The 72,089-nt window shown below is 44.6% G+C and overlaps 1 long non-coding RNA gene across 1 annotated transcript; it reads left to right on the forward strand.

Moving 5' to 3' along the window:
* The first annotated feature begins 13,779 nt into the window (after positions 1-13,779).
* On the forward strand, positions 13,780-25,452 carry LOC128097627 (uncharacterized). The gene is made up of 2 exons (XR_008213919.1): positions 13,780-20,209; positions 20,388-25,452. It is a non-coding gene; the product is annotated as an uncharacterized LOC128097627 (long non-coding RNA).
* Positions 25,453-72,089: the final 46,637 nt, after the last annotated feature.

Here is a 72,089-nt window from a genome sequence, read left to right on the forward strand (position 1 = left end):
AGTGCAGACGTGGGCGTATTCATGGCCTAGCCCTGCCCACACAAACAAAACAAAGAAAGCCCAGCTTTCTACTGTCTACCGCCCTCCCTCCTCGCCTCCCGGAGGCCCTGTTGGTCGAGTCCCCAGGCCTAGCTCTCTCCGCAGCCCCTTACCTCACCCTTCCCCTGTCTGCCCTCCCTCTCACCGCTGGTTTCTTCCTGCAACAGAAATCCAGGAAGCCGCCCCCGACTCCAGCCCACCCCATGTTTCCTCTACCCACATTTTCTCTGGGGCCCTGAGTCACACACAGTTTGGCGTCATCAGAGTTCTTTCTCCGCCTCACGAGGAATCCCACTCCCCCATTTCTCCCATTCATTTCTGAAACTAGAGCTTGCCAAAGAGGTTGCTTAGGTTTGAGTCTGATAACTTTCATCAATAATTTTTTTAAGGCATATTTAAAACAAACGACCGAAGAACAAACGTGAGGCTGTTGGCTTTACAGGCACACTCATACATGCACACAAAGACCTTTCACACTCCTCCGAGGGACAGCCTTCAGCAGACATCTGCAGGATGAGTTTTTTTTTTTTTTAACTTTAATCTCACAATTCATTGTGTCTGTGGTGATGGTTACGCCGCTAAAAGGGTGTAACAGCAGCCAACTTGGCACACAAATTTAAATGTGAACCGAGGGGTTTGTGCATCTTATGATGACTGGTTTTGACTTATTGCCAAAACTCAAAAGCAAAAACAAACAAACAAACGAAAAACCCCAAGAGGTAGGTTAGCGAGGGTCGGGGGAGGAGAGTTGCAGTTGCTAAACAGGGTGGAGGCTCTTTTAATCCCGACAGCACGGATGCTAGCAGGGGTCACCGCACATCTGCTCCAGCAAAGACAAAGGGCAAGGTGGGGCGGCGGGGCCGGCGCGGGGCTCCTGCAGGGAGTCGGGCCGGGCCAACGGGGCCGCAGCCCCGCCGCAGCGTTTAACCTTGACTTCTGCCTCTTGGCTTCTGGCACCGGAGCAAAGCCGGGCCAGATGGGCGTCCTGAGTGTGACGCCCCCTCCCCCCCCGCCCCGCGCACTCTCTCTCTCTCCCTCTCTCGCACAGATGTCGCCCGCTGCCCCTGGCGTCCCCGCCACGCCGCCCAGGAAGGCGGCCATGGCTGAGCAGCCTTCACCCTCCCTGCCCGCCCGCCCTGGGCGCCCTCGCGTCCTCCACTCGGCCTGGCCCCGCTGGGACCTGAGCGCCCAGGCCAGCTCCGGGTGTCCCCGCGGGAGTCCCCGGGAACAAAGGCGAGCCTGTGCTCGGCCGGCTGGGGGGCGTCGTCTCTGCAGCTGGTGCGTCCCTCGGGGTTGAGCGCTGCGCTGTCCCCGCGGCCCCAGGCCGGGCTGCCCCGCGGGGCGCCAGGGAAAGGCTGGAGAAGGGGGGCCTCTGAGGCTCCAGGACAACAGTGTGGCCCGCGCCCGGCACGTCCATGGAGACAAACCAAGCAGTGACAGGCCGGAGGCGGCTCCAGGGATCCATAATTTATGATGTCGTTCTACCAACAGGGGTTGGGATTTCACAAGCTTTGTCTGTTTCCTTCCCATTTGTTGCTCTGTGTGTCCTTTTAGAGAAGACTCTTTCCCCCTCCCAGACAGAGCAGTTACTATATTGAATTAATGTGATAAGAAGAAAGTGGGATTGTCATGGAGAAAGGGATGGGTGAATGGGTGGGGTGAGGGGACACAGGTAAGGGGGCAGGTGGCTTAGTCCATGGTATAGTGGACTAATTTTCCCTAGACTATTCAGAACAAAACCAACCCCCAAACATTCTTTAGACCCTTCCCACCACTACTGCCAGTCATCTTTATTTTCCTTTTTCATAAACAAGGCATTTGGCCATTAGTATCTTTTTTTCTTTAGCAGACCTGAAGCAAACAACATCACCACTCCTCAACAAGCAAACAAAAACGCAAATTTAGGTGGCAGGAAGGGAGGAGGTCAACGGTCTCTTAGACTGTTCTCTGTCCCTCCCTTGGAAGACCCTCTTTGCTGTTGTGTGGCTGGCCTTGGATGCTTCTAATTTAGAATACTTCAGTGACCCTTGGGCAAAGGTCCTGAAAATCTCTTAAATTGCTTTGGTGACTGGGAATGCTTTATGGATTTTACCAAGTTTTGTTGCAATAATGGGTTGTATGTGCAGCAAAGGGTCCTAAAGTGGACTTCTCTTTCTTATTACCTTTCCTCTATTTTTCCGTTTGAAAAACACATTCTGAGCAGGGAGTGGTGGCACACGCCTTTAATCCCAGCACTCAGGAGGCAGAGACAGGTGGATCTCTGTGAGTTCAAGGCCAGCCTGGTCTACAGAGTAAGTTCCAGGACAGCCAGAGCTACACAGAGAAACCCTGTCTCAAAAAAAACCAAAACCAAACCAACCAAAGGAACAAACAGAAAACCGTGGTCTGAACTTGTTCTTTTCTTGTTGGATCCAGAGTTGCAAAATGGAACCAGCTGGTACTTGCTGTGGTTGCTGTGCTGCAGAAGCCAGGAAGGATGTAGATACCAAGAGATTTGAAAGGGCAGACTCCATCTTGCTGCAGACAGACTGAGGCCCTCCACTGGTAAAGAAGTGTCAGGCCTGGGAAGACCTGCCTGCTCGGCAACCCGCAACTCCTACAGATGGCTGGGCCATTTTGTGGTTTACAAGTGACCAAGTCCGGCTGAAGCCACAGATTCTGGTTACGGACAACTGCGCTCAGTCACACAGTGACCCAGTGGTGACACACCCTTCCCCTTTCTTTTCTGTAGCGCAAGTTCTTTTAAAAGAACATTATTCGACATCTTGCCAGCTTGATTTTAGAAACTGCCCATGTATACAAGGAAAACAAAATTGCAGGAGGCAGGGGAATGAAGTCTGCCTTAGATTCTACTGCAGCACCGGGAGCTGCTTTGCTGAAAGGGAACATATCTGAGTGTGGGAAGTAGATTTCTCTGACTGATGAGGAGAGAAGCTTTCCAAGTTCAAGGATAGCTCTTTTTGAAGGGATCCTGAAAGAGAATCTGTGAGGGAAAGAATAGAGTCCCTGGTTGCTTTGACTTGGCCATTTGTAAAATGAAAGTGGGGGTGGGGGGGGAGGAAGGGGAAGAAGAACCCTCAGTACGGAGGTTGATGTGGCTTTTTTTAACTTCTTTAAAAAGCACTTCTTTTACCACAGGGGTACAGGAACTTGTAAATAAGAACTGCCTGCGATAGTAAACAAATCAGTCTGAGCTCTTTTATCTGAAAAAGTTCTCTCTCTCTCTCTCTCTCTCTCTCTCTCTCTCTCTCTCATGCAAAACAACCCCCCACCCCATTCTTCAAGGCTTCTTTGCTGGTGTTTGTCCAGGAACAAACAGCCTTCTATATAAATGGTCTCCAAAAGTTCATGAACAAAAAAAGTATCCACTGTCTGAGTACCCACAAAACGACCTCTGCTGCATAGCAGAGCTTTTCTGTCCTGAATTTGTGATCTGCTATCAGAGTCCTTTAATTTCTCTGAACAGAGGGCTCTTTGGGAGAAGAAAGGGTGGGGGTGGGGAAGCCGCATTGGAACCATCGTTTTTTTTTTTCCCTCTTCCTTTGCTGTGTTCTTCTAGTCAGCAAGGAGTGTGGGCCTCGCTCTGATCTGCCCCAGCGTCTCGCTGAGGTGGGAGCCTTGAAGGGTTAAGGGAGGCCACCACCAGCTTCCCTGCTGAGTGGGACAGCTAGACAGGCCCCACCTCAGAGCTGTTCACAGAAAAGAGACACCCCACTCCTGACACCCTTTATCTCCTTTGGAGATTTTCCTTTTACTGTGTGTTTAAAATGCTTTTCAGTGATGACTGTCTTTTTAAAGCCATAGGTTTCCTTTAACCACTGGGAATCACTTTCAATGCTCCAAATGCACGACCTGGTGAAAGGAAAGGCAGCCATGGGGTGGGGGTGCACGAGACACAGACACTTTGACTACTGTTCGAGAGCTGGGAAAAATCATTATTTGTGATGAAATTTTAACAGCCAATTAAGAGCATGTTAAATATTTGGCCACTTGTTTGCGGGTCGAAACTTCAATGTCATTGAATTCAATTTAACACCCTTTGAGCAGTCTCATCAACAGCCATGTGCTTTCTCTGGTACCTGGATTAGGGGAGGGACTAAGATACGCCTAGCCGTGCTCTCCTGGCAACATATTCCAGTTAAGCAGAGCTAAGAAAGAACTTTTAAATTTAACTTTTTTGGTAGTGGAGATCCAATTGAGGGCATTATCCTAATATAAACCAAGTGTTCTACCATTGAGCTAAACTCTCAGCTCAAGATACCCTTGTTAGTTTCCATCCCGGCAGCAGCCTGCCTCTGCTGCCAAAGCAGCTAAATTACATCCTCACCTACGGCCAGGTGCCTTTCCGTCCTCAGCTATGCGACCCTTAAAAGTGCCCGCCAGGCATAGCTCGCTCTCTTGCCTCCCTTCTTCCTCTTGTCTCTTCCCTGTCTGTCTGTCTGTCTGCCTCTCATGTCCCCACTCCGACAGGGCCTTTCACTCTCCTCTCGCCCCTTTCCCCAGTAAACTTCTCACCCTAACCCTGTGTCCTGTGGCATGTTTGCTGAGTGGCTTGCCTTGGCGGGGCCCAGCAAGAGGTACCCACTTTGCCTGTTTTTTCTTTATCATTATAACCCGATTTACAGCAACTTTGAGATAAAGATAAGTTTCACAGATAAAACTCCATGTTGAGGGGCCGATGTTTGAGCTGAGACTGAAAAACAGAAAAAATAAAGGTGTTGTGTGTGAGAGAGAGAGAGATGGTCCAAGTAGAGAGTCGGGGCAGACTTGAGCTGCAGAGGAAGGAGGAAGGCCTGGGCTGCAGGATTGAGGAGAAGCAATAGAAGATGGTGCTCGTCTTTCTCTAGTTCTGTCTTGCTGCAGCCGTCATCTGGACACCTTCAGGGCCTCCGCCATTACTGTGCCTGCTGCAGCCCATGCCCATCCCGGCCCTCTCCATCTGAAGCCAGCAGAACCATGAAGGCCCCTAACAGAGGGGCTTTCATTGTGCCTTAAACCCATACTCACTGAAAGCAGGACATTTGGTAGAGCCAAAAACAGTTCCAGTTTAAGAGGGGAGACACAGACACTCATGTCTTATGGAGCTAGGGATGGTGGGAAGAGCTGTGAGTGACTGAGTTGTGAGGTGAGCCATCCCTATCACCTGTCTCATTGCTAGTTACTATTAAGAGAAGGCTGTGCCCGTCAGCAGTATTCCTTCAGTCCAGGACTATGTCCTGCCCTTCTCTGGTTCATTCTACTCTTCCTGTACCACAGGACTAGACATTGCCTTCTACTCCCAAGTCTGTTCCATCTATCCTCCAGGGAGCCTGGGCCACCTTGCTGTCATCATCCCCGGTCTTCTCATCTGTCCTGGCATCCAGCTGATATATGTGGTTATGTCCCACAAAACACCGAGTCACCCAAGTTCCTGAGGGAAACTTAACTCTCTTCTTTCATTCCCAATGCTTCTCGTTCTAAACTTGGGTTCTTCATGGACAGAGATGCTCTTGTCTTTAGTTAGAGTATGGGTGAGAGAAAGAAATTAAAGAATTGTTAGCTGGAATAGTGGAGAGAAAAGGAGGCAGGGCTGTGTTCTTGACTCTTTTTTATGGGGTGTAGCAGACATACCCTGCCGTTGACCTTAGGAAAGTACCCGAGTGGTGACCCTGCATTGACTGGGCTGCCCACATCCTATCCATTTCAGGGCCTCTGGCTCCTTGCTGAGTAGTAGGCATTTCCTTCCCAGGGCCCTCAGAAGTTGGTTATGAGCTGTCTCCATTGTAGCACTTGCAGATCTTACTGACTGTTGAAAAGCACCCACAAGGCTGGCAAGGTGGCTCAGCTGGTATGGGCACTTGCTGCCAATCTGACAACCTCATTCTGTATTTGTAAGGAATGTAAGCTGTAATGAACATGTTAGAAGAGGTGGTTCATTGCAATGTCTATAGTCCAAAGGACAAAGCTATGATACACTGATTTATCCATTCCTTCGGAGCTTTTTAAGCAGGCAATATACTTCAGCATTGAGGTGTCACCGAGCAATGTACTGCCCGCCAGCAGTTTGTCCCCAAGAAAGAGAGATGGTGAATGTAATTAAGTAATTATAGTGAAGGTCTGCAGGTGGCCTGTGTGCTCATCTACAGGTTACAGGAATGTATATTAGGGCTACTTAAGCTTTGTGGAGGACAGAAGCTAAGCTGTGACATGGAGAAAGAGGAAGAGTTCATGAGGAAGAGAGGGTACCGGGCACACAGAAGTCCTTTGGGCATAGAAGCATGACATTTTTGAGGAACTGAAAGAGGTCCAGCTTCAGCAGCTTGTAGGCAGGATGCTGAGGATTAGAGAGGTTACACTGAGCAGGGCCCTGTAAGCCATGTATGCGAGTTTTGATTTTACCGTAAAAGGCAAAGGAAAGCTACTGTAGGGTTTTAAATGTACGTGTGCGTGTGCGTGTGCGTGTGCGTGTGCGTGTGTGTGTGTGTGTGTGTGTGTGTGTACCAACAAGACTAGTGTTAGGGTCCTTCTGGTTGTTAGAGAAAACGAGACAAGGACAAAGGGGCCAGTGAGAGGTACTATGAGCTAGATGGAAGGCTATGAAGCCTAGACTAGAACAGAGCAGGAAGGAGGTGAACGGGTGGGTGGATTGGGATGATATTTGAGAGGGCTCGTGATGGTTGAATAAGAAAGCAATGAAGTAAAACCGTCAGGGCTAGTTCTAGGTGTCTGGCTTTAAGCAGTTGGAGGGACTATGGCATTCAACGAGGCTGGAAACAAGGGGGCAGGGAGCATGCAAGGGGAGGGGAGCTTTGCTTTTCTGCATGTTGAGATTGACGTTCCTGAGGGGACAGCCAGGTGGGAATAAGTTGGGGAGCACTGGTCATCAATGGCAAAGCCACGAAGAGACCTGAGAAGATGCTTCTCTTACACTATGTTTATTTATGCTGGAGTCTCAGATCTTTGGTTGTAAGGAAAGAAATGTACTCAAGCTAGCTCGGTTAAAATAAGGTATGGCTCTGGCACAGCAGACTTCAAAGAGCATTGCTCATGGGGAAGCCCTGAGCAGGGGACAAGCTCTTTGGAACTTTGTAGAGCGAGTGAAGCGGACACTCCCAAATTCTTGAGAAGATACTGCCAGTGAGGCACCAGCAGCATGGTGGCTCTGAGGGCTGTGTGTGTGTGTGTGTGTGTGTGTGTGTGTGTGTGTGTGTGTGTGTGTGTGTGTGTGATTCCGAATAAGGGGTGTGATTTAGCCGCTTTTAATGCACAGAACTTTCTGTGTGAATGTACAGAATGTTGATGTTTGCTTAGTTATGTAACATGCTAAATTATCAGTTCGACGGCTGCTACGTCTTTCATGAAGCAGGAAGAGAGCCCAAGTGAGAATACCTGCACCATCAATAACTTCTTGGGTGTGTTACCTATATTGTTCCTTTGAGCTTCAACTTCTAGGCTGTAAAGTCAGTGTTGCTATCTCACTTGTTGGAGAGAAAGAGATGAATGAGATGCCACCACGGCAGGTAGAGGGGAACAGGTAGAGGGTGCTTCTTTTTTCCAGTTACTCCTCCTTCCTGTCTGTTCAGGTCACTGCATACCAGCATTCAGGACACACTTGTTAAGTCACTGTTTGGGGTAGTGAGTCCAGGGCTGGAACACACACAAGTGTTTATGGACTGAATTTATCCTTTATTGCATTAAGAAGTAACCATTCCACCTGGTAACAGTTTGGGGCAGAGTTGAGGAAAAGTCATTGAGGCCAGCTGTGGGGGTGCACGCCTCTAATCCTAGCACCCAGAGGGCAGATGCAGGTGGATCTCTGTAAGTTCAGCCACAGCTACACAGTGAGACCCTGTGGAGAGAATTCCCACCGAGCTACACCTGGCTTGGCTCGGAGTGTTAGCACCCAGCTTTCATCTGCGTCTTGTGATTGCTGCCTCCTGTCTCTGTACCTTCTGTTTGAAGTCTCTTCTGAGAGTTTTCTTGGGGATTGAAGCCTTTGCAAATTTAGTTTAGGAACAACTCAGAATGCTGTGGTATTCTTTACTGAGATTTTACATTTGGCATTGTCCCTCTGGAGGGCTTAGAGAAGAAGCTTTGGTTACAATTGACTTGCTAAAGGTGTGAATTGTATAACAATAAAAGAGCCCTTTGCTAAGCTAGAGAGGAGAGTCCATAGAGACCAATTCCCCCCTGCAGCTGGGAAAGGCTAAAGAGTCATCCTTGAGGTGCCTCTGTCTCTTGATTCCAGGACCATGTGAACCTACATCCACACCCAATATACAACAAGACCCTGTCTCAACAAATAAATAAATAAACTGGGCATGGTGGCACATGCCTTTCATCCCAGCACTCAGGAGGCAGAAGCAGGCAGATCTCTGTGAGTTCGAGGCCAGCCTGGTGTACAGAGTGAGTTCCAGGACAGCTAGGGCTGTTACACAGAGAAATCCTATCTCAAAAAACAAACCTCAAAATAATAAATAAATAAATAATAAAGCAAAAGTCATCAAGCCATGATCCTGCTATCTATAAAGACACATAAAAATTATTTATTTAACTTTTTCCTAGACTTTTTTATTTTAACACTAGTAGGGTAATTAACATATAATAAAAAATGAATGAAAGCTATATACTTTAAAAATAACTTCTGATTTTCTCTGGGCAGTGGTGGCACAAGCCTTTAATCCCAGCACTTGGGAAGCAGAGGCAGGCAGATCTTTGTGAGTTCAGGTCCAGCCTGGTCTACAGAGCGAGTTCCAGGACAGGCTCCAAAGGTACACAGAGAAACCCTGCCTCAAAATACCAAAAAAAAAAAATATTTTCATAGTCTAGAATAATGATTGACACCATACTCTAATTTCTTCCTTTGGGTCTTGAATATCTTTTGTGACAGAATAGTAATCATTCAGTGAGAACCCTATCTACCAAATCAAAATGTGTTCTAGTGTTGCAGAATATGATTTTAAGGTGTGTTAACTTTTGTTTATATTGCATTTGTTTTTTTTTTTTTTTTTTTTTGTTTTGTTTTTTCGAGACAGGGTTTCTCTGTGTAGCTTTGCGCATTTGTTTAACTCTGTAAAGCTGTGTTACTTTGCCTGTCTAGAACACCTGATGGTCTAATAAAGCGCTGAGCGGCCAATAGCAAGGCAGGAGAAAGGATAGGCAGGGCTGGCACGAATAGAGAATATACAGAAGGAGAAATCCTGGGGGAAAAAAGAAGCAGCCAGAGAAGGAGGAGGATTTCAGGGGCCAGCCACCCAGCTACACAGCAAGCCTCATGTAAGAGTAAGATTCACAGAAGTAAGAGGATGGGAAAAGGCCAGAGGCATAAGGATGATAGGATAATTTAAGATAAGAATAGTTGGCTAGAAACAAGCCAAGCTAATGCAGGGCATTTATAAGTAAGAATAAGACTCTGGTGATTTATTTGGGAGCTGGGTGGTGGGCCCCCCAAAAGACAAAAGAGCAAAACAACAACATTTCAAGTAAGAGTTGGAACATTTTGACATATTAGACTTAATGCAGGGCCAACAAAAGCAAGCCTTAGGCTTTATTCTAATAAAAGATCATTATCCGTATGAAGTGCCGTAGCCACAGATTTTACCCAGGTCTTGGTTTCCACTTTGCAAGTGAGTGTCTGGGATTCCAAGGAACAGTGACCCTAGAGAATTTGCTCTATGCAAATCCCTGGCTGCTATTAGGCAGATAACTCAGCTTCTTCATCTTTGAGTGAACTTGAAGCGGTGAGGCAGTGAGGGAGCTGAATTGGACAATTAGAAGATGTTGTGATTCAGTAAGTATTCCGTTCCATTCCAGGATGAATGTTCTAGACAGAGCTAGAACAAAACTAGTCCAGAGTTTGCTCCTTTCAAAGGACACTGTACATAAAAAATGTCTCTGGCTTCATATGAACGATCACTCAGCTCTGGGCAGTAAGGCAGCTAGAGGATCCCTTCAGCAGGGACCTCATTCTTTAACAACAGGTCCCTCAGCTGGTCGGAGCTACTCATCCTGAGAGATGTGAGTGGCAGCTACTGATGACTGTGTCTTGACATAACTGAACCCCAGAGAACGTATGAGGAAGAGCTTGAGAGAGAGGTAGGAGCAGTTTGAAAATACATTTACTGTCTAGTCTGTTCACGCTGCTATGGCAAAATGCCAATGTCTGGGGGACTTATCAACAACAGACTGATTTTTCTCTCAGTTCTGGAGGCAGCTTTGGTGTCAATCATGGAGACTTCTAGCATCATCATTGTGTGGTAGAAAGGTTGAGTGATTTTTTTATAGGCTTCTTTACACTGATTTAAATCCCATTCAGAAATGCTCTGACCTCAAGACACCATCGCCTCCCAAAGGCCCCACCTGCTAATATCATCACTTTGGGGGTACACATTTTACATATGGATTAGGGGTCTGCATAATATTCTGCCCTAGCCATTTACCTTGGATTGTTTTAGATTATTAACAAAACTTTTTAAAACCAATTAAATAAAAATGCATCACAATACTGGGGGAATTTCTGCAGCATTATCAAGTCTTTGTGAGCAGGTGTTTGTACAAAGCCTCACCAGTGCAAGACGGACCACTCACTGCTTTCTGTACACTGCCACGCTTTCTTTTGGGTGGCACATATGTGTCCAATACACCCTGTAACTGTGGAGGAAAGTTGAAAACTATCGTTTGCAGGTCTCTTTGAAGGTCTTCTGTTAAACGGTGGGTGTTCGTGTCATTCAGGTATTACTCTTTGCCCTGGTGTTTCAGTGCTAAGTCCGGGACCGAGGCTCATCTCTGTGGCAGCTGTTTGTCAGTATTTACTTATCCAGCGAGCTAGTTCAGTGGCACACTAAAGGAAAACAAGTAGTAGCGTCCAAGCTCCTCTGTTCCCCATTCCTCCTACATCTTCTCTTCTGGTTTGGAGACCACACATGTCTGAGGTCCAGAAGTGCTGTTTGATACGGTTCTGGCTTGTTACCACATGGGTGACATCGAATGCCCTTATTGATTTACGCCTGATTGGTCTAACCTGGATCAGGATCAGCCTGATAAATGGTACATCTTATGGTCAGAAATATGAGATGTGTTTCGACAAGTCACTCTTAGCCATCAGCTCTCTAAGGAAAGACAAAGGTGGCTTTCTCTTGCTTTTTCCTTTCTTTTCCTTCCCAATGCTCCTCCTTTTCTCCCTTGGCTATTTACTTGAAATATCCCCCCACCCCAACAATATCACTGAAATCCCAAATCCTTCCTTTGGGCCTCTGAATCCGAGGCCAGTTGAGTCACTGTCTGCAGACTGAGTGAAGGATGTTGGAAGGAAGTACCATTACATGGGTTAAGGGGAGGGTCAGAGACCTGAAGTGGGTAGCTGGATTATAGGACTCCTGTGTTGAGAATCTCCTTTTAAACTATCCGAAGGGACAGTGTTCAGTACTGCAAGCTTGGAGTTAGGACAAAGGAATATAATTCTAGGTTTTACTTGCCTTTTTATTTTATTTTATTTTATTTTTTTAGTGAAATTCAAGCTTCCCCAGAATTCCCACCTGAAGTCCTCTCCTTGTTTCCATGTCAGCTCCTTGCTTGCTACATTTGCTCCCCAGCCTGCTCGCCTTCCTCCCCCAACAGCTGGACACATCACCATCCCATTTTTCTATTGGTTGTGACTGAAGTAGCTTGGGGTCAATTATTTCCCCAGCAATTGACAAAGAATCTTGATGAAGAGGAAAGTGACATTGTCCCTTACACAGCATTGCTACCCCCCCTCCTCGATCCTCCTCCCTCTCTTTTGGCAAGGAGCCCAGCAGGGTAGTGGCCACTCGGTCTGTGGAAGTGAGTGGATAACATATGGGAAGTGCAGAAAAGATTTTTATTCACGGCGAAAGAGCAGAAGAGTCAGAGGCAGCCGGTCCGCAGAGAGACTGCATGCAGGCGACACAGGCCTGATATTTTGTCTTTGCCTAGATTCAACAAAGAGTGTAAATAGAGTTTGGTTTTGTAGCTCTCCCTCACTCCTATACTTCGTTGAAGGTTCGAATCCTTTGCAGTCGCAAAGGGATCATGGGTTCAGTAAGCTTCGTGAAAATATGACCCGGGACGCTCCAGAACCTTTCCCCTCCCCCAGCTTCTGCATTCAAAGGCCAGAATTCAAAGCCCTCTCCCTGGTGCATGCGCCTTAAGCCTGTTGGTGGCTTTTGTTATTTTGACTGGGCCACTAGGTAAGCCAAGCGAGCTTACTGGTTGAGTAGACATTTGGGGCGACTGGTACTTGGGAAAAGACAAATGATTGATGGTTGTTAGGTGCCGCGGTCCTAGCGCTTCCAAGAGAGAATTTTGCATTGCTGCTTCCTAGGAGAGGTAAAAAGCTCTTTTTGTCTCCCAACCCCCATGGCTAGAGGGTGTCCCAAGTATCACCGGCAGAAGGGACGTCTGCGGGGAGAGTGGGTCGGATGCAGCAAGACTCATTCACGCGTGACCTCCATGCACCCGCCACGCGGAGGACAGCCACTCGTGCCCAAGGTCTAGTCTCGATCAGGCTCAGCTGCACATTCGAGCTTTGGGTGCGTGGGGTAAACAGCACTCGGACCGTAGTGGAGGCAGAGCAAACCGAAGGGAGGCCATTTCTTCTTTAGCGTTGGAAAGCTGCCCTGCTTCCTGGGTACACAAGGACTGGGAAGCCTTGGAGAACACCCCTGGCGGTGGCTGGACTCCATGCCTTACTATGTTAACTCTTTGGGGCAGGTGCTTGTTCTCTGGTGCACCCCCATCCCCACCCCCATCCCAGTTGCCGAGAGACTGGGATACAGGTGCCTATGAGTCGTCTCTGGGGAAGGGGTCCCCCATAGGACCGCTTTGAGATGCTGCCAGTTAAGGAGCGTCCTGCTGCACAAAGGCCACGCTTAATGGATTCTTTCAGATAAAAAGAGCCCTGCTACCTTTCTTTCCTATAATGGCCCCTGAGGCTAATGTCTTACAGAGGAAACAGAAGGATTGTTTTACAGCACACAAGTGGGGCAGGCATGCAGGAGATTGGGACACAGAGCACTGGATACTGGGAGAGGTGGCCTCAGCTTCTTAACCCTTCCCCTCCTGCAGCCCCCAGGTCTCCTTCAGTCTTTTACTTTGCACCTACCACCGGGAATGCGCACGAGTCGGTCCTGCCTGGAGGGGACCGTGCCCCTGGGGCTCGCCTGCCTCTTTCTTTTCACTGTTTTCTTGCAGAAACGGAAAAGGGAAAGATCACGGGGCCCACAATTGCTTTTGCTACAATTTTGGAAGGCAATCGGAGTAAAGCGGAACATTTCCCTCAGGCCCAGAGTGACCATGCAGAGCTACCTGGATTCTTGGACGGTGGAGACACAGGGTCCCAAGCAGCGTGCACTGCGAGCACCTAACAGAGTTGCAGAGAAGTCTGTCAGTCTTGCTCTAAGGGCCCAGGCAGCATCGAGTTGCAGCCTGCATTGCACCTGGGAAGCTGCTCCAAGGTCACCAGGTGTAGGCAGCCTTCAGGTGTGAGATGTGTCTGCGTCCGGGTGTGAGCGGAAGATTACATTTGCAAACTCCCATGGGGGGTGGGGGGCAGAGAGAGAGTGAGAGACAGAGACACACTCGGGGGTGGGGGGACGGACCCGGGGAGACACACACACACACACACACACACACACACAGTGAGTGTCATGGCTTCTTCTGCCTCCTGCTTTTTGTTCTGGCTCCAGATTATAAAAATAGTTAAATAGCAGTTGGAGACAAACGATGTAAGAAAAAAAAAAAAAACCCTTAACAACAAAAATGCCCACAGGGATGGTTTTAAAACCCTTTATTATGGAAATCCACTGCTTACACAAAAAGGGAGAGAATGATATTTATTCAGTGGGTCTTCAATTTGAGGGTGTATCGGAGTAGCTGAGCAGAAGCCTCTGGAGGGCTTGTTAAAACACTGATTGCTGGGCCCTACCCCCAGAGGTTATTTTATTTGGGAGACCTGGGTTTGGCCCCAGCTTGAGACTTTGCAACTTGTTAGAATTCCCAGGTGCTGCTGCTGGCTGCAGAGATCCTTATGTAACTCTCTCCTGGTTTCAGCGAGTGTAACACGGTCTCCATTGTAGGGCCTCTGTCCCCTCCCCCAACTTGCTTGGCTTGGTAGAGAGTTTTGAAGCAAATCTCAGTCATTCTGTCATTTTGCCCAGGTGAGTGGTTTTTAATTCAGTGGTTAAATAGAGAGGACTATGAACTATGGGAAATAGTAGAAAAGCCTTTCATAAGCTCCAGAAGTCCCACTGCCCTTTTGGTCATTTCACTGGGGAGAGGAGTCTAGCACTTCTCTATTAAAAGCCAAGCCTCTCACTCAGTCTAAGAGTGCTTGCCTAGCATGTGTGAGTTCCTGGGTTCCAGCCCCAGAGTCTAAATAAATAAATATGGCAACGCCTTCTTGTTGGTGCCATGGGCCGCAGTTCTCAGCTCACATCCTCCTCCTCGGTGTGTACTATGGCTTTGCGGTCCCTTAAAATGTTTTTCTAAAAGATACCTCAAAGGTTGGGATTTTGAGCTACTTTTTGTTTTGTTTTATTTATTTATTTTTTTTCAAGACAGGGTTTCTCTGTGTGTTGTAGCTGGAGTTTTCCTGCCTGGCCCACAGTCAGGGCAAATCTCTCACCCGCCAGTCCCAAGCCGCTCAAACCCGATCAAGTAAACACAGAGACTTATATTGGTTACAAACTGTATGGCCGTGGCAGGCTTCTTGCTAACTGTTCTTACAGCTTAAATTAATCCATTTCTATTAATCTATACCTTGCCACGTGGCTTGTGGCTTACCGGTACTTTACATCTTCCTTGTCCTGATGGCGGCTGGCAGTGTCTCCCTCACCCAGCCTCTTGTTCTCTCAATTCTCCTCTCTTAGTCCCGCCTATACTTCCTGCCTAGCCACTGCCAATCAGTGATTTATTCATTGACCAATCAGCAACACATTTGACATATAGACCATCCCACATCACTTCCCCTTTTCTTTTCTTAAAAAGGAAGGTTTTAACCTTTACATATCTCCAAAGTCAGCTTGGTATATTTGGGAATTTGGGCGTAGCTTCTCTTACTACTTCCTGCTGGAGGGGGGCGCTGTATCTTCTGGGGAAACAAAGAAAATTTTAGGATCATGGAGTAGTCCGTGAGGCTGTATCATCTGAGTCAGTTGTCTTGAAACGGTTCTGGATGTTGGATCATCTGGGCCATGGTGTCATCGGAGACCTTTCAGGGGGTCTTGGCTGGTCAAACCTGATGTATCTTACTCTGGAACAAATCCATAGCCTCTGGCTTTCTGTGGAAACAAAAGAGACTCTTTTCCAAAGCAACATATCCTTACATCCAAATTTTGAAGTCAAAGTATCTTTAAAATATACGTACTGGTTTAACTCAGCTTCCTTTACAATCAAACATCTCTCTGTAGTTAAGAATCCCAAAGACAACACAATCCAGACTCTCTGTGTAATAGTCATCTCTATGTGGCTTATTTTTTATATTAATTTGACTGTCTCTTTAAAGACTTTATTTTTTAAAACCATGTATTTGTTTCTATACTGTATATATCACCTTTTTTTGTCTCTTTCAAGCCTACGTATATTTTACACACATTTTAAACTATTACATCTGAATCTGTCTTATTGTAAACCTGTTGCTTTAAATTGCAGCCTTCTAAGCCTGAAACGGCACTGTGGCTGCTGGCTCCGCCCACTTTAGCTTCCCAACATGGCGGTTACCGCCAGCTCTGGGAACCATCAAGTCTCAGAAATAGTGGGTCTACGCTTTTATCAAAGCAGTGTGTAGCCCAGAAACCTCTTTTTTTGTTTTGTACTAACAAAGGCTAAATCCACAATGTAGCTTAATGTGCCACTTGCAGAGGCCTCATTCCCGCCATATGGCGGCAGGTCGAGCGCGCACGCCAGCAACCCGCCAGTAGCTCAAACCGGCAGCTGCCGCTCATTTGAGAGAGACCATTAGGAAGCTGTTTTTAGCTCCATTTTAGAATCTTTTTTTTTAGGTTTTAGGTGGAAACTCTTGCCACCACGTTGGACGCCATTTGTAGCTGGAGTTTTCCTGCCTGGCCCACAGTCAGGGCAAATCTCTCACCCGCCAGTCCCAAGCCGCTCAAACCCGATCAAGTAAACACAGAGACTTATATTGGTTACAAACTGTATGGCCGTGGCAGGCTTCTTGCTAACTGTTCTTACAGCTTAAATTAATCCATTTCTATTAATCTATACCTTGCCACGTGGCTTGTGGCTTACCGGTACTTTACATCTTCCTTGTCCTGATGGCGGCTGGCAGTGTCTCCCTCACCCAGCCTCTTGTTCTCTCAATTCTCCTCTCTTAGTCCCGCCTATACTTCCTGCCTAGCCACTGCCAATCAGTGATTTATTCATTGACCAATCAGCAACACATTTGACATATAGACCATCCCACATCAGTGTGTAGCTCTGGCTGTCCTGAAACTTGCTCTGTAGACCAAGCTGGCCTTGAACTCACAGAGATCCGCCTGCCTCGGCCTCTGCTGAGATTAAAGGTGTGTGCCACCACTGCCCTGCAATTTCGAGCTATGCTCAAACTCTTCCTAAGGCTGCTAGGCCCAGATTCTGAGAGAGCACTTCTGGACTACTTCTCTGTCATTTTTAAAATTCATTACCATTGGAAAAGGGATTTCAGCTACAGCTTCTGGGCACGGCCATCACTGAAGCCCAGAGTAGCCTTGTACCCTGAGTAGGTCCTGGCACGGTCTGACTGTGTGTTTCTTTTGCTCCTTAAAGCCACTGAGTAACACCTTACATTCCTCTTGTTTTGTCTTCCAATGTGGAGCCTCGACTCAAGCTCTTTGGCTTTCCACTGGGTCACTCCCAAAAAGATTTCTTGTCCTCCCCTCCCTGACTGAGTTAGGATTCCTTGTCCCTCACCAGGACCTTATCATCTCTGTCCCCACCACCCCCAAGCTTACTCTCAGGCAAGCCTCAGCCAACTCCCAGGAGGTTAGGAGTTTACTGTTTTATATGACGGTGGTCCTCTCTCCTGTCCTGATTCTCCAGGAAGCCATACAAATTTTCCCTTTCTCCATCTGCTGCTAAAGAAAGCTCAGGGGACAGCGTTCACTCCTGTGCCCCAGAGCTTTGTTCTTATTTTCATATGGCCTCATGTTTGTGTGTTTTTCTTTCTGTAGCAGCCTGGAATCAGCTGTCGCTTTCTGTTTCCTCCTGGGTCCTTCTACTTGCCTTTGCTTTTCTAGCCCTTTTCAAAGACGATGCAGACAGCATGTGTTTGTCCCCTTTGGGTCCTCAGGCACCTAATTTTGTTTGGTGGCCTGTCTGTGATGCCGGCTGATGGAGCAGTTTTCCACGGCTGTCGCAGGGCCTGCAGACCTCGTGGTGCTGGGTTCAAGTCTGCCTTGTCTATTCCACTGACCTGTGTGAACCTCTGCTGTGTGCTGGGCGTTGTGTGAAGGCTTGTGACACTGAGCAGCAGATCATGGATGTTCCTGCCCTCGACTGGCCTCCAGGTAGCCCATCCATGCCTATGGATTTAGCCACTAATGGATCAAAATATGTGGGAAAAATTGTATCTGTATTAACATACACAGACCTCATTACTATTCTCTATCTGCTATAACTAATTTGTCCAGCATTTACATTCTATTAGGTATTATGGCTAATTTAGATGAGTTAAAGCAGGTCTTCTGAAACTTGCTTCCACCCAGGACCTCTTTTGTCCAATAAATTTTTATATGGCCCAAGTATAGAGGTATATAAAACAGACATAGAAAGCAAACCTTTTCCCGATAGTTTATGTGAAACCAGTCTTTGGTATGCACGGAACTTTACCAGTTGTTTAAAGTGGAAGCAGGTTTACACACTGATGAAATGAGGGACTAGTTAGCTTCACATGCAGAATGGGATTTCAGCTTAGTATTTCAGACTGCAGGATTTTGAGCACCCTCAGTATTCTTCAAAGTTGATTGATACTTGGATTTTACAGTCATAAATAAAAATACTGTTTTATATAAATACACTATACAAAAATGACAAATATATTTAGTGCTATTTCAGAAATTATTGGAAAATATGTTCTAATCCTAAGCCAAAGTTCATTGAGCTCTTTTTCATGAAATTCAAATTAGCAATTCAAAACAGCAATTTTTTGTTGTTGTTGTTTTGAGACAGAATGTGTTATATAGTTCTGGCTGTCCTGGAACTTGCTGTGTAGACCAGGTTAGCCTTGAACTCACAGAGATCCACCTGCCTCTGAGAGTGCTGAGACTAAGTAAAGGTGTGCACATCATGTCCAGCTGTCCAAAACAGCATATTTAAAAATATAAATTATAGCCGGGTACTGGTGGCGCATACCTTTAATCCCAGCACTCGGAGGCAGAGGCAGGCGGATCTCTGAATTTGAGGCCAGTCTGATCTACCAAGTGAGTTCCAGGACAGCCAAGGCTACGCAGAGAAACTCCGTCTTGAAAAAACAAAACATATATAAATTATAATATAAAATACAAATTCTTATATTTAAGTAGAAGAATATTTAAAAATATTCTAAGGCAACACACACCGAAGGTATATTAATTTGATATTTACTTACTGAGGAATGGTAGTAGGAAAATATTCAAAGACTTTTTTGTAATTAAATAATCGTTTCTATAATGGCAGAAAATTTTTTATGTACATTAAAAACACCGCACAAGGTCTGCCAGTCCGTGTATGCTTTTGGTGTTCACGGCATGGGCATGTGCTGTCCATGTGTTGTAGTGTGTGCTCAGAGCCAAGGCTGGGGTGAAGACGCAGCATCAGTGATCACTGTCAGAAATGCCTCAGGTTCTTTGCTTGTCTGATTCTGAATTGATTTTTATTATTGTGTGCTCAGAAATTTTTTACTTTTGCCAAAGTTTCCACAACTCCACATTCAGTTTTTGTGTCTATCTAAAGGGACACTACCCTCAGTTCAAAAAGCTGATGCTGGAAGCATAGGGGAATGTGTAACATGCAGATTATGTGCAATTCTGCATTCTACACAACGGACTTGGGCATCGCCAGATTCTGATGTCCTCAGGTGGTCCCGAGGATTCTGATGGATGACAGTGTCATCATGAAGATTATAGATTCTGGTCTGAAAGACAGATAATAAGGGAAGGAAGCAAAATAACGCAGTGGAGAGTGTAAAGTGCCCAGTGAAAATCAAAATGGAGCGGTTGATTAGTCATGGAAGGCTCCTGACCTAGAGGCGTTAAACAGATGAAGGTCTGGAAGGCAAGAAGGGCATCTTTGGGTGGAGGCAATGCTTTACACAGTTGATACAACCAGGCGGGAGATTTCATGGAGAGCTGTACACAGGGACGGTTGCTTGTCTTCTAAAATAGCAGTTGTGAACATCTCTGACTTAGTGTGACATCCGAATGTCTCCAGTGGCCTTGGTGTCTGGTTTTCTAGTTACACACTTCCTTTACTCAGCCCTAGTCTGGGGGTGAGGCCAGAGGGAGGCTTGGCTTGTTCCTCTCTGGATGAAGCACCATGGGCAGGGCTAGGTCGTCCTTTATGTGTTCTAGGTTCTTGTGGCCTCAATGACAAGCATAAGAAGTGCTGATTCTGAGGTTGATCTGTTAATGAAAGGCAGTGACATTGGGCATGACAGTCCCCAGGACGAAGGGGGCACACTGAGGCAAGAGCCGAAACTGGTTGTAACCACAGCAGAAAGTGTTGATGTTCATTAAAGTCGCTGTCCCAATAGCAGGTGTGTGAGCCACCACGCTGCTGAGTAGGTCAGGATCCCCGTGCTCAACATGGAGTTGGTGCTATTGAGCCTGCCCCGGTCTTACTGATCATTGGTACTTCCCAACCCTCCAGGTCTTCCCTAGGCACTGGGCTGTAGTTGGCAGAGACTCCTTCATCCAGTCTTGTCTAGCAGTGACCGTGTTTCTTGAGTTTCTACTTTCTTCTGAGTGCTTTGGAGAATAAGGAAAAGGTGGATTTTTTTTTTTTACTGTTTCATCTCTTGTGACCCTTTCCCCTAAAGTCCAGTCGCTTAACTCTGTTCTCTCTGTTGTCATTTAAGGCTATGCTGACATATTAGAGGCTCTGCACACCTGCCACTCTTCCCGAGGGCTGACAGAGGAAGCTGTTGTTCTAAATCCAAAAGCAAACAGTAGCGCCACCAGGCAGCTGGCCTCCCATAGCACAGGTGAGCACAGGAACAGTGGCGTGCTTGTCGTGGAAAGGGGCCATTAGAGGTCTGAGTCCCAGGGCCGGCTTCCTCTTACAGCGTGCCTGGATCAGCTGTGGTGAGGAGGGGAGGAAGGGTGTTTCTTGACTCCGCTTTGGAAGAGTGGAAAGACTGTCGTCTAGCCTTGTCTTTTCAGGAAGATCTCCAGAGGCAGGGAGAGGGGGAGGCAGCTACTCCACTTACCACATGTCCCCAGCTCACTTTCACAGCATCTTAAATGACTGGCTGGCCGGAAGGGAGAAGCTGCTGAAGGAGAGGATGTGGTTACTCTTCAAGACTCTAGTTCTACTACGAGACTTTTTAAAAGATGGTTGCAAAACACATTCACATTATAATTTGATAGATTTATGCCCATTAAAACACAGTGTTCATGAATGGATAGTGTGTGTGTGTGTGTTTCTCGGTATTACTAGGTGCAAAGGGTGGGGTTACACTACACTTACATAGTCAGTGGTTGTTTAATGGGATCAGTATGGTTTACCAAGACAACTACCGTATCACCCTGTATTGGTGTTCTAGGGCTGCCATACAATGTGCCATAGACACATTGAAATTTATTTTCATATAGTTCTGAAGGCTGAAAGTCCAAGGTCACAGGGTCCTTGGCTTGCAGACAGCTGTCTTGTGTCTTTCCATGGTTTTCCTTCTGTGTCTGTCCCATGCTCCTTTTATAAGCTTGCCAGTGATAATGGATTATGGCCCACCAAAATGACTCTATTGATATCACCTGTTTTAAAGGCCCCCCTCTCCAAATATGTCCTCATTTTGAGTTAAGTAGGGGTAGGGCTTCATATAAAGGGGTGAGTAGCAGCACAGATTAGCTCTTTACAGTTGTTAAGCCATCACCACAGAGAGCAGACCTTGGGAGTTTAAAAAGTATAAGGTTTAACCTTGAAAAACAAAAAATTAATGTACGTTTTCCTGAAAAGAAACAGATAAAACACTTCAGTACAGTGTGTGTGTGTGTCACAGTCTTGCTATGCAGCCCACGCTGGCCTCAAACTTACCATGTAGCACAGGCTGACTTCATACTCATATAGCCCAGGCTAGCCTCCCACTTGAGATCCTCTCACATTAACAATCCAGTGTTGGGACAGCAGGTGTGCCACTGTGCCGGACCATTTTATTACTTTTCAGAATTAGTTACACGCTTCCTTATTCTTCAAGATTAAGAATATCCAAATATAAAAGTAAAGTATGTTTCACTGGTGGAGATAAGGCCACTGAAGCTGTGTCTAGGCATGGAGGGTGCTGCTTACTGGTGGGACAATTTCCTGATGTAAAAGGACTCTGGACTGGGAGGGAGGGGTGAAGTATTTCTACTTCATGGATTTATTGTTGCATGTTCCATCACCCTTATCATTAAAAATTACAGGCACAGATGTTCCCTTAGTATAGACTCGTGACAGTCCCTGCACATTAGACTAAGAAGCCTAGATTCAGGGCAGGGCACAGAGTGAGCTGCCAAAGCCGAGGCCTGCCCAGCCTTCATACTGGGCAGGTGAAAGCCCCTGGGGTTGGGCGTTGGCCTGGTTCCTGGATTTATACAGGCTGTGGAAACAGACTGGAGTTATTAAATGACAATACATGGCCTCTGATCCTGAGTTGGGACTTTTCTGCTTTTCTCAGAGAATACTTGATTTTGTTTGTTTTTCTGATCAATCTTGAAACCAGTGCAGACTCCTCCGCAGCTTCCACCGGCTTCCTTCTCAGCTCCACCCACAACACCCACACAAACAAGAGCTGAGAAGGCAAGGGTATTCTTGGGTCTAGCTAACTTACTTTATCCCCTTCTCCTAGAAAACACTCTGAAGGGCCCATTAGAATGCTGCTGCTTTCAACAAGAGGTGTGGCTGGGCTGGCTTTTTCTGGCTCCCCACTGGAGTACCTTCATCCAGCTGCTCCGGAAAGCACCCAACAGGGCCCTCCTGGGAAGCACTGCCCAGTGTCAGGAACAGGCCGCCTACATGCATGTGCAGCATACACCACTCTGAATTCCGACTCTGATGTGAATAGACATTGTAAGTTACACCAATGTCACCAAAGGCCAACTAGTGACTTCATTAGTCAACTGTTTCCTTATTGCAATTAAAATGAGGATGCCCAGATGTTTACTTAGAGTTGAGGAAGGATGCAGTATTGTTTGATACGTGAGAGAGTTACTGTATGTGTGTGTTAAAGTAATTCCCCAGAGTTCTGAGATAGGTGGTGTATTTCTCAATGACACAAGATCCGACTTGCCATCTGCTCTGAGATCTCCTGGGTCTCTGGCCAGGATTGTCTAGCAGAACTCGTGTCTTCTGCTTTCTCATCTCATCCCATTTCCCAGCACACAAAACTCTCTGCTGTTGCCCATCTTTGCTTCTTCAAAGCACACTCATGGGACATGATTTCTCTTCTAGCTTAGCAAAGGTCCAGAACATTTTCCTTTTCTCCATTCGGAGTAGCACCATTAGTCTCAATTCCTTCCTTTGGTGATTTTTTTCTTTCTGGTTTTTGGTTTTTCAATACAGGGTTTCTCTGTGTAGTCCTGGTTGTCCTGAACTTCCTTTGAAGACCAGACTGGCTTCGAACTAACAGAGATCCACTTGCCTATGCCTCCCGAGTGCTGGGATTAAAGGCGTTTGCCACTACCGCCTGGCCCTTTGGTGATTTTTATAAATTGTGCTAAAATACACACAACATGAAAGTTTATCATTTTCACCATTGTTAAGTGAACAGTTCAGTGACACTAAGTACATTTACAGTGTGACACAACCATCACCCCCATCCATTCAAAAACTTTCTCATCATCTCAAATACAAAGTCTGTACACATTAAGCATGAACTGTCTACTCTTTGTCCCAGTTCCTAAATGGCTCCATTCTACTTTGTGAACTAGCCTAGTCTGGGTGCCTTATCCAAATGAAAACGTACATATTTGTGCTTCTGTGACTGGTTTATTTCATTTAGAAAAAGGTCTTCAAGGCTTTCCTGTTGTACAACAATCATTTTGTACACCATTCAGATATGTTGCTCTCATTGGTTTAATAAAGAGCTAAATGTCCAATAGCTAGGCAGGAAGAGGTTAGATGGGACTTGTGGACAGGGAGAGAGCTGGGATGAAGAAGGGCAGAATTGCTGAGAGACACAAAGAGAAGCAAAATAAACATGGCTGTGCTGAGTAAAGGTAGAACATCGATAAGAAATAAGGGTTAATTTAAGTTTTAAGAACTACTTAAGAACAAGCCTAAGCTATCGGCTTGAGCTTTCATAATGAATAAGAAGTCTCTGTGTGGTTATTTGGGAGCTGGCTGGTTGGACAGAACTGGCTGGAGGGACAGAAAAATCTACCTACACTTACCCATGATGTATAATGTTTGAAAATTTCATTCCCTATAAAGGAATCACATCCAGTGTATATGCTATATTTTGCTTTTCTATTCATCTATTGATGGATTTTCTTTTGTTTCCATCTGTCAGATGTTGGGTAAAATGCTAAGAAAATCACTTTGTAAGGTTCTCTTTGAATCCCTTCATTTTGTTAGTTTTGAGTATATTCTTAGTAGTGGGAATGCTGGATCATGTATCATTCTATGCTTCATATCTGAGTTTTTTCCCAAATCAAACCATTTTTGAACACCTCCTCACAGGTCAGTATCACCAAGAGTGGAGTCATCATATACTTCTTGGTTAAAGTAGGACCACTCCACTAAAGGGAGAGAGCACCAAAAGTCTTGTGGCACCATCTCCTTCCTTGATGAACAAGCTAGCTTGGAAAGGGTTGAGAGATACCTGGTGCCAGACAGGAAGGACTGAATTCCAGTCCCAAAATTTATCACATTTGCCCTCTTGAATGACTAACTAAACATTCTAAGTGTGGTGGCTTGAATAGGAATGGCCCCCATAGACTCATGTGTTTGAATGCTTGGCCCATAGGGAGTGGCACTAGTAGGTGTGGCCTTGTTGGAGGAAGTGTGTCACTGTGGGACAGGGTTTGAGATCTCATATGCTCAAGCTATGCTCAGTGTGGTACACAGTCTCCTTCTGCTGCCTGTGGATCAGGATGTAGAACTCTCAGCTCCTTCTCCAGCACCATGTCTGCCTGCATGCTGCCATGCTTCCTGCCTCAGTAATAATGGACTAAACCTCTGAAACTGTAAGCCAGCCCCAATGAAAGGTTTTCCTTTCTAAGAGTTGTGTTCATGGTGTCTCTTCACAGCAATAAAAACCCTAACTAAGACACTAAGCAATAATTTCTAATGAGGAAAGTGTTTATTTTCCTCATTAGATAAACAAAATGTGCTATGTACACACAATGTGACTTAGTGTCCTTTTTTAAAAAACACAATTCTTTATTGATTTTTTGGGAATTTCACATTATGCACCCCAATCCTGCTCACCTTCTAGTCCCTCCATTTCTACCCTTCACCCCTGCAGCATGCCCCCAAAGAACCTCCCCAAAATGAATTAAAAACAAAACAAACAAACAAACATAAAATCACCTCATTCCTCCATCTTTCCAACAGTTCTTCATTCATCTTAGTGGCATTGGGAGCTGCAGTGTGTCACAAAATATATATTTTTGTCCTATCAGCCCCATCTGCAAATGCTTATTGCAATGAGCCATTGGTCTGATTCAAGGCCTCTGGCACATCATCATCACAGGACCCTCTGTTGTAGAATTTTATTTTAAGGTGTGTTACTTTTGTTTATGTTGCATTCGTTTAGCTCTGTAAAGCTGTGTTACTGTGCCTGTCTAAAACACCTGATGGTCTAATAAAGAGCTGAATGGCCAATGGCAAGGCCAGAGAAAGGACAGGGAGGGCTGGCAGGCAGAGAGTATATGTAGAAGGAGAAAACTGAGGATCTAGGAGCCAGAGAAGAAGGAATACTCCAGGGGCAGCTTCCCAGCTACACAGCAAGCCACAGAGTAAAAGTAAGATTTATAGAAGTAAGAGAAGAGGAAAAGCCCAAAGTCAAAAGGTAGACAGGATAAGTTAAGGAAAGTTGGCAAGAAACTAAGCCAAGCTAAGGCTGAGTATTCATAAGTAATAGTAAGCCTCCATGTGTGATTTATTTGGGAGCTGGGTGGTGGGCCCCCTCAAAAGAGAAAAAAACCCCAACAACATTTTGGCATTCCAACACGGGCCATATTTCCATAGGACCTGAGAAAGCTTTAAAAGTAAAAAGAAAAGAAAAAGATATGGCTCCTTTAAGAGGTGTTGCTGTTCAGCCAGCAGGGCAGCTGCTAAATAAAAACCACAAGCTAAGTAAAAACTGCCTGTGGCAGCACAGGTCCTGGCTTCCACAGCTAGGAAGGTTGAATGCAGTTTTCAGTCAGGAACCTCTGGTGGGCTTTAACCTTGGCTTTCCCAACCCAAGGAGCAGGCGGAGCCAGCTGAGAGCCACACGTGGAGAGTCCAGGTGTAGGTTAGCAGTTTAAAAGTTTGCTCGTGCTGTCAAAAAAGACTAGAGATACACAGTAAAAGAGATCCAGACAGAAAAACCTCTAAACAGGTTACAGTGTGCTTAACAATGTGCGTAGGCTTAAGAAAAGGAAAAAGGTATAGTCATATGGGAAAAAAGAGAATAGTTTATAAGATAAAGTCTTTAAAGAGAGAGTAAAAGAAAAAAGCCACCTAATATGGGAAATACATAAGTAGTCTGGATCCTGTATGTATTGTGTTAATTTTGAATTTTTTGGTTGTGGAAAAGCAAAAGACAGCTGCAAAGAGACCTGGAATTGAAAGAGGGACTGTTGAAATAAATCAGCCTATATATTTGAGGAAAGCCTTAACTTTTAAAAAGTAAAAAAAAAATGTATTTGTCAAATGGAAATCAAAAATGCTTTGGAGTTTTGTTCCCACAGGAGACTAGAGGCTGTGGATTCCTTCAGGGTTAATATGGATCAGGTTTGATCAGGTGAGACCTCCTGAAACTTGACAGGTGGTATCTATCAATGAAGGTTACTGCTGGTCTTCCCAGGACTTGGTCATTATCTCAAAACTTTTTCTCTCTGGGATCATAAAGATACTTCATCCACAGAGAGCAGGAAGCAGTATGAAGAAAACTATGCCTACATTTCCAAGAGTTAGGGGGTATGAGTGATTTTTGTTTATTTGGTGGGTTATGGATATTTGTTATTTAGGGGAATATAGAATATTGATATAAATTTAAAGTTATTTTGTTACATTTTATATATGTTCCTTCTCTTATTTAGAGGATTTTTGTATATTGATAAAAATGTAAGGTTATTTTTGTTACAACATATTATATGTATGTTTCTATTTTTGTTTGAGGTATTGTGCCTATGCAGTTCATTTAGAGATGTAGGGTTAAGTTCTAGTTTTTGGAAGCTATTATTATAAACTATGTAGGACAATAAAGAAACAGAGGTCAGTAGTTAGTCATTTATACCAATCAAATTTGTAGATATGTTAGGTGTGTTTTCTAGGTTAAATTGATATATATTTTAGATAGATGATCTTCAAATATTTCAAAGATCTATACAATATGGCATTTAAAATATTTTGTTAACTTGAGGTTATTCATGACAATGAGACACATCTGCTCCTGGCAGTACCTATTTACTTCAGATATGGTAGGCATTGAAGAAACTCCTTATGGAGCTTGCTTTTACTGTTGCAAGGTTGGCCACTGGGCAAAGAAACTTCTTGTCTTTGACTGCTGACAATGTGCTGTGCAGACTGGACATGCAGGACACATAGGAAAAACACTGTTGAACTTTGCCGAAACAAGTCATGACAGTCCTTTAAAATTCCTGCTTCACAGAAGAGTCTGCCAAATATTCTGCAGGACACACAGGAAAATGATTGACAAACTTTGCCAAAACAAAGCAGGACAGTTCAAAATTCCTGCTTCCTAGTAAAGTCCACCAGATACTCTAGACCTGTAGGCTGAAGATGGATGCCCTAATGTTGTAGAGGATCTTTGGGTGACTGTCCAGGCAAGCAAATGTCTCTATTGTTAGATAATATGACATCCTTCTGGGTCTTTGATGGAGTTGGAGACTAGATAGTTGTATTATAGTTGCAGTTGTTCTTAGTTACAATAGATAGTAAATTAGGTATAAAACTTTGGATTCACTAAGATACAATAGATAATACACTATTTTCTTTGAATATGCTAGCTACAAATGGATTGAATATTGTAAATTAATTCTTAGTTGATAACTGTTTTGTTGTATGTAGTTTTACTATGCTAAAGTAAAAACCTTTATTTTTATTTAGGCAAAAGGGGAAATGTAGAATATTATTTTAAGGTGTGTTACTTTTGTTTATGTTGCATTTGTTTAACTCTGTGAAGCTGTGTTACTGTGCCTGTCTAAAACACCTGATGGTCTAATAAAGAACTGAATGGCCAATGGCAAGGCCAGAGAAAGGACAGGCAGGGCTGGCAGGCAGAGAGTATATGTAGAAGGAGAAAACTGAGGATCTAGGAGCCAGAGAAGAAGGAACACTCCAGGGGCCAGCCTCCCAGCTACATAGCAAGCCATGGAATACAAGTAAGATTTACTGCTAGAGTCTGCAAGAAAATGAAATAGAGATTCAGCTGTATATGATAAAGCTATACCTCGAAGGATCAAGGAACCCTTCTGGAGGAGAAGTCAAATATCAAGGAATATTTGATGTTATTCAGCTTTTAATATATCAGCTGTTTCCTGCTATCAATTTTTTGTGTGCTCATACTCCTACACCGTAATGGCAAACAATATAAGCTCCTCAGACCTACTACTGATCTGAACTAGGTAACACCCCTACAGAGACAAAGCCTGTCTCCTAGGCCTAGGAGATGCATAGCTTTGTTTCTTGTGCAAATGAAGTTCAGACCCTCCTTCCTCTAACAGGCCAAATGGCATTCCAGAGCAATTGACTCAGAGCAAAAGGGATTTTGTATACCATGTGAAGGAGGATTGAGGCAGAATTCCTAGCTTGGGTGAGAGTTAGGTGGCCGGAGAAGAAAGAATAAGGCAGTGTTTCCGTAGATGGTAGGGACTGGGTGAAGTGAGGACAGCAGGAAAGGAAGGAATGAGTATGGATGGAGGAACTGAGGATGAAGATGAGATCCATAGAAGAAAAGCTTAGTTAGGGCTATGAGAGGACAGGAAGAGAAGGGGCAGAGAGAAGCTGAATGTGAGAACAGAACTGAAGCTGTGTAGAGAGAGAACTCAGGAAGAGAAGGGACAGAGAGGAGCTAAATACAAGAATAGAACTGAAGCAGTGTAGACAGAATTTTGTCTTAGAGAAATAAAGTGAATGGATGAAAGAACATGGTGTACATAGATTCTTTTCCCTCAGATTACTCCACACCGGCCATAGTGTTTTCCCCACGACTCTGGAAGAAATCTTCTCAGGGCAAGCCCCTGGGAAAATTTCAATATCTGGTACCTTTGAACACAGCACTCATAGGACCAGGGGAAGAAGATATCCAGGTATACCCTAGGAGAAAGGTGTCACTTGGTGGAGGCTGTCCAGAGAAGAGGTAAGCCTCCCTGAAGAGTTGTAAAGGTGACCCCTGAAGGTTTCAGTTACAGAACAGACCTCATCAAAGGCTGCTGCAGACCCAGGGATCCTCATACCTTGTGAATGGTGAAGTAAGAGACTGGAGAAAGCCCAGAGGCAAAAGATATATGGGATAATTCAAGTTAAGGAAAGATGGCAAGAAACAAGCCGTGCTAAGGCCGGGCATTTATAATTAAGTATAAGCCTCTGTGTGTGATTTATCTGGGAGCTGGGGGGCAGGTCCCCCAAAGAGCACAAGAGTAAAAAACAACAACAGCCCTCATAGAAACTCCTCTTGGATATCCTGCTGTTGTCCTGAGTCATGGAGATCCTACACTTATTGTTCCACAGGACTGGCCAGCAGATATAGATGGGGTAGATGTTAGGTGGGCCAACCCAAGACCCAGGATATGGGTGTGGGTAGTAACTGAGCTGGTCAGTTCAGGCCACTGGTACTGACCCCCTCAGGTGAGGGGCAGAGCCAACTCTTCTAGACCCATGCCACTGGGGCCAGGTCTCCCATATCTGTGGTGATGGATAGGGCCATCTCTCCCAAGTCCTGCCTAGCTACTGGCCAATCAGCATTTTATTTATCAATCAATCAGAGCAACACATTCACAGCACACAGAAAGACATCCACAGTACTGGCTCAGCGTGTCCCTTGGATTTCAACATGTATGGTTCCTATGACCCCATGTGGTAACACAGGCCATGGACATCATCAGAGACCCCCACTACAGCAGGAACATAGACCCAGACATGGCCCTTGGCAGCAGCTTGGGCTGGACATCACCATTACCTTGGTGGCAGCACAAGTCACAAAAATCAGTATGGCCTCGGCAGCAGCAAGGCCCTCAGACACTGTGGTAGTTTGAAAGAAAATGGCCCCCAAAGGGAGTGGCACTATTAGGAAGTGTGACCTTGTTGGAGGAAGTGTGCCACTGTGAGGGTGGGCTTTGAGGTCTCTTTTGCTTAAGTTTCCCTCAGTGTGACAGTCAACTTCCTGTTGCCTGCAAGACTCTCAGCTCCAGCACCATGTCTGCCTGCATGCTGCCATCCTCCCTGCCATGATGATAATGGACTGAACATTTGAAACTATAAGCAAGCCACCTCAATTGAATGTTTTACTTTCTAAGAGTTGCTGTGGTCATGATGTCTCTTCACAGCAATAAAAACCCTCCCTAAGACAGACACCAACATGGTCTTAGGTGGCTGTCCAGACCCCTGGCATCTGCACAGCCCTTAGTAGCAACAGGAGCCACGGACATTAACCCAGACCCTGGCTGCGGTAGGGCCACAGACCCAGACATGGCCCTATGCTGCAGCCTGGACTGGTATGATGACTTAGTTTCTAATGACAAAAATATTTACTTTCTTTAGCTATAGAGACAATGAAATAAGACAATGTTGTAAAATGCTTGTCACAATTCCTGTTATGGGTGAATTTTCAGTCAGCAGAAGCTGCTGCTGTTATTATTTCCATATTTATAGATGAAGGGGCCCAGACTCCTGGAAGGTAACAGTTTTTTGGCTGCTTTATAGCATTCATTCAATTGGCTTTGAAATGTCTCTGTATATGGTTGTCTTTCTATTTCTACAGTTTTTTTGTAGAGCTCAAGCTGTGATCCTCTAGTGTATCACAACTTCTCTTTTTCTTCATCTCTCCTATTCTGCTTTCTGTGGATATAACTAATACAGACAGTAATTTACAAAGAATAGAATTTGATTGAGTTTATGATTCTAGAGGCTGGGCGTGTAGGAGTATGACTGGATCCAGGTGAGGAATTTTTGCTATATCATAGCATGACGGAGAACATTGAATGGCCTAACAGAATATACTAAAGACATCTTACATCTTGCTTATTTTAACCAAGTGATTCCCATAATAATCATTAATCCATTTTTTTTCATGAAAGTTCTCACCTCTTAACACTGCTGTAAGTGGGCACCATGTTTTCAACAAATGAGTTTTTTTCTTATGCTTCCTAATCAGAACAGCACTCTTTTTTTTTTTTTTTTTTTTTGGTTTTTCGAGACAGGGTTTCTCTGTGTAGCTTTGCGCCTTTCCTGGAACTCGCTTTGGAGACCAGGCTGGCCTCGAACTCACAGAGATCCGCCTGGCTCTGCCTCCCGAGTGCTGGGATTAAAGGCGTGAGCCACCACCACCCGGCTTCAGAACAACACTCTTTATGAATGTAGTTTGCTGATAATTCTTTGATGCACTATAATCTTTTAGTAGTAGCATGACTTGGCACCATCCTAATCTGTTACTTACTAACCATGTGGCCATCAGCAAGTCATCACATCGGGTCACACCTTGGGTTCTGCCATAGGAGGTATCATATCAGATGCATAAGGTTGTGGTCAAAGCTATGGAAAACATGTAAGTAAGTACTTATGCCAGAGTTCTCAGTGAAGGACAATTTCAGCAGTCATCAACACAAATGACACTGACCATAAAATGGGCCAATAGGAATAGCACACAAAGCCAAGGGACCATGGTCTCTAAATTCATCCCTATTTCTTAGATCTTATATGCAAGGAAAATGCAAGTCTTTGAACTAATGAATTAGGGTCACTCCCTTTTGGTGCATGCCTAAGAAAATGGTCATGATGGAAGAAGAGAAGCCTGGAATCTGCCTCACCTCTTTGAAAGGAACAAAGGATCTGGAGCTACTCTGTTCTGCCTGTGACAGAATGGGGCCTCAACTATGATGGCTCACTTACTAGTCAGGTCCAAAGAGTCCCAGGAGACAATTTATTTGGAAATGCAAACTCAGCCCTGGCACATGAAACAGAAGTTGAGCTGCTTTAGAGAGAATAAACCCCTCTCCCCCTTCTCGTCTTTTGAAAAGGAAGCAGCCTCCTTAACTCATGTGATTGGAGCTAGTGGTACTGGGGAGCGACACAGTTGTCTTCCCAGGTAAACCAGCTACCCATATCCTTGTCCAGGGTTTCTTACACAATTGATCCATTTGAAGGTGCCAGCTCCAGGCAAGTGACTCACTTCTGAGCCTCTAATGTAACTACTTGTTGTAGCTAAAGTTTTCCTGCCTGGCCCACAGTCAGGGCAAATCTCTCTCACCCGCCGGTCCCACAGCCGCTCAGACCCAACCAAGTAAACACAGAGACTTATATTGGTTACAAACTGTATGGCCGTGGCAGGCTTCTTGCTAATTGTTCTTATATCTTAAATTAATCCATTTCTATAAATCTATACCTTGCCACATGGCTCGTGGCTTACCGGCATCTTCACATGCTGTTTGTCATCATGGCGGCTGGCAGTGTCTCTCTGACTCAGCCTTCCACTTCCCAGCTTTATTCTCCTCTTTGTCCCACCTATACTTCCTGCCTGGCCACTGGCCAATCAGTGTTTTATTTATTGACCAATCAGCAACACATTTGCCATACAGAACATCCCACAGCACTTCTCCTTTTTTTTTTTTTCCCAAAAAGGAAGGTTTTAACCTTAACAAAGTAAAATTACATATAATTTGGGAATTTGGGCGTAGCTTCTCTTACTACTTCCTGCTGGAGGGGGGCGCTGTATCTTATGGGGACACAAAGAAAATTTTAGGATTATGGAATAGTCCATGAGGCTGTATTGTCTGAGCCAGATGCCTTCAAACCATTCTGGATGTTGGATCATCTGGGTCATGGTGTCATTGGAGACCTTTCAGGGGGTCTTGGCTGGTCAAACCTGATGTATCTTAATCTGGAACAAATCCATAGTCTTTGGCTTTCTGTGAGAACAAAAGCAGAGTCTCCTTTCCAAAGCAACATATCCTTATATCCAAATTTTGAAGTCAAGGTACCTTTAAAATATGCATATTGGTTTAACTCAGCTTCCTTTACAATCAAATACCTCTCTGCAGTTAAGAATCCCAAAAACAACACAATCCAGATTCTCTGTGTAATATTCATCTTCACGTGGCTTATTTTTTATATTAATTTTACTGTCTCTTTAAAGACTTTATTTTTTAAAACTATGTATTTGTTTATATAACTGTATATATCACCTTTTTTGTCTCTTTCAAGCCTATGTATATTTTACACACATTTTAAACTATTACATCTGAATCTGTCTTATTGTGAATCTATTGCTTTAAACTGCAGCAGCTGTGGCTGCTGGCTCTGCCCACCTCAGCTTCCCAACATGGCGGCAGTATGCTTACCGCCAGCTCTGGGAGCCATCGTGGGTCCATGCCTTTATCCAAGCAGCATGCAGCCCAGAAACCTCCCCTTTTGCTCTGCACCAGCAAAGGCTAAATCCACCATGCAGCTCAAAGTGCCACTTGCAAAGGCCTCGTTCCCGCCATATGGCAGTTCGAGTGTGCACGCGGGAACCCACCAGTAGCTCAAACCGGCAGCTGCCGCTCATTTGAGAGAGACAATTAGGAAGCTGTTTTTAGCTCCGTTTTAGAATCTTTTCTCTCAGTTTTTAGGTGGAAATTCTTGCCACCACGTTGGACGCCATTTGTAGCTAAAGTTTTCCTGCCTGGCCCACAGTCAGGGCAAATCTCTCTCACCCGCCGGTCCCACAGCCGCTCAGACCTGACCAAGTAGACACAGAGACTTATATTGGTTACAAACTGTATGGCCGTGGCAGGCTTCTTGCTAACTGTTCTTACAGCTTAAATTAATCCATTTCTATAAATCTATACCTTGCCACATGGCTCATGGCTTACCGGCATCTTCACATGCTGTTTGTCATCATGGCGGCTGGCAGTGTCTCTCTGACTCAGCCTTCCACTTCCCAGCTTTATTCTCCTCCTTGTCCCGCCTATACTTCCTGCCTGGCCACTGGCCAATCAGTGATTTATTTATTGACCAATCAGCAACACATTTGCCATACAGAACATCCCACAGCAACTTGTATCTTGACATGCCTTTGAAGACAGCTTTGATAATGTTCAGAGTCGCATAGTAGCTGGTAGCTCAGAGTTAGTGGAATCTAGAACCCTTCTCTAGGGCAAACGACCTCTCCCACACTTTTACAAAGTTTCCTGTGCCCTTGGGAGTTAAAGAAGGTTGCTGGTGACATCCTCCAGACTGATTAGCCTTCTGTCCAGGTGGTCTGACAAAGGTTTTACTCCTGTGACTGACTTCAAGCTTAGTGGGTGTGAGCTATTGACAGTTCTATGCACAGTAGTCTTTGCCTCCGTTCTCGTCTCTTGTACCACGTAAACACCAGCCCTTCTGTGTTCCCAACAGGATGCTGAGCCCTTTCATGTACTGAGAAAGCTGCTCTCATTATTCCTCTTTCATAGGCAGTGATTAAGCACAGAAGGAAATCATTGGTCTGTAACAACTCCAGAGGAGACTTTACAACCCAACACCTTAGCCCCTCTGGAATGGCCTGTCACCAAACACATAGACACACAGATGGGAACATATTTCTCCCCACTTGACTCATTTTCCTTGTCATCTATCCTTGCCCTAGAGATGGAGCTGGAATTCCATCTGGGTCATAGTCCCTCTTTGCCAGTATTCTTAAGGGTCTTGCTTTGTGACCATGCTCTTTCTCTTGTATTTTCATTCTCTTGTGATCTACCTACTCCTATACTCAATTATCTTCCATATTAAGAAGAAAAGCAAACTCTATCCCTAGCCTTGAATCCATGGGTCACAGAAATCTTTAACTTACCTGCCACCTCTGTGGTGACCTTATTGTAGTGTGGCTCCATCACTGGTATCCTATGAAATATGGTCTTTCCAAGGCCTCTGTGTCTTCCATGTTGGTCAGTCCAGTGTATACTCTGTCTTCCATCTTCTGGGACAACCTGCATGGCTTAGAGATTGGCATCACTTAGGGGATGGCAATAGATACAGAAAAGCTGAGATGGGTGGGCTCTGAGCTCTAATGAAGACACACCAGCAGCCTGGAGACTCAGTGCCTCTGTTCCCATGGGTCTGGGAAGTGGGGTCCTTGACATGGCAGTGCTCATGCCAATCATTCACATCCACTCAGGACTCCGTCTGCTCCCTGCAGTCTTCCGTACGGGAACTTGCCAGTACTTCCCACTCGGTCCTGGTGGACTCACTTCTTTTGGCTCTTCCACAGTCTGTGTGCCTCTGGGTTTCTGTGATGATTAGTTTTATATGCCAATTGGACTGGGCAAATGTGTTGCTCAGTACATGGTTGACTATTAAGGTGTTTCTGGATAGTTTAAGATGGGAATTAGTAGACTGAGTAAAGAAAGTGAGTGTGCCTCACTCAGTCCACTCATGACTTTAATAGAACAAAAGTCTAGGTAAAGGAAAAGTCATTTTCTTTGAGGGGACATGACTAGGACATTGGTCTTCTCCTGTCTTCATACTTGGACCGAAGTAGAAATTACACTATCAGTTTTTTGTTTTTGTTTTTTAAATCTCAGACCTTTGAATTCAGTATGAAATTATATCATTAATTCTTCTGAGTCTTCAGGTTGTCAATTACAAGTCAGCTTGAACTTCTCAGACTCAATGATCACATGAGCTGGCTCCTTGCAGTAAATCTCAGTCTCTGTTTTTCTATTTCTGTCTCAGTTTCTCTGTCTCACTTCCCACCCCCCACCATCGCTCCTTTGGAGAACTCAGTCTCATAGGCAGTTATCCTCTCACCCTTGCCCTCTGAAAAAAGAAGCCCTCTTTTCCTTTTGGAAATCTTCACTCCTTACTAATAAGACTGTCTATGAAAAGGATCATCTCTCAGCTACCCTCTAATTGTCCTGTATTAGCTCAAATATCTGCTTAAAGAGGAATGTTCATCTCTTGTGCCTCATTTTCATATGCTGGGGGCACAGGAATTCTCAAAGCATGGAAAGTATTGACATCTCTTGGGAAAGTGCTAGAAGTTCAGTTCTCAAGCTTCACTTGACTCCTGGTAAGCTCTGGAGTGGGCTCACCAATCAAGTCTAGCATACTTTTCAAGCGTGTTCATTACTTTTCTCATTAATATGATGACAAAAATCCCCATAAAACAAAATCCACCAAAAAAAAAACCCAACCACAGAAGCTACTGAAAAGAAGAGATTTAGTATTGACATATAATATACTTGGATTTTCCTTTGGACCTTCAGCTCACAAATAATGATACGGAGTCTTATCAATTATGAAAGCTTGGTAATTAGCTTAGGCTTTTCTCTCTAGCTCCTATAACTTACATTAACCCATATTTTTTATTAAATTACATTCTACCACGTGGCTCTACCTCCCCCCCATTCTGTGTGTCTGGCTCTTTGCACATCTCCATGGCATCTGTTATGCTCTTTGATTATCTCTTCTTCTTCTTCTTCTCTGCCTGGAAGTCCCGCCTCTCTGTCTCTCCTGTCTAGATGTTGGCCATTTGACTTTTTATTATACCAGTCACAACACATCTTCACACAGTGTACAAATATTCTGCAACATTTCCCAGTTTTTGTCTAAATAAAACGAAAAGGTTTTAGCTCTAACATAGTAAAACTATATACAATAAGAACAATTATCAAGTCAGAATTACATTCACAATGTCCAGCCCATTTATATTTGGCAAATTTGGAGGAAATTACTCCAAATTATTATTATATATTCTCTTTTGATGAATCCAACATTTTATACTGAAACCATTTTTTATCATAACTTATATTACCATCCTAAAAATATCCTTTAGACCTTAAAATATTTTCTTAGATAAACAACTTAAGCTTTATGTCTCTCAACCTTTATAAATGTTACATCTCCTTTGTGAATTTCTTTTCTGAATTTGGTGACAAGGAAAACTATATCTATCTCATATTCAACTCCATCAGAGACCCAAGAAAGACATATTATATGATTAAACAGGAAGTGTAGAGAAAGCAACTTCCAAAACTAAGAAAGGAGAGAAACATCTGACTGCTTGGACAGTCACTCCAAGGTTCCTCTGCAATGTTGGGGCATCCATCTTCAGCCTACAGGCCTAGAATATCTGGCAAACTTTTTTTGTGAAGCAGGAATTTTGAAGGACTGTCCTACCTTATCTTGGAAAAGTTCAGCAGTTGCCTTCTTTTGTGTCCTGCTTGTCCAATTTGGACAGCATTCTGTCAGCAGTTGAGGCAAGGGCAGTTTCTTTGCCCAGTGGCTAACTTTGCCACAGTGAAAGCAAACTCCATGTGGAGGTTCTTTGATGCCCATCATCCTTTTTTGAAGTAGATTGGTGCTGCCAGGAGCAGATGTGTCTTACTGTCATGAAAAGCATCATGTAATTAAAACATCTTAAATGCCACATTCTGTAGGTATCTGGAGTGTTTGAAGACCACATATCTATCTAAAATATATCTCTGTTTAACCTTGAAAACATACCTAACATGACCACAAGTTTGATTGCTATAGATGACTAAATACTAAACTATTTAATTATCATAAATAGTTTATAGTAATAGCTTTCAAGAACTAAAACTTTACATTACATTTTAAAATGAGATGCATAGGTACAATACCTTAAACAAGAGTAGAAACATATATAAAGTATGTTAAAATGAAAAAACTTTAAATTTGTATCAATACACATAAGTCCATACTAATGTAAAATATTTGAGAATAATAGTTGCCTTTCTATCCTATATTCTTATATATCCATTTTTTAAGTGGTTTTAGAAAGTGATCCCTGAGTTTAATCTCCTTTGCTTAGTTTCATCCTTGGCCATGACCAGTAACAATTTGCAACCAACCCCCTTAAATGATGATTAACATCCATAATTCATTGAACAACCAAAAATCACCCACCCCACCTCTTGGGAATGTGGGCATCATGTTTTCTAGACTGCTTCCTATTGTCTGGGGGTGAAGGCCTCTCTAGGCAAATCTGAGAAAATTGAGATAATGGTCAAGTCCTGGGAGAGCTAACTTTTATTTTTTGTTCAGTCTCTGTGTGATGGGAAAGTGTAGAGCTTATCTGAAGTCCTGGCTGAAGTAGTTTGTGAGGCTGGACCTTCTCAGCTAGCAACTTAGAAGTTGTTCTGGATGCAGAATTTTGAGGAAACTGTAACAGAGGCATTTTGGGAGGCTGGATTACCTGGGCTACTTGTTTTTTTTGAGACAGGGTTTCTCTGTGTAGCTTTGCACCTTTCCTGGAACTCACTCTGTAGCCCAGGCTGACCTTGAACTCACAGAGATCCACCTAGCTCTACCTCCTGAGTGCTGTGATTAAAGGTGTGTGCCACCACTGCCGAGCTTTTTTTTTTTCCTGAAAACACATAAACTTTTAAAGGCAACATATATATCTACATTAACATAAGTATGGAAAGTGTAGTGTGCACAAGTCAGCTAAAGATAATTTTTTTTTGCTTTATGTTTGAACAGGTAAAAGGCATCTGTTAACTTTATAAGTTGGTTTGGACTGTATAATCAAACCTCTATCCATGCCATATGAAAGGATGGCATGTAATAACAAGTCATGAGGACTCTGTAGCCAACAAGATTTATCATATCTCATCCAGTCTCAGAGCTGTTCCTATAGTAGAGGGCTCAGCATATATATCACCTGTTCTGTAGTCTTTCTTGCTTTCTTTTTTCATATCTGTAGTCAAGATTTTCAGGAGGTCTCCTCCAATCAGGTCTGATGAGAACCATAATTTTTTGTTTCCTGTGGAAACAAAGGCATAACCTCTCCCCCAATGCAACATATTTTTTGACTTTGTTTTTGAAGACATTTTAAAAATATATCAGTTGGCTTAATTTAGCAGTTTCCACAATCCAATGTCTCTCAGCAGCTGTTGTTTTTTGTTCATTAGCCTTTAAATAATTTAAAGTCAATGAAGAAAAATACAGAATCCAGGTGTCCTGTGTATTTTCCATCTTTACATATCTTATTATTTTTACACTATTTTACTCTCTCTTTAAAGACTTTTTATTTTTAAACTATTTACTTATTTTTTATGACTGTCTATACTCATTTTTCTTTCTTTAGCATCTAAGTACATTTTTAAATACACTATAACCGGTTCAGAGGTTTTCTTGGCCTAGACCTGGCTTTTTTTCCCTCTGCATCTGCAGCCTTTTCTGACTGTGTGAGTCAAATCTTAAACTGTTAGGTACTGCCATGCAGCTCTGCTTAGCACACGATGCTTGGCAGCTGGCTTCGCCCCCTTGGTTCTGTGAGAGTCTAGTTTCGTTTCAGCAGGTACTGTCCCAGAGCTGCATTTACCCACCCCAGCTCTGGGGATTTGTTGTGTCCGCCTGCAGCAGGCACTTGTACCCTAGAGACCGCTTTCTCAGGCCCTACATGAATATTCAAGCCTCCACATTGGATGCCATTATTTAGTCGGACTTTCCTTTGGGCCACCAGCTCACAATAATGACATGGAGACTTTAATTGAGAAAGCTTGACTATTAGCTTAGGCTTTTCCCACTAGCTCCTATAACTTAAATTAACTCATATTTTTACTAATTTTCATTCTACCACATCGCTTTTTACCTCTCTCCCATTCTGTGTGTCTGACTCATTGCAAATCTCCATGATGTTTCCTGCATGCCTCAATTATCTCTTCTTCCTCTTTCTGCCTGGAAGTCCCACCTATCTCTCCTGACTAGCTATTGGCCAGTCAGCTTTTTATTACACCAGTCACAACAACACATCTTCACATGATGTACAAATATTCCACAACAATATGGTTTCAGAGAGATTTCAGCTTTTCATGGTGGGAAGAGTAGCACCATCCATAGTAGACAAGTGGAGTTCAGGCTTCTTCACAGCACAACAGGCAAGAAGTAGGTGTTCAAGCCAGAACCAGAAGTAGACATAATCTTCAGAGTTCTACCTCTAGTGAATTGCTTCCACCAGCCACACACCATTTACTAAAGGCTCCACAACTCCCTAAGTCACTAGCTGGGGGCCAAGCATTCCAACATATAAGTCTGTAGGGGGCCATTTCAGATCACACCTCAATCCCATGTAAAGCTCGAGTACAATGACGCTTCAACAATTACTGTATTCTCATAGCCGGCCCATATGTTTTGGTATAAGTTTATTGAAGTTTAATTAATAAAAACAATACTATTCTTAGATATATAGTCATATGGATTTTGACAAATGCATAGCCATGTAATTGCTACCATTAGCACAACATTGAGTAATTCTGTCACTGAGAAAAGTTCTTTCATCCCTCTTGGGATTTAATCTCTCCTTCCATTTCTAATCCCGGCAACCAGTGACCTGAGTTTTGTTTTGATATTTTTGTCATTTTAGAATAGCTTCTATGACTTACCACACTTATTTTGTGGCTTACCTGTGATGTTTAATTACTACTAACATTCCACTGTGTGTATTCTGGTTTGCTTTCCACTGCTGTGATAAACGCTATAACCAAAGCAACTTGGGGATGAAGGGATTTAGTCTTACAGATCCTGATCATAGGCCAACACCAAGGGAAGTCAAGCAGAAATTCAAGCAAGGCAGGAACCTAGAGGCAGGAGCCAATCAGATACCACGGAGCGGAGGCAGGAGCCAATCAGACACCACGGAGCGGAGGCAGGAGCCAATCAGACACCACGGAGCAGTATTATTGCTCTCCATGGCCCATGTGCCCAGGGATAGCGCTGCCCATAGTGGGCTGGCCTACATCAATTATTAATGAAGAAAATACCTTACAAACTTGCCAACAGGCCATGATGGAAGCATTTTCTCTATTGAGGTTCTCTCTTCCCAGATGACTCTAGCTTGTGTCCAGTTGACAAAAATCTAACCTGCACAGTGTGGATACTAACGTTTATTTCATCATTTTCCATTTGATGTACTGTTTGCATGCTTCCCAACACAGGCAACTATTCATCAAACTTCTAGAAACACCCTCAAACAGGCCTTTGTGTGGACATAAATTTTCATTTTCTTCCTTGAGTCAACTTAGAAGTGGGTTTGCTGAGTCATGTGGTAATGAGTCATTAATTTTCTCACGGTTTTTCAACATGACTGTTGTTCTCTTTTGCATTCTCATGAGTTATGGATGAGACTTCCAAGCACTACATGTCCTCATCAGTACCTGCTTGTCTGGTTTTTAAATCTTTAGCCATCCTGATAGTATGTGTTTAGGAAGGGTGGGAAGTAGGTAGAGAGGTGAATCATTGGTAGCAAAGTTTTGTTGGTAACCTCTGTGGCTCAGCTCCATTCTGTCCTGTCAGAGAAGCTGCATTGTGATGACAAGTTGTGCTATGATGTCCTGTGGTGAGCTTAGATGGATAGACTGAATTCCTGGGTTGTGCTCACTCCAGTTGTGACAGCTGCCAGTTGTCTGGGTTACCTATTCTAAGGTAGGGTAGGTTGAAGCCTATTCAGGCTGCCATAGCAGAACACTGCAGACCAAATGGCTTTATAAACAACACAAATTCATTTCTCACAGCTCTGGAGACTGGAAATTACAGGGTAAGGTGACCGCAGATGTGGAGTTTGGTGCAGCAATTTCTGTGTCCTGCATATGTGTGAAAATGAAGAGTGCTTTCTTGGGTTCCTTTTAGGAGAGCATTAATATCAACCAACAGGATCCCATCCTCATGACCTGTGCTGGCTAGTTGTCAACTCAACACAAACCTAGACATATTTGGGGAGAGGGAATCTTAGTAAAACAATTGCCACCATTCAGTTAGCCTATGGACTGTCGTCAAGGGTATTTTCTTGATTTCTAACTGATGTGGGAGGGACGAACCCCTGTGGGCAGTGCCAGTCCTGGGCAGGTGGTCATGGGTAGTGTAAGAAAGCAAGCTGCGCATACCAGCAAGGTGATCCTCCATGGTCCCTGACTCAGTTCCTGTTGCCAGATTCCTCTTGAGCTCCTTCCCCGACTTGGGTTGTTATTGGGATGCATAAGCCAAACAAATCCTTTACTCCACAAGTTTCTTCTGCCATGGTTTTTACCACAGCATTAGAAAGCAAACTCCTGATCCCATCACATTAGCGGTTAGGATCCTGATCTGGATTCTGGGAAGACTGACACTCCCAAAGCCCAGCTGGCCTCTGCGGTGGGTCTAGAGTGGGTGAGCTATGGCAAGCCTCTCCTCTGAAGACAATTCTAGACCTACTTGGATCCATCCTTGCCTTCATGTCAGTAGATCTTGTTTGAGAATCAAGACAATATGATGAAATCTGAGCTGAGGGGTAGTGTTGAGAGGTAGAAGCAACAGGATGAGAAGTTCAAGGTTATCAATTATGTACTGAGTTGGAGGCTATCCTGGAATACAGGAGACTCTGTTGCAAAATGCATGAGTGAGTGAATGATAAATGAATAGAAATACTTCCATCACCAGGTACTGTTCCCTGTGGACACAGGTGTTAGCTCACTTCATCTTTATAACTCCATCTAGGTAAATGCATTCAAGTTAGCATCCCTTAGTACAGATGTGTGATTGAGGCACAAAGAGAATAAGTGACCTACTCATCATCACACAGCTGGCAAACAGCAGTTCTTACCAGGCTGAGGGGATTGGAGCATCACAGCATCCTCCCTTCTTTCCTCTTCCCATCTCTTCCTTAGACTCCTCTGAAATGGCTTCAGTTCCTACCTGAGCCTTTCTCCCATCACATCTCCTCCCTGGCTTTGGCCATTGTCTCTTGCAGGATGTTTGATCACACTGTGAACCCCGAAATTGTGTTATTTACTTGAGAAACCTGTTTCTAGTTATGGTGTGGCTCAGCCTTATCATATACCTTTAATCCAAGAGCTCTCTGCTTGAATATTGTAAACAGGGTTAAATAAAGTCCACCATAGGTCAAGAGGCAGAATAAGGAACCAGTTGACAGGAAGTGAACAAGAAAAAACCCTAGGGAGTCAGAGGGAGTCAGGAGGATGGATAGAGAGAGCCACAGGAGCTAGAAGGGAGGGACATTGAGTTGGAGGTTTTGTTTGAGTCTGAGTAGGAGAAACAGTTTTTTGGGGACATCAGTGGAGGAGGAAAGTCTGCTGGGTTCTTTCTCTGCCTCTCTGAGGTAGCAGGCTTTCACCCCAGCTCTGGCTTTTGAGTCTATATTGGTAAAGTTGAACAACTGAGATTTTGATAAAAACAACAACTGCCTATATGCTAATAGTCAGATATGCTGTCTTGGCCTGGATTCTGACTTGAGGTTCAGATTCAAACATCCAGTTCCATCTTTGCCAGCTCTAGTTAGATACCATACTGTTTTTCTTTGGCTTCATAATAAATGATCACATACTCAATGTCTTCAATCAACATCTAGTTTTCATCTCACAGTCTCAGTCAGCCAGTTGTCTGGGTAGGGCTGCAGAGATCTCAGTTGTGTTGTGTCTTCCTCTGGTAGTTGATTTGGGTGGGTCTGCACTCTCTAAGTCACTCAGGTTATTGGCGGAGTTGTTTCCTTATGGCTTTGGGACTTTGGAGCCAGGTGTTTGCTGGATGCCGGCAGAAGCCAGCATCAGGTTTTAGAGGCTGTTCACTTTATCAGGCCCCCAAGGACACCTCTAGTGCGGCTATCTAAGAGAGAGCCTGTATTTCATGAGGTAATTATAGGAGAGGCATCTTGTTACCTTTGCCATATTCCATTAGTTGGAAGGAATAGACACAAGTTCTGCCCACTCTCAAGGACAGAGGTTTATTCCAGGGTGTGAGCACCAAGAGGCAGGAACCAAGGACAAGCATGGCAATCTAGATATCTACAAGTTTCTTCAGCACGCCTCTGGTGAGACTTGCCACCTTCCAACTACTGTGCCTGCCTCCATAAATCCCTGCCAGAGGAGGCTCGTCATTCAAACCAAGGCCGAGAGCCAGGCCTGACTCCCTCCTCTGGATAAGTGCATGCATAGTTAACCATCAAGCCCTGCTATTTTGCCTTCTAACTGCCTCTTGATCCCTCTCTTCTCTTCACTGTGGGGCTGCATCTGCCCCTGCTTGCCTCCATTTCCCCTTTCCATCTGCAGCTGCAGCAACACTACAGAAATGAAGTTCTGATTATAATGTATCTTTACGTTGCACTTCAAGCTTGTGTCTCACAGGCCTTAGGAACCATCAGACCCTTTGTACTCTACCCTTCAACCTTTATGTTCTTTGCCCTGTTCACTAGAAACATCCTTTCTTTTCCTTTGTCAGTCCTAATCGTTGGCTCAGACCTCAGCTCCCATAGCCCTGCCTTCTGGAGAACCCTCTCACCCAGTTGCCTAGGTTGGCTCCCTAGTTTCTGCTCACCACTCCCTGGTTTCCACGTTACTGACACTGGTGCACACTATTGTCATTTCTCAGTTGCACGCTCTTATTGTCCTCTGAGCTAGAAGCCCTGTGAGACAGAAGGAGGCATCTTTGTGGCTAGCACCATCTTTTCAACACTGTTAGCTCTCAAGTAATTGCCAAGTGAAGAAAATGATAGATGGAGCCTTGGCTCTCAGTCCACCCTTAAAAATACCTCCAGCCTTCCCTCACAGCAACACCTAGCACTTGCTCCTGACGGGCTCTGTTCCAGTTGGCAGACCTTTATAAATTGAAAGTAATACAATAATAGAGGCACCTTTGTTTAGGGTAATATTTCTTTCCTATTATGGCCAGTCCAGTCCCAAGACATTTCCTGATGTACTCAAGTGACATCAGTGCCAGGACATTACCTATTTCCTCTTATACCACATTTGTCCTTTTGCTGTGTCAATAGAGTTTTGTAAAAATAGCTGACCAACAGCAGTACATACTGTTCCTTGTGCTGGCTGGGAAGAGTCCTCTGTCCACCGTATGGGGAGGCCTACAGCTGCTCCCGGACATTCCAAGGGATGCATGCTCTCATCCTCTGGGAACAGAAGGGGCATTTGTTCCCTGAGCTCACTATGGAGGGACAGCTGAGTCCCCAGTCCAGCCAGGTCAGCCTGTCCCTGAGCATCAGGGTCTAGTTTCACACAACAAGTGATTGAGCTTAATTGACAGGTGTGAAGTATGTTCTTTCTAGTCCCACTGGATTCACTTCTGCCTGTAGGGGTGAGACAAACTCACTTGGGAGCCCAATTAGCATAGTGTGTGTGTGTGTGTGTGTGTGTGTGTGTGTGTGTGTGTGTGTGTGTGTGTGTGTGGAGAGAAATACAGATGCATGTGTGTCTGTGAGAAAGGGGTTGAGAAAAGTCTCATATACAGAGTCAGAGAAAGAGATAGAACAGAACCTCCAAGGGAAACGGAGAGGCAGAGAAATAGACAGAAGGCAGCAAAGGAGGAGAGAACAGAAGCTGTGGCCAGAGAGACAGTCAGAGAAGAGGCTGGAAAGCATGCACACAGGCACCGCTGGTGGCCTTTTAGGTGGGTTAAGTGCACACAAATGGAAAGTGGGTAGGGTAGAATGTCAGTCCCATCTGGAGGACCATGTGTGAGGAAAGGACAAAATGAGCATCTGTATAGTTGTTAGTGTATTCCCAGGGGCTGTCAGGGGTGGGGGTGGGGGAGTCTGGAAGGCAGAAGGATTAGGTCAGATGAGACTGCAAGGCCTGTGTTTCTGTGGCAGGAAGCATTAGCCTCAGCCCCAGTCAGCTCTCTTGCACACTTGTGAGGCTGGGGGAGATGCTAAAATGAGCCTAATCATGATGCCGGGGCTGGGATGCTCCAGATGGGAGAGCTGCTTCTACAGGGAGGAAAAGAGTTAATTCCCTGGGACATTCTGAGAGAACACTAGCATAGAGGAAACCAGGAAGGCCAGGTAAGACTCAAACAAAGCCTTTTTGGACCATCTACTGGCTTCTGAACACCACTAAGTGGGGGTAAGATATCAAGCATGCATTCATCCCCATGTGCTTCACGGAATGGGTAGAAACATTATCTCCTCCATTTGGGGATGGAGATGTGATGCACAGATAAGCACCTTCCACAACACTGTGCCACTGGTGAAAGGCAGAGGTGGGCTTTGAGCCAAGAAGGATCCAGACTCAGGGCTGACACCCCATGTGCCATGATCCAGCTCTCAAAGCAGCCTCAGTCATCCTGCTGTCCTGGAACTTGATAGATAGACCAGGCTCATCTCCAATTCGGCAATCCACCTGCCTCTGTTTCCCGAATTCTGGCATTACTCAGTTCTTTGCTCAAGTTCTGTGGAAGAGGCTGTAGAAGATAATGGGAAGAGCTGAGCTCCTGCTCTAGCTCTGCCATTTCTAGCTCTTAGATTGTGACGTCGGTTGTCTATACTTCAGTCAGGGGCTATGAACAAATGCACGAACCCTGGCACCACTCCCCGCCCCTCCATGACACTGGTCATCTCCAGCTGGGTGCCATTGTCCTTTACTTAGATTGCGTCAGCCACAAATTCTTCCCCTTTAAAATGTGCACAAAACCAGGGATTTTTACACGAGGCTGTGAGAGCGACAGTTTACGTATTTATCGTTCCTGGCATGAAGGAAGCTGCCAATAAATGTCACCTGTAGTTTTCACCTGTCAGATGATGCCACTCCTATTTTACATAGTCTCTTCTGTCCATGTGCACGGGGGTTGGTTCTAGGAGTCCCTGTGATACCCAAGTCCTTAGATGCCAAAGACTCTTTTATAAAAAGGCAAAGCATTTGCATATAACCTGCATTATCCTGCCTCATCACCTGTAGATTTTACAATATTGAATACAATGCAAGTCTATGCAAATAGCTTTTTATTGTACATTGTTTGGGGAATATGACAAGAACAAAAAGTCTGTACTTATTCAGTACAGATGTAGTTTTAAAAAGTGTTTTCAACCCATCATTATTATACTTTTTTGAGATGAAATCTAGCTGTGTAACTTGGGCTGGCCTTGAACTTGCTTTCTCCAGCTGTTCAGTGCTATGTCACTCACCTTTCTCGTGGATGTGGAACTCAGCTACAGAGAGCTGACTGTCCTTATTGTAGGGGTAGCATGGGCACTGACTGGGGGAGCGGCTGGCTAACTTTCCTGCGTCATCACGTGTTAGATGGTGCTGCTCTCATTAAGCACTGTTGGGTTCATGTGAGGAATGTGAAGGGACAGCCTTAGCAGACAGTTGGCAAGTGGAAGACACTGTGGTGAGGTAGAGTGGGAAGGCGGGGATGCCGACAAGGAACTTCAATATTCCATTGAACATGGCAAGCCTACAAAAGCATCCCAATACTGTGGTTCAGAGGACAGCAGAGCAAGGGATCAGAGACCGTTAGGAAAACACGGAAAGTGTGTGGAAAGTATATGGGAAACCATATTCACTGAGTGCATGTCACATCTCTGCTCCGGCCCAGGTATTTTGCTCAATACTGGAACATAGCCACAGATAAGACAGTGGTGTGGTACCCAGAAATGGTTTCAGAGATGAGACGTCTACTGTGGTGAGGAGGATTTGAGAGGGCATTTCAAGAGGACAGAATAGGATGAGTGAGGACAGAGATGGGAAGAGAGAAGCTTTAGAACACCTTCAGGAATGACAATGGCTGCCACAAAGCATGCAGAATAGGGGAAGTGTGTAGACAGACTTTTCTTCCCTCTTGCCAGTTCCCGAATAGCCGACAGGGAGACTTAGTACTCATTATAAATGCTCAGCTGAAAGCGCAGGCTTATTATTACTAACTAGCTCTTACTTTTTAGTTGGCACTCCACTTTGGCCTCGCTCTCCCTGATTCCAAACCCTGCCTCCTCTCAGAAAGCCCACCAAGTGGCAGCTCCTCCCCTGGAGCTGCTCAAGACTTCGCCTACAGGGTATTTAAGCTCCAGTCCATGGACCTGCCATGTGGTTTCTCCCCTTCCCCTGAGATCACCGGGAATGTTTTGCCAGATTAAACCTGGTCCTTCACTTTTAATTCTGCCTGGTCTGGCTTATTTCGTCGGCAGAGAAACCTAGTACTGGGGATTAAAAAATACTTATCACTTACAACTTACATTAACCCGTTTCTATTCATCTACATTCTGCCACGTGGTGCTACCTCTCTTTCATCTTGTACCTCCTGTTTCCTCTCTGTGTCTGGCTGGCGACTCCTCTCACTCCGCCCTTCTTCTTCCCAGTCTCCTTAGTCTGGTTTTTCCACCTAACCTGATCCTGTCCAACTATTGCCCAGTCAGCTTCTTTGTTAAACCAATCACAATGTAATTTACACAGTGTAAAGGAATAATCCACAGAAGTGAATCCAGAAAAGGTGTTTGTAGCTGTCTTGAATAGTCTTGAGAAATAGTATGTCATTTTTAAAGATAATGAGGTAACATAAAAGGGCAGTCATAATCTTGTAGCCACACAATGTCACCTAGGACTATGAATTCATATGTATTTTTTAAAAAATATTTTTAATGTTTTTTGTTTTTGTTTTTATTTCATGTGCATTGGTGTTTTGCCTGCATGTATGTCTGTGTGAGGGTGTCTGATCCCTTGGAACTGGAGTTACAGACAGTTGTGAGCTGCCATGTGAGTGTTGGGGATTGAACCTGGGTCTTCTGAAAGAACAGTCAGTGCTCTCAACCTTTGAGTCAAAAGATCATATATTAAATATAGATCATAATCCATGCCATAAAATAAAACTTTTTCAAGGCAAGAAAATGTGCATTTCTTTTTTAAAAAAAGATGATAATAATCAACTGCATGAAGTGAGAAATTTGAACTTTTCATAGCCTCAGCATATAAGGGAGTATACATCAGTAGGTTTCATGCTTTTTTATGGTTTTTTTTTTTTTTTTTGGTTTTGGTTTTTCAAGACAGGGTTTTTCTTTGTAACAGCTCTGACTGACCTAGAACTCTGGAACTTGATTTGTAGACCAAGCTGGCCTCAAACTTACAGAGATCCACCTGACTCTTCTCCCCGAGTGCTGGGATTAAAGGCTTGTACCACCACTGTGTTAAAGTCAGTACTGCATTTGAGGTACTTATATATGTCATTTCCTTTCAGTATCAAAATCTAATGTGTCACTATATAGTATTCTAGAATAAATGTATATGGCAGGGTAATTGTTCAAGAATTAAAAGGTGTGCCAACAAAACTCTTGCAAGCTTTATTTCGTGACATTTGGGCCTGTTGTTTTTGCAATGTTTCCTGTGGTAAAAGAGGTAGATTAAAGATCATTGCAAATCAAAGTGATGCTTTCACCTACTATTGAAGGCAGCTCGCCTTTCCTTCATTTTCCACACATTTGCATAGATCTGTCAACTGAACTCTGCAATCTTTTACGGGTGATGCTGGATTCAAAGCTCTGAGCACCCAGGCACCGCCAAATTGCTTTGCCCCAGCTTCTTCAGTTCACGTCTCCCTGCCCTTCCACTCACCCTCTCAGAAGTACATTTCTCTCTGCAGGTTCGGAGGGAGTTTGAGGAGATGGAAAAACTTAAACACAAAACAATACTGCCAGACTGAGTTGTACTTCTGAGCAATCACTGCGTTGAGCTCCTTGCTTTGCCCTGTTTCTGAGTTTAACAGTTATTTGGCCAACACTTGGGGAAGTGTGTTTTCCCAGGGAAACGATCCCAGTATCTTTTGGGTGGGTCCAAGTATTTATGTGTCTGTTCTGCTGGGTGGAAGATTGTTCTGCTTTTGGTGGGGTTAAAAGGCAGGAGCTAGAGAGTCCCTAGCCGAGGGAGGATGTCACCTTACTGCCTGACACTGCTCATCTAGTGTGTGCTGCCGCTGTCATTTACAGATATTCATCTGACCAGGGGCTGGCTCTGTCCTAAGGTTTTGCCAGACAGACTCGGGTTTGCAAGACACATCAGCTCTGCCTGCATTTAGGCCACTAACTACAACTGTCAAAGTCTACAAAAGAAACAAAACCTCCAGGCAAGCGGAGTCTTGGTTCAGTGCACATTTTGTTTTCTACTATGTTTACTTCTAATTAATATCACAGATCAAGCCCACAGCTAAAGAACACATCTGCCTGAGGTTTGCATAGCAATTCACAATATGTTTTTATTCCTATTCCTTTAATTATGGCTTAGAATTCTTTTGACACTCTCTCAAGTAACAGGTGGTTTTCTGACCATGATAAATGCTAAGTGCTGTGGAGGGTAAGGCAGTTAGGCATTGTTTTCTTAGCTGTGGTTACACCTAGGCCCCAGGCAGCTTCTCATTTAGCAGCTTGCAATAAACTGGAATTCCTGGGGGACTCAACTTAACCCTTAGCTCTCTAAAACCTGTTTGCAATGCACTGTTGGGTGGGGCTTCTCATCATCCCCAGCTGCTTGGCAGATGTACTTTTTGTATCCTGGGAGGTAGAATTGGGGTTGAGGGTAGGTCAAAAAGTTAATATGTCAGTGCTCTGAAGGGTGATGGGGGTAGCAACTTGATGATATTAAAGGTGATTTGAATTTAGATTTTTTTGAAGAATAAAAGCATTCTTTTATGTATCTGCAATAGATGATAACAATTAAATAAGTCACACATGAATCATTGGAATTGGAATGAGGGCAAAGACCTATTAGATCATACAGCCAATTCCCTAGTGAATGCAGACTTACTCTCTACAGTGTGCTCAGGGTGCTCCGTACGGTCTTTGAAAGACTTGAGCAATTAGGGCCTTCGATTATTTCCCAAGGGAAAGACATTTTTTTTTTATAAAGGGCCTCAGTGTTTCCCCCCTTCATCTGATGTTTTCATTTAAAATACAAACAAACAAAAACCTATTTACACGGTGCACACAAAATCATTTACAGGGATGAAAGAAATTATACATACTGATTTCCTAGAAAACAGTATGCCCTTGGCGTTCTTCTGTCTGCTCCCATTTCCAATGTTTACACCTGGTTTTACATGCCCCTTGAAGAAGGACATGGCATGGATACATCCTCCAGAGGACTTCCCAATGTGTCCTTTACCAGCTGCTCAAGTGTAACTCTGTATCCCTTTCTTTTGAAACCAGGGAAAGAGGTTTTGGAATCAGTTCTGCTCAGACTGTCCACATCTTTGGGATGACGAACACTCTATATCCAGGCAGTGTTGTTACTTAGCATTCCTTTCTCTTTGGAAAAATCTTGTCTATTTTGTGCTCTTTTCATCAGGGAGGCTGCTGATTATGGGCATATGAAGGGCCTTCAGGATAGACACTCTGCTCCAAATGCCCTGCAGGGACCAGAGTCCAGTGAGGACAGAGGGATGCACAGGCCCTCCTGTGGAGCTGCCACACTTTACTGCCACAAAGTGCCCTTGAAGGACCCTTCAGCTCTAACGGTCAGAGTTTATGAGATTGTTTTTTTCTTTCAGATTTTGGATTTTAAGAGTCTGGCTATAGACTCTGAAAGTGAATACGAGAGGGCTTATGAATGACATAACTTACAGAAATGGTGTCTGTGATTTGCAAACCTCCCATCCATCCCTACTGTTAGAGAGCAGTCAACTCAATGTGCCAGGCAACGAGCTGAGAATGGCAGAGCAATGAATCACGTTTACAGCCTTGGAAGACTTCATAAAGAGGTGAGGCAGGCAGGCGCGGAAATGGTTCTGAGGCATGCAGGTAAGGGCTGTGGCATGGGGAAGCAGGGAACACAGCCTGAGTGTAGAGTAATGGGTCTTCAGAGAGCCTGGGGTTGGGAACTTCTGAGGAAGATGAACTTGAAGGATAGCTTCCAGGAAGGACAACCAGGGCAGGAATAGCAGAGGTAAAGGCAGGGGAGGGAAAGCTTGGGAATGGTAAGGGGTGGGAGAAGATTGACAAGGGGTGGGAAGGGGGAGGCTAGCACCTTGGAAACCTTGCCTGCTTGCCAGTTTTGAGTCTCAGAAGGGGCTCACTGTCCTCATTTTCCTGACAAACTCACCACAGCTCAGAGAAATGTGGTGTCTTCTCTTAGCTCATGTAGCCGAAGAGAGAGCTAGGATTTAAATCGTGTCTCGTCTAATGCCCTTTGGGAGAGAAAGGGATGCTAGAAGCTGATAGCTGCAGGAGCTGCATAACTCTGGGGCGGGGAGTGGGGGGCTCTGCCAGCGACCAGAACCTCTGTTTTACATCACTATGGGATAGAGACAGGGGTCTTAGTGCCTCAGTTTACAGGAAAGAAACAAATGGTCCCAGTAGAGTTCATCAGCTCTTGTAACGTCTTAGAGTGACTCACATTACAGCATATCTCACAGCCTCTGCAGTCTAATCGTTCTGACCAGAGCTGAGTCAGCCAGGCCTGTGGGAGCCACGCTGAGCCTGTGGCCATGGGCAAGGCAAATATGTAGCTCTGTGGTTATGGCCTTCCAGCAGGCATGTGAAATATAGGAAACATGAGAACATTCTCTACCTCAGAACAGGGAGGAAGGAGGAGAAAGACAAAGGAGTGGCTGGCCCACTGGGGACATGTATCAGACTTGATGCTGGGCCGCTGCTGCCGTGTGGGTACTGTTTCCATTGGTATGATGTCTGAGATTCTTTTCTCATGCCTTAGTCACTCAGAATCTGTTATGTCTGTCACATCTACTCAACTTTGCCATTATAGGGACAGAATAGCCATCTTTGAGCAAATAGTCATAGGCATGGTCCAAAAAATATCACAGCCTCACCTTAGCCCTTCCAGCCACTACAATAAACACAAGGTCTGGTGGCCTGTGAATAGCAGGGGATTTTTTCCCTCACAGACCAAGGTATTGGCAGACTTGATTTCTGGTGGGGGTTCACTGCTCTGTTCACAGATCTTCTGTGGAAAGGACCTAGAACCTTTTTTATTAGGGCACTAATCCCATTTACAAGGGCCCTAACATCACAAACTAACCACCTCCCACCCCCTAATCCATGGCATTGGTGACAAGGTTTTCATCATGTAAAATTCAGGGATGATACAAACATCTACACCATAGCTTAACTGAAACTTGAGCTTTGTGTAATTTGCACTTGCCTCACAATATTCTTAGAAGTGTTTGAAACATTGAGAAGTCTAGAAATCCATGTTAGCTCCAAGCTGCACAGAAACAGGCGGTGGGTTGGGATTGTCAATAGGTTTCTGACTCCTGGGTCGGGTATGGACAGGTTGCTTCCAGTCAGAAGCCACTGATCATAGGTCTTACTCAGTATGTTTTGGTTCAGTGGTTAGGAGTAAGTCCAGGGCATACTTCTCTGTGGTGCCCCATGTTCCCTAGACCACTGTTTACAGGCAGCATGTATTTTATAGTCTCCAGCCATGGACGCTCTCCACCTTAGGGTGGGTTTCATCCTGACAAACCCTTGGTGAAGTTGAATGTATCCCAAGTTGCAAACACACAACACTTGCCTACCACACCCTCTGGCTTGGCATAGCCTCTCTTCATTGCGCTCATAACTTTTACATTGACTTGAGCTGAGCAAACTCATCTAGCACAAAGCCCAGTCTATCAAGAAATGCTGAAGGCTTCCTATAATGTACTGAGTAGTGTATTTAAAAAAACAAAAACAAAAACAAAAAAACAACAGAATGGTGAATTGGGCACCACTGAAAAATTTAAAAATTAGAGAGTGAACTATGATACGTTAAGAACCGTTTGTATCTTCCATGTGGGAGTTTAATGATGCGATGAGGTAAAAGAATGGGATATAGTGCCTGGTCAGACGGGAGCTCAGCAAATGGTCCTCTTTCCCTCTCTCCGTTCCCCTGGGTTGTGCTTGGAATCCTCTCCCAGCAGTGCTCCTGGAGGCAAGGGTGATGCTTCACCTTTCTTTTAAGACAAGGTAGAAATGCTGTCAACCTGGTGACCGGCTCTTCCGGTTATACTGAGTGGTGTGACAAAAATGATGCTAGCAGCTTCCGTCAGGAAACCTCGGCTGCCACTGGAACCGAAGGACTCAACAGCCGGCCCACATTTCCATGGAGAGCTCCCAGAAGACCTGAGTAGCTCTGTTCTTGTGAAAACTTTGGCCCGTTCATCTGAATCCCGTTGTTTTGTTGAAAAACAAACGAAGTTACTGTGGGAAGTCAGGAGGAGGGGTCTACAATTCCTTCTATATTGCAAAATCGTAATGGAACATCTTAGCGGACGCTTCTAATTGGCTTTCTTTGCATTTAATGTGCATTGGTGTGCCTGCATGTATGTCTGTGTGAGGGTGTCAGAAGCCCTGGAACTGGAGTTACAGACAGGTGTGAATTGCCATGTGAGTGCTGGGAATTGAACCCATGACCTCTGGAAGAGCAGCCAGTGCTCTTAACCACTGAGCCATCTCTCCAGCCCCTTGATTGGCTTTCATAGCTTTCTATCTTCTCTTTTCTCAAAGTTTTATTTTACTGAGAAATTTCTCTCTCTCTCTCTCTCTCTCTCTCTCTCTCTCTCTCTCTCTCGTGTGTGTGTGTGTGTGTGTGTGTGTGTGTGTGTGTGTGTGTGTGTGTATGTTGCATGTGTATACATACTGTGTATGCAGATGTTAATGTTCACCTATGCATGCTTTCATGGAGGTCAGGGGAAAATGTTGAGTGTCGTGCTGTATCACTTGTTCCCTTAAGATGGTGTCTTAGTTAGGGTTTCTGTTGCTGCAATGAAACACTGTGACCAAAAAGCAAGTTGAGGAGGAAAGGTTTTATTTGACTTATGTTTCCACATTGCTGTTCCTCATCAAAGGAAGTCAAGACAGTAATTCAAACAGGGTAGGAACTTTGAGGCAGGAGCTGATGCAGAGGCCCTGGAGGGGTGCTGCTTACTGGCTTCCTCCCTATTACTTGCTTAGTCTGCTTTCTTATAGAACCCAGGACCCCCAATCCAGGGATGGCACCACCCACAATGGGCTGGGCCCTCCCTCATCAATCACTAATTAAGAAAATGTCTTACAACTGGATCTTATGGAGGCATCCTCTCAGTTGAGGGCCCCCTTCCTGCTTTCAGATGACTCTAGTTTGTGTGTCAAGTTGACGTAAGACCAGCCAGCACAGATGGTTTCTCACTGACCGGAAGGTACATTGGCTGGCCAGAGAGCTTCTGCCTGGCTATGCTCCTGTCTTAGCCTCCTTTACTGTCTAGTGCTAACGTGATGAGCATAGGTCGTCACACCTGGCTTTCTACATGGATGCAGAAAATCTGAACTCAGTCCTCATACTTTTGCAACAAGTGCTCTTACCCACCAAGCCATCTCCCCAACCCCAGCATTGTATTCTATCCCAGAATACATCCCTACTTCTATGTTGCTGGTCTCCTTATGTTCCTTTCAATGATGGTCTGTGACGGGACACTGCTAGTTTCTGTTTCTCTGTGCAGCCTTGGATATCCTGGAACTCACTCTGTAGACCAGGCTAGCCTAGAACTCAGAGATCTGCCTGCCTCTGCATCCCAAGTTCTGGGATTAAAGGCGTGCACCACCACCACCTGGCTCAAACTTTTTATTTTCTATCATTGTTGGAAGATAATAGTTGACAGTATTTTTTTTTCTTTCAGGCTTTAATGACATTATCCCACCATCTTTGAGCATCATTACGTCTGATGAGAATGTGCTGAGAGATGGTTATTCTCTTTTAGATTTTTTTGTTGCTTCAAAAGCAACAGAATCTCTTTTGCTTCAACCTTTTTCTCTGGCTTTAATATTTTCACATCATGTACCCATTATGTGCGATTATTTTTTTAAAAACTTGCCATGGAATGTCTTACATGTCCTGTCCTCATATTCTCATTCCCCTCCTTAGTTTTCTGGGAGAAGGGAAGATCTAGGAATGAGAGAAAGTTGGAAGACTCAGGGTCCAGCCTCCCAGCCACCCAGCCAGCTACGGAGTAAGAGTAAGATTCACAGAAGCAAGAGAACAGGAAAAGCCCAGAGGCAAAAGACAGATGGGATAAGTTAAGGAAAGCTGGCTAGAAACTAAGCCAAGCTAAGGTGGGGCATTCATAATGAAGACTAAGCCTCCGTGAGTGATTTATTTTGGAGCTGAGTGGCAGGCCCCCTAAAAGAGCAAAAACAACAACAACTTGGTGTCCTAAGTTGGGGCTCAAATATCTATCTAGAGCCTGAGAAAGCTAAACAGCAACAACAAAAAAGAATATACAGCTCCTTTAAGTGACAGTTTCTGCCTGTCACTGAGTGCTTGAGCAGCTAGTACCTTAAGTAGGAACAAAAAACTAAGTAAAATTGCTGGCCACAGAGCAAGCATTGGCATTCTAGAGCTCTAGGAAAGTTGAATGCAATTCCTGGTCAGACAAACCTCCTGCTAGTTTCATGCTTAGTTTTCCCGATGGGAGAAGCGAAGAGAGCCAGCTGACAGCTGGGTGCAGAGGATCCAGGTGTACCTCAGCAGTCTAAAGTTTGCTCATGTGGTCAGAAAGACTGAGGATATGCAATAAAAGAGGGCCTGTTGGAAACACCTCTAAACAGGTTGCGGTGTGTTTAACAATGTACGAAGGCTCAACAAATGGAAAAGGGAGCCAGGAGGTGGTAGCACACACCTTTAATCCCAGCACTCGGGAGGCAAAGCCAGCTGGATCTCTGTGAGTTTGAGGCTGCCTGGTCTACAGAGTGAGTTCCAGGACAGGACAGGCTCCAAAGATATACAGAGAAACCCTGTCTCAAAAAACCAAAAAAAAAAAAAAAAAAAAGAAAGAAAGAAAAGAAAAAAGGGTATAGTCATAGAAAGAAATGAATAGTTTAAAAATAATAAAGTTTTTAAAGAGAGAGTAAAGTAATATAACAGAAAAAAGCCATGTAAGATAGGAAATACACAGTAAGTCTGGGTTCTGTATATTATTATGTTGATTTTGAATTTTTTGATGGTTGAAAAACAAAGGACAGCTGCAAAGAGACCTGGAATTGAAAGAAGGACTATTGAAATAAATCAGCCTATATATTTTATACTTTATATAAGGCATACTTTAGGAATGCCTTAACTTTTAAAAGTCAAAAAGTATGTTTGTCAAATGGAAATCAAAAATGCTTTGGAGTTTTGTTCCCACAGGAGATGAGAGGCTGTGGATTCCTTCAGGGTTAATATGGATCAGGTTTGATCAGGTGAGACCTCCTGAAACTTGACAGGTGGTATCTAGCAGCAAAGGTTATTATTGCTGGTCTTCTCAGGACTTGGTCATGATCTCAAAATTTTTCTCTCTGGGACCATAAAGATACTTCATCCACAGAGAGCAGGAAGCAGTATGAAGAAAACTATGCCTACATTTCCAAGAGTTAGGGGGTATGGGTGGTTTTTGTTTATTTGGTGGGTTATGGATGTTTGTTATCATTTAGGGGAATATAGAATATTGATACAAATGTAAAGTTATTTTTCTTACACTCTGTGTATGTTTCTACTCTTAAAGGATTTTGTATATTGATAAAAATGTAAGGTTATTTTTGTTACAACATATTATATGTATGTTTCTATTTTTGTTTGAGATATTGTGCCTATGCAGTTCATTTGGAAATGTAGGGTGAAGTTCTAGTTTTTGAAAGCTATTATTATGAACTATTTAGGATAATCAAGAAACATAGGTTAGTAGTTATTTACAATAATCAAATTTGTAGATGTGTTAGGTATGTTTTCAGGATTATATAGAGATATATTTTAGGTTTATGGTCTTCAAATACTTCAAAGAAGTACAGAATGTGGCATTTAAAATGTTTTGTTAACCTAAAGTTTTTCATGAAAATGAGACACATCTGCTCTTGGCAGCACCAATTTATTTCAGAGATGATGGGCATTGAAGAAATTTCTTACAGAGTTTGCTTTCATTGTGGCAAGGTTAGCCACTGGGCAAAGAAACTGTTCTTGCCTTTGACTGCTGACAATGTGCTGTGCAGACTGGATATGCAGGGCACACAGGAAAAAGACTGCTGAACTTTGCCAAAACAAAGCAGGACAGTCCAAAATTCCTGCTTCATAGAAAAGTCTGCCAGATATTCTAGGTCTGTAGGCTGAAGATGGATGCCCCAGTGTTGCAGAGGAACTCTGGGTGACTGTCCAGGCAAGCAAATATCTCTGTTGTTAGATAATATGACATCCTTCTGGGTCTTTGATGGAGTTGAAGACTAGTTATAGATGCAGTTTTCATTAGTTGTGATTGAACGTAAATTATGTATAAAACTTTGGCATCAATAAGATGGATGGATAGTGAAATGCTTTCTCTGAATTTGCTAAATGTAAATGGACTGAATATTGTAAATTAATTCTTACTTGCTAACTGTTTTTTGTTGTATGTAGTTTTACTATGTTAAAGTTAAAAACCTTTATTTTTATTTAGACAAAAGGGGAGATGTAGTAGAATATTATTTTAAGGTGTGTTACTTTTGTTTATGTTGCATTTGTTTAACTCTGTGGAGCTGTGTTACTTTGCCTGTCTAAAACACCTGATGGTCTAATAAAGAACTGAATGGCCAGTATTGAGGCAGGAGAAAGGATAGGTGGGGTTGGCAGGCAGAGAGAATACACAGAAGGAGAAATCTGGGAGGAGGGGGGCCAGAGATGGAGGAGTGAAGAAAAAGTAGCCAGAGAAGAAAGACTCCAGGGTCCAGCCACCCAGCCACACAGCAGGGCATGGAGTAAGAGTAAGATTTACAGAAGTAAGAGGACAGGAAAAGCCCAGAGGCAAAAGGTAGAGAGGATAATTTAAGTTAAGGAAAGCTGGCTAGAAACTACACCAAGTTAAGGCCGGGTATTCATAATTAAGACTAAGCCTCCTTGTGTGATTTATTTGGGAACTGGGTGGTGGGTCCCCTCAAAAAAGCAAAACAAACAACAACATAGTTTTCTGACTTTCTTAGCTACTATTTCTTTTTTTTTTTTTTTAAAGATTTATTTATTTATTTTGTATACAGCATGTATGACCAGAAGAGGGCACCAGATCTCATTACAGATGGTTGTGAGCCACCATGTGGTTGCTGGGAGTTGAACTCAGGATCTCTGGAAGAGCAGTCAGTGCTCTTAACCTCTGAGCCATCTCTCCAGCCCGCTACTATTTCTTTATCATCTCATCTCCAATCTTTCTATAGAATTGTGCTTGAAGATATGTTGGGTCTTCTTATTTCTTTCTTTTCCTTTGCCATTTTGTATTTTTTCATCTTTTTTGTGTTATATTCTGGGTGTTTTCTTCAAATGCGTATTCAGCTCACTAATTCTTTATTCATGTTTTTCTTTGTTGGCTGTCTCTATCTACATATTGTCTATCTTTTGTTTACACATGTACAAGTATTATTTAATATATACATATGGTTTAGATACAATTTCTTTTTTAAAGATTTTATTTGTGTGTCTATATATGTTTTTCTGTCTGTGTGAGTGTATGTCACACATGTTCAGGTCCCCAAAGAGTCAGAAGTTCAGATCCCCCAAGTTGGAGTTATGGGCAGTTGTAAGTCACTGGGAACCAAACTTGAGTCCCTCCTCTGAGACATCAGTGAGCCTTTTAGTCACCAGCCACCTCTTCAGCCCTTGTTAATTTCATTTTCATAAAATCTACTTGGTTATGGTTTAAATCTGATCATATTTGAGGCTTCTCTTTTGTTTGATAATCTTTTTCTATAATTTGTATAGCTTTTGACATTTCATTCATATTTTTATTTATTTAATTTAAAATTTTGTATTGTAATCAAATATATACAGAATGACTTATTACTTTTTAATTGTTCTAACAAAACACTGTGACTAAAGCAACTTATAAAAGAAAGTGTTTAATTTGGGACTCATGGTTCCATAGGGTTAGAGTCTATGACCATCGTGGTGGAGTGTGGCAGCATGCAGGCAGACATGATGCTGGAGCAGTAACTAAGAGCTCACATCTGGATCTACAAACAAGAAACAGAGAGAGCTAACTGGGAATGACATGGACTTTTGAAACCTCAAAGCCTGCCCCTCCAAGTGACACACATCCTTTATTAAGGTCACATCTCCTGATCCTTTCCTAACAGTTCCACCATCTGGGCACCAAGTATTCAAACATGTGAATCTATGGAACCATTCTCATCCAAGCCACCACAGCACAAGACAGCACTGTAACTGATTTCAAGTATTTAAATCATTTTGTGAAGCACATGTACACAGTATACATAGTTATTTTATGTTCAAAATTCGACAGTTCTACTGTTTGAAGACCTTGCAGGTTTAAATTGTGGTTATTTCTTTCAACTCCTAGTTAGTATATAATTTTTTTCTTTTTGTGTATGCGTCTGTGTGTGTGTGTGTGTGTGTGTGGTGTGTGGTGTGTGATGATCCAAGGTTGGTGTTAGGTGTCTTCCTTTCTTACTCTTCATCTTTTATATTGAAGCAAGTTCTGTCAGTTGAACCCAGAGCTTGCCAATTTGGCTAGTCTAGCTAGCCAGCTTGCTCTGGGGCCCACTGATTTCCATACTCTAGAATTACAGGTGAGCTGTCATGCCCAGCCAGTTTTTATGAGGATCCTTGAGATACAAATTCCTATCCCATTTACCCACGGAGCCATCTCCCCAAGTGTGCATCTTTTTTTTTTTTTTTTTTTTTTTTTTTTTTTTTTTTTGGTTTTTCGGGACAGGGTTTCTCTGTATAGCTTTGCGCCTGTCCTGGAACTCACTTGGTAGCCCAGGCTGGCCTCGAACTCACAGAGATCCGCCTGGCTCTGCCTCCCGAGTGCTGGGATTAAAGGCGTGCGCCACCACCGCCCGGCCGTGTGCATCTTTTTATATTTAATGGAGCCTAATGTGTGGGAATCATGGGTAGTGAAAGTTTTGTTTCAGAGAGTATTTGTGTGTCCTCCTGCGCAACATTTATTTTTTCTGATATGGGGTTTAATTAGGATTACATGAAAATTAAAAGCAGGCCCATGATTACCATTTCTCAGGAGGTCATTCCACTATTTTTGTTATCATTACTATTAGTAATAAATAATGTTTCCTTACCCAAAGCTGCAATAGAGCCAGATGTCCTTCTGGAGAGTTTAGCTGGCAGGTGTTTTTCTGTAGTCTATTCTTTCTGTGGAGAGTGAACCTGTGTTAGTTACTTTTGTGCCATTGTGATCAAATCACGTGACATGGACAGCTTAAAGGAGAAAAGGATTGTTTGGGTCATGGTTTAAGGGCATGCAATTTTTCCTGGTAAGGAATACAAAGTAGAGCCCCTGGCAGTGGGAGTGCGGGGTAGTGGTGGTTCATACCATGCCAGATTGAGGAGCACAGAGCTAGCCAGAACCAGAGGCCAAGGTATACCTTTCAAAGTCTCACCTCCAAGATCTACTTCCATTAGGTGAGTCCCACTGCATAAAGATTTCCAGCCTTCCAAAATAGAGTCTCACTAGCTGGAGAATGGGCATCCCAAACCTGGTCCCGAGGGGTCATTTCAGATTCAAACCATGACAGAGACTGTTTCAAGGTTTAAGTTTTATGTTAATCTTAGGTTTACTCTCGTCCCTGTGCAAGCTCCAAAGACCACATTTCTTTGAACAAGCATGAAAAATGTTCTTAAGGGTCAGATAGTATGTATTTTAGGCCTGTGTACCATAAGGCGTCAGCTGCACCTGCAGAACCTTATTGTAACACAAAAGCAGCCACAAACCATATGTAACTGAAAGGGCGTGGCAGTATGCCAATAAAACTTTATTTACAGAAGCAGGTGGTTGGCCTACACATTGTTTTGCTAACCCTACTCTAGAATTCTGGTGTTAACATTTATTTCCTGAGTAACCCCTCATTTTTTAGAAAAAGTCCTCATTTAAAAAAAAGTGTTAATTCATTTAACTTTGTCATTTATCCAGCATTGCAGTGTTTTGTAACAAAAGGATTTTCAAAATACCTAGGCTTCCATAGAACCAGTAGCAAAATTTAGCAATTTTCTTTTTTCCCTTCAGTTTACATATCCACTCAGCTAAAACAAACCTAATATGTTAGCTAAATGACAGCCATGTGTTTTTCCTTAGGCAGCTCCTAAGTCCTTACACACCATGCCACCAGTTGAACTCTCCTTTCCCTTCTGAGACCAAACATAGCCTCCCACAGCGACTTTCCAAGAGAGACACTAAGATTCTGACATTTCTGTTGGGTCAGAGGGTGGTGTGTAGATGTTTTTGGCCTGTAGTGACTTGACTCATGATTTTTTGGCTTTATAACTGAGTCAAAGTGTGCCCATAAATCATTCTATTTTTTACTTTCAGCACAGTATTCAATAAATTATCTGAGCTGTCCAACACCTTGTTAGAAATAGGATTTGTTAGATGAGTTTGACCGTCTGTGGATTAACATAGGTGCTCCAGCACATTTACGGCAGGCTGGGTTAAGCTATAAGGCTGGGTTAAGCTGTGATGTTTTGTGGGTCAGGTGTACCAATGCGTTTTACCTTGTGATAGTTTCAACTTATGTGTGACGGCCTTATTGGTCTGTAACCCCGCATAAATCAAGAACCTTCTGCAGAAGAGACCGGAGCATTGTGTGGAGTATGGTCTCCTGTCTTCTGTGAGCTCCCCCAGCCACGTTTATTGAACTTCTATGGGCCTCTTTCTGGAGGCCCACAGAAGTTTCCTAGTGAGAACTTACTCAAGGTCAGAGAATCTGAGCTTGCTTTACCCAGCAGAGCTGCATAATGGGATGATTTGGCCATGGACATGGTCACCAGGTATTTTGAAGGGTCTACACTTGGCTGTATGTTGTACTTTGATTGAAAGGGGGAGGTCTTTGCGTCTGCCCTTGGCATTGTACAAAAAGCCCTTTGGAATAAACCTTGAGGTACCTGGGTATTGACCCAAGGCCCTCCCCTCCTGAAGCTATCCTGTGTCTCTGTCTTTCTTATCTTCTGTCTTTCTATTATTTCCTTATTCATCTCTCCTCCCCTCAAGAACCCTTCAACAGGTTGGAACTGGACTCCAGCAGACTCCCACACTCTTTGTATGCTAGGGGTTGAGATTCACTTGTAGAGAAGACAGAAAAAAATCCTGCTCTCTTGTACTTGGCATTATTATAGGAAGATACAAACAAAACAACAGCAGGCAAAAAAAAAATCTTTTCATTTATTAAAGCAGGACATTATCAAAAAGAAGAGAAACTGTTGAGAACTATAGAAGTCATTTTAAGGTGAATGGGTGAGAAACAGTAGTTTTAGACTCATCAAGGGGGAGTATTGCCGTCTAAATGGAACAGAATCTTAGGACAAGTTGTGTGAAGATCTGAGGAGGTGAAGGGGAACAGTTCTGTTGTTTTTTTAAGGGTTAGAAAGAACACAACTACAGCTGAAATATAGTGGTAGAAAAATTGGAGCAAAAAGGACTGAACAGAAAAGAGAATTCGAAATCTGAGGAACAGAAGGCCTGATGAGGGCAAAGTGGCCCTGGGATGTGAGCTGCACAGCAGGTGTGCAAACCATTGATCCCGGTTAGAGCAGGAAGGCCAAGGAGCCAAAAAAGACTGTCTAGAATAACAAAGGAACTTCAGCGGCAATTGCGGAGCATGCATAGGTCTGCTCTAGGTCCTCTGTGCACATGTTGCAGTTGTTGGCTTGGTGGTTTCTTTCTTTTTTTTTTTTTTTTTTGGTTTTTCGAGACAGGGTTTCTCTGTGTAGCTTTGCGCCTTTCCTGGATCTCGCTCTGTAGACCAGGCTGGCCTCGAACTCACAGAGATTTGCCTACCTCTGCCTCCCGAGTGCTGGGATTAAAGGCGTGCGCCACCACTGCCCGGCTTGGCTTGGTGTTTTGTGGGGGACTCCTGACAGTGGGAGTGGGAGTGTCACTGACTCTTTGGCCTGCTCTTGGGACCCTTTTCCTCCTACTGGGTTGCCTTGTCCAGCCTTGATGTGAGGATTTGTGTTGGTCTTATTGTATCTTCTTGTGCTGTGTTTGGATGATGTCCCTGGGAGGCCCGCTCTTTTCTGGGGTTTGGGGGGGCAGCAGTGAATCTGGGGGATAGGGAAGGTGAGGGACTGGGAGGGGTGGAGTGAGGGGAAACTGCACTCAGGATGTATTGTATGAGAGAATAATAATTTTTTTTTTTTTAAAGAAAGGGGCTTTAGGATACACATTATGTTATGGAGAACTTGGGCAGTTTTCTTAAAATGGTTGCTTTTCTTAAAATGGACAGCTCAGTTGGTACAGTGCTTGCTTCAAAATCATGAGAACCTATGCTCTAGCTGCAGCACCCATGTAAAAAGTCAGGCATTGAGGTGCACACTTACAATCTCACTCTGGGGAGGTTGAAACCCATGGATCCCAGGAGCTTGCTGGCCAGTCAATCTGGCCTAATTGGTGAGTTCCGGGTCCCGGTGAGAGACTCTCAAAAACAAACAAACAAACAAACAAACAAACAAACAAACACCAACCCCATTGTGGACATCCCCTGAGAATGGCACCTGGAGTTGACCTGTGGCCTCCACATGTACGTACACACACGCATGTATGTCTGTATACATGGGCACCCTCACAAATGTGAGTATGCACGCCCCTAAGCCTACACAACAAAATGGAAAGGCAGAAACTGGCGAAAAATAAAAGCTTTGTAAGAAATTAACAGTTTAAATATGATGCAAATTAAAATTTGGCTTGGTTTAGAGCAGATGACGTGATCCTGGCGTGTCATGCTGGCCCTTGGAGCCACACAGTGACACAGTGTTCAGTTGCTTCCCTGCGTTTTGTTTTCTTTTAACATATTCAATTAAACTGAGTATAGCAGCTTGTGCCTGTAATTCTGGCACTCAGGAGGCTGAGACAGGAGGATTGCCATGATTTGGAAGCCTGGACTACCAGGTAAGAACATTTTTCACCACCCTCAAAAGTATGTCTTGATATTTGAATATATGTATGCATTTTGAATACATCTATATGTGACTATTGTAATGAAGCTAATTTATATGTCTGTTGTCTCTGTTGCTATTGTGTGTGTGTGTGTGTGTGTGTGTGTGTGTGTGTGTGTGTTATGCAACAACTCTTCCATGAAAACAGTCCCACTCCTCAGTGTTCATATTTCTGCATCATTATTGGTAGTGGTTCCTATCCTTAGGTCCCCAGCACTGTGATTACAGATGTGTTCTCCATGCCTGTCTTTTTATGTGGGTGGTGACCATTTTTGTGTAGTGCATATTTTACCACCTGAGTTACCTATCCAGCTCCAATGCTTACTTTTTTTGTAGTAATGGAGAGTGAATGCAGATTCTCACACAGGCTGGACAACTCCACCACTGAGTTATACTCATAGCCAAGGGGGACACATTCAAACCATAGGAAGCAAATGACTGCCCATGACCTGTGAAGAAAGTTCACATTCTTTGGCAAGATTTACAAAGTCTCACACATGCATACTCATCCATACACACGCGCCATTGTGCATTGTGAGGCGCTGATGAAGTCTTGAGTAAATGTGCGTTATTGACATGAGCACAGCCATGATAAATGTCTCAATGCCTCAGACGCATGGGAGTGGCACCAGGTCGGGCTCAGGGGAAAGGCAAGGCCTCCTCTTGTCTGGTGTTACCGAGTGTGCAGAAAGTGTCAACCACAGCTTCCTCCTGAGAGACTGGGACAGGAGACTGCTCTCCGGCAGAGACCTCCCACAGAGATACGCTAACTAGGCTCGTGGATTTCATGGTCTCGGCTCTATGTAATAAACTTGATGTGTTTCCAGGCTGTGCTGGTGCACCGCCATCAGAGCACATGACGCAGCTTGTGTGTATGTGTGTGTGTGTCACTTCTACGTTTCTGTCACCCCAGTCATGTCAGTCCAAAAGCCATGAAGTCACAGCAACATACGTCGCTTCTTCTTGCCTTCTTCCATCTTCTTGCCTTGCCTCTTGCTCTCCAAAGCCACTTATGTAGCTGGCAGGATACAGGCCTCACATGTGGCGCTGAGGTACTGTGTGACTTGGTGTCTGTTTAACTGCGACTGGGATGGAGTGATTGGAGTCCAGGCTGGGGTCCTCTCTTGGCTCCAGTCTTCTTGACTGTTACCATATCCCTGGGCAAGTGATTTGACTTCAAGGAGTTTCTGTGCTGACCTGTAAGAGGTCATTGTGACCCTTACCTCATGGGGCTGTTGGAGATGTGTGCGACACAGCACAGAGCCTCCAGAACCATGGCTTTTACCTTCTGTCCCCAGTTTAAGGAGATCCTCAGGGTGTTTCTCCTGTGCTTTCTTCCTTTGTACTTCCGGTCTTCCCCTTCATGACACACACTAGCCTTCGTTGTGAATGGTGCTGGATGTCCCTGGCTTGTGAGCTCTGCTCACAAGGGGGGAAATCACCGACTTCCATGACATTCCTAGTGTTCCCACACAGCTCAGGAGTGGGGGGCCTCAGGAAAAAGAGCAGGAAGGGAAGATGAATGCGGGAGGCAGACGCAGACTGTAGCTAATCTGACTTGCTCTGACTGCTCGTGAGGGTGGTGGAAACCTGGCAGGCTCTAGCAGGATGCATCCCTCTCTAGGAATGCATGCTGTAGCTTCACAGACGCTGGATTAGGGTATACATTGACTGATTATTAAAAAGTATGCATTTCCCTGTCACATTTCTACCTTGAAGGACACCAGAGGATGAGGCTGCCTTTCTGACCAGCAGGACCACAGCTGTCAGCTGAAAGCACACAACAGTAAGGCTGGGCCTGCTCTGTGGGGTGTTGGCTTGGAGCGGTCTTAAGAAAAAATGGTGTTTGTTTACCCAAACCTGCCACAGAGCAGTCAGTCCTCCTTCTGTGAAGAGATGCCTCCGGCTGAGCTGGCTGACACTGGGATTGGTGTGAAGGGAGCTCAGGTAGTGATCTGGCTCCTTTAAGAGCATGGTCAGGCTTCTGGAGTCCCTGGACTCTCACTGCTCATAACAAGCAGCAGAGCCCAGCTGTCTGAAACCCTATAGGGACTTCACTGTGTTTACTGAATGGTCATGTGGTAATCTCTTCCAACTCACCAACAGGCTGCATGGTTACCTCATCTGTTGTCCAATGACCTCATCTACCTAAAATGTAACAAGTATGAGCCAGGAACAGAGCCAGCCAGAATCTCACTGGAGCCCAGCAGAAGCTGGGCCAGCTTCTCATGGGCTTAGGGAATCTGCAGAGGGCTGTCCACCTGGTAATCATTCGCAGCCCGGAGCAGCTCCCAGCCAAGTGGTGTGTTTTCTGTGGAGTGGAGCTGGGAGGTGAAAGGTTTACAACACGCCCCCACGGTCGGGCGTGTTCGCATATGCCCAACAGACACTTCCACCTAGCCAGTTCCAGGTCAGGATAGCCATTTCCGGGTCAGGGCATCTTGCGTGACCAAGATCCGTGACGTTCCATTGGCTACGTAGGCGCGCAACGTGGCCATGTGATCTACGCGCTTGCGTGTAGTAGTGATGCTGATCTGTCCACGCCCAGCCTTTAAAATCCGGCGCCATGTTCCCGGTTCCTTCTTCTTCTTCTTCCTCCTTCTTCTCCACACACGTGTTTCCCACAGGCCTGTTCACTCTCTGTCCCTTTAATAAAACTCTTGTTAGCGGATTCTGTCGTGTTTCGTGGCATTTCCTTGCAGGGTAAGAACACAACGCAGCCGAAAAACTAACATTTTGGTGCCGAAACCGAGCGGGCGCTTCCGGGCGCCCTGCGCCTGGAAACCCGTAACCGGGGACTGCAACACTCTGCTCCGTACGCGACAGACCGCTCTCCATTTTGCCTGACCGCAGAAATTCCATGCAACACCGCTTTCTCCGATTGGTGAGTCCCCCCCATTTTTCGGCCAGTGTAAACGGTTTCCTGAATCTGTGAGAACAACCGGTACCTCACCAGTATTCTTGAGACCGGGGGAACCCCCGGCCACGGTCTTCATTGGCTACGGTCGGCCCCTATCGCAGGCCTCAGATTTCTAGCCCTCTCCCACGTCTGCAGCCTGAGATATTTCTCGCGTTGGGACCACCGCCGTTGGGTGCGTCCTGGGGGCCACGTGGGGCCGACACGTTCATCCGACTTGACGAAGTGGCAGACGCTGTCTGGATTCCCGGGGAATCCTTTCCTCACGTGGCAGGGGCCCCCGCTTCTGTGGCTGATGAGCCAAGGAGCGGCTTGTGCCCGGGATCCGTCCTTGGCCTTGGGGACGCCTGGGGCCTTGGCTCCGGATCACGTTTGTTTTTTTATCGTTTTTATTTTTCTGCCTCTCCGCTGCAGACATGGGAAACAAGGCTTCCAACCCTGTTAGTCCTTCCTCTCCGTTAGGCTGTCTTGTTGAAGCTTTAAAACCTCTCAGTTTAATGCCTTACATAAAGATTCCTAAGCTAACTCGTCTATGTTCTAAAAAATGGCCAAAGTATGCTTTAGAAAACAACAAAAAATGGCCGCCGAGCGGCTCCTTAGATCCCGATATTTTACGGGAGTTATCTAATTACTGTCAGCGCTCAGGCAGATGGCAAGAGTTGCCCTACGTTATAGCATTTTTCTTTCTCAGTGCTAAACTGTCTCTTCTGAATTCCTTCTCTCCTGCTCATATGCTCCTGGCTATGCCTGAACCGGAGGATTCTCTGACTCCGGAATCTCTGACTCTAGATCCTGCTAACGAACCTCCACCTATTCGACCTCCAGCTCCAACTCCTAGAAAACCGTTCCTTCCGCTCCCCTTCCAGATTATTCTTCTTCTAAAGCTGCTCCTTCCTCGGCAGCGGCCGGTTCCAAAGGCCCTGCCCTAGCTCCAAACTTCACTCCTCCTACCACCCACTCTCGGGCTGCTAAATTGCCAGATTCCAGCCATCCAAAACCTTCCACTGTTCTCCCTTTGCGAGAGGTGGCTGGTGTGGATGGACTGATTAAAGTTCATGTTCCATTCTCTCTAGCAGAACTCTCTCAGATAGAAAGTAAGCTGGGTTCTTATACTTTTAATTCTGCTGCCTTTATTAAACAGTTTCAATATATAACTCAATCTTATAGTCTTACCTTTCATGATATATTCATGATACTTTCTAATAACTTACTTCCTGAGGAGCGCAGGCGGGTTTGGGAGCAGGCTAGGATTCATGCAGACGAAATTCATCAAACTAACCTTTCACACCCTCCAGGAGCTGAGGCGGTTCCTGACCGAGAGCCACACTGGGATTATAACACCCAGGGTGGCTGTCTAGCCAGAGATAGGTTTATTATCTGTCTCCTGACAGGTCTCCGTAAGGCTGCCCTAAAACCAGTAAACTATGAAAAACTAAAAATGGTTAATCAAGATAAGGACGAAAATCCGTCTCATTTCCTAGAGCAGCTCACCAAGGCTCTACTTCAGTTCACTAGCTTAGACCTGGAGAGCCCTGAGGGCAGGCAGCTGCTAATAACCCAGTTTGTCTCACAGAGCTTCCCTAACATTAGGGATAAACTTAAACATTTGGAGAGCGGCCCTCTAACTCCACAGGCAGATGTGCTGGTGATAGTGTTTAAGGTGTTCCATGGTAGAGATGAAAAAGCCCATAAAAGGAGCTGCCAGATGCTGGCAAGCACTGCCCGACCGGCTCCCCGAAAGCCATCTGGTCCCTGCTTCAAGTGTGGGAGAGAAGGCCATTGGGCCCAGGCTTGCACCACCGGCCCATGAAGGGCACCGACAAAGCCTTGTCCAAAGTGTTGCCAAAAGGGTCACTGGTCAGCTGACTGTCCTAATGTCCCAAGCGACATAGGAACGCCAGATGAAGACCACCCTCCAGCTGACTTTGTAGGCTTGGCTTACAGCGAGGACTGCTGCTGCCTGGTTTCTGCCCCGGCCACTCCCATCTCACACAGGGAACCTAGGGTAATTATAAAGGTCAATGGGCGGCCCCATCTCGTTCATTTTGGACACCAGAGCTACCTACTCTGTCCTGAGAGAGTTTTGGAGGCCCACCTCTCCTGCTCGTCTCCCTATTGTCGGGGTTGGGGACAGCCTTATCTACCTCATCAGACACCACCACTCAATTGCATTTTCAGAGGCATCCCTCTCACACACACATTCTTAGTGGTGCCAAGCTGCCCTGTACCTTTAATGGGGAGGGATCTTCTAGCTAAGGTAGGAGCGTCCATTTCTTTCGCTCCACACATTCGCCTCATCCCAGACGCGCCAGCGGCTCCTTTACTTCTCCTCCTAGCCACTCACTCTTCTGACTCTAACAATTCCTTTCCCCTACCAGTCTCTCAGGTAGACACAGTCTCTCAGGTAGACACACAGAGCCGGAGGCAAAAAGGACCATCAAAAATATCCAGGCGGTAAGGAATAATGTAATACAATAATCTATCATTGTTCGATACTCAGTAACTGATAACCTGCGTTTCCTAAATGCTAACCTAATAAGGGAAACCGGTGCCTTAAATAAACTACCTCTAATAAGGCTTGTCTCAGATAGAAATTAAGCAGAGTACTAAGGCCAGATCTACCTCAGGTAAATATCACATGTCTCTATCTGGACAGGCCAGATCTACCTCAGACAAATGCCAACTCCAAAATAAAATAATAATGATTCTTTCTCTCTAAGCCTTTTCTATGTCAACAGTATCTTGTCAAACAGAAGGTTCCCAGCCACAGCACGGATGGACAGCTGCAGAATGAGGGGACGGCAGAACTTCATTCCAGGACCTGCCCACCATTATCCCAGGACTTCACAATATACCCTCTCATCCCCCTGCCCCCCAAGAGCCAACCAACGCCCACTATTCAGCTGGAAGCAGTCTTTGAGAGAAACGTCGCCCCCATACCCAGGCAACCACAATTTTTTTCTTTTTTAAAAAAGGAAGAGTCAGGGATGAAAGGTTTACAACACGCCCCCACGGTCGGGCGTGTTCGCATATGCCCAACAGACACTTCCACCTAGCCAGTTCCAGGTCAGGATAGCCATTTCCGGGTCAGGGCATCTTGCGTGACCAAGATCCGTGACGTTCCATTGGCTACGTAGGCGCGCAACGTGGCCATGTGATCTACGCGCTTGCGTGTAGTAGTGATGCTGATCTGTCCACGCCCAGCCTTTAAAATCCGGCGCCATGTTCCCGGTTCCTTCTTCTTCTTCCTCCTTCTTCTCCACACACGTGTTTCCCGCAGGCCTGTTCACTCTCTGTCCCTTTAATAAAACTCTTGTTAGCGGATTCTGTCGTGTTTCGTGGCATTTCCTTGCAGGGTAAGAACACAACGCAGCCGAAAAACTAACAGGAGGTGCCTGTATGGACATATGTGTGCTCACACCTGGAAGTTGCTTATCTCGGGTGATGTGAGTCGCGTCGCTTCTCATTCCTAAGAAGGGCCACTGACTACAAGCTGATAAAGCTGCTGACCCCATATCCTTAGCTAGTCACGCCCAAGACGCTGACACACAAAACAGGATTGAAACCACACCTTGCAGGGAGGTGAAAGGTATGTGGCCTTACAACTTGGAGGTGGACGCATGACTAGATATTGTTTTACTGTTTATCACTCTTTTTGAATTATATTTGCTCTCCCCTTCCAAAAACATTGCATGTGATGACTGGGAATATAAAATAAATTACCTTTGCCATAGGCTGCTGGGTTTATTAGCCCCTTTCAAGCTGTTCACAATGCAAAGGACAGGGTGACCTACAGTCGACTCATCCTTCCAAGGAGTCTCTCTCTCTCTCTCTCTGTGCGTATGTATCAGGACCTCTGTTATTTGTGCATGTAATGGCTTAACTCTTTGAGTTACTTAGAGCTCTGTATTCTTTTCCTGGTTTCTCTTGAAATGGCATTTGGTTTTCTAGGGTTGGGGGCTTGGCATTTGGCTAGCTTGCTCAAGGTCTTGGCTTCCATCCCTAGTGTGGTGAAGGACATCGAACAAACACATAAAGTGATTGAACTTTATCAGGCATCACTGGCCATTGGAAGTTGTATCTACCTATGCTCTGATATGCAACACAGTATCAGGCTCTCCCCCTCCCCACTCTTTTGCTAAGCTTGTACTCAAACCCAGGACCTCAAGAGTACCAGGCAGGTGCTCACCACAAGCTGCCTTCCCAGTCATTCACTCCAGCTGAAGCTTTGCCTTTGTTTTACATTCTTCGGTAGCTGATTTATGTTGCCCATGTCATGTACATTTGAAAAAGTAAACACATGAGAAAACAAGGCCAGGAAGTAAAAATGAAAGAATCAACATAGAAGTTCAACAGTCCCAGAGGTCATTCGTGTATTTGGATAAGCTCTTTATATCAAAAGGGTGGAGGGAGGCTGGCCATTTTCAAGAGCAAATGTTAATAAACTCATGGTCAGCCCCCTGACTAGTAGAGATCAATTAGCAATACAGAATCTCTCACTCTTGGTTTTTTAAATGCTGGAGAAAACCAGTTGTAGGGCGGTACCTCTTGGAGAGTCTGGACCAGGGCTTGGGAGGCAGAGACCTGGCTCTAATGAGCAAAAGAGAAGGGTCGTTATTTCTACGGTGTTTGCAGTTGACTCCTGGGCATGTGCTTGACATATTCCTTCTTGTTAGCAGGCTCAGAGCAACAGTGGAGAATATCCAAACATTTCTCCAAAATCTGGGCTCCAGGCACATCTTCCCGAAGGCAGACCAATGCCCCTGTGAGCAAATTGCCTTGCAGCCTGTTCGGAAACACCTCTGCTTCTGGCAAATGGTTTCTCAGAGCAAGGTAAGTAAGCACTGTGGAGAACTGGAGGCTGTGTATTTCAACAATTAGGAGCCCGAGTGCCTGAGCCTCCTGCTGCACCGTCCCAGCAAGATGGTGTTATACGTGCGCTTTACATATCAATAGCAGAGGAGGCTGTTTCCAGA

Source organism: Peromyscus californicus, unplaced genomic scaffold (assembly GCF_007827085.1).
Source record: "Peromyscus californicus insignis strain IS unplaced genomic scaffold, ASM782708v3 Scaffold_5__1_contigs__length_169319896, whole genome shotgun sequence".
Lineage (NCBI taxonomy): Eukaryota > Metazoa > Chordata > Mammalia > Rodentia > Cricetidae > Peromyscus > Peromyscus californicus.